Source organism: Nuphar pumila, chromosome 12 (genome assembly GCF_984573655.1).
Source record: "Nuphar pumila chromosome 12, dmNupPumi1.hap1.1, whole genome shotgun sequence".
Taxonomy (NCBI): domain Eukaryota; kingdom Viridiplantae; phylum Streptophyta; class Magnoliopsida; order Nymphaeales; family Nymphaeaceae; genus Nuphar; species Nuphar pumila.
This window is the reverse complement of record NC_143260.1, coordinates 55,767,230-55,839,318: the sequence shown is the minus strand read 5'-3', so window position 1 is coordinate 55,839,318 and position 72,089 is coordinate 55,767,230. Positions and strand designations below refer to the sequence as shown.

General features: G+C 36.5%; 1 protein-coding gene across 2 annotated transcripts; it reads left to right on the top strand.

Moving 5' to 3' along the window:
* Window positions 1–24,232: 24,232 nt before the first annotated feature.
* On the top strand, window positions 24,233–41,453 carry LOC149820917 (guanosine deaminase). 2 transcript variants are annotated; one of them, XM_089982641.1, is made up of 5 exons: window positions 24,241–24,634; window positions 24,735–24,794; window positions 25,086–25,276; window positions 40,515–40,619; window positions 41,165–41,453. In XM_089982641.1, exons 1-5 carry the CDS (start codon window positions 24,619–24,621, stop codon window positions 41,351–41,353), a joined length of 561 nt encoding a protein of 186 aa, XP_089838767.1. In that variant the 5' UTR covers window positions 24,241–24,618; the 3' UTR covers window positions 41,354–41,453. The 2 variants fall into 2 exon arrangements, with proteins under 2 accessions (XP_089838768.1, XP_089838767.1); XM_089982642.1 differs by lacking the exon at window positions 40,515–40,619 and having other exon boundaries at window positions 24,233–24,634.
* The last annotated feature ends 30,636 nt before the right edge of the window (window positions 41,454–72,089 follow it).

The window sequence follows — 72,089 nt, the reverse complement described above, 5'->3', positions numbered from 1 at the left end:
TAACAACTTAATTAAACATAACGACTATAGTTTTAAAATCATTAACAACTTAATAAAACAGAATGACCATAGTTTCAGAATCATTAACAATTTAACAGAACATAATGATTATACTTTAAGAATGCTTAATAATTTAATAAAATTTATTGACTCTGGTCTCAAAATCATTAATAGTTCAATAAAACAGATTAACTATAATTTTATAATCATTCATAGTTTAATAAAACAAATTAATTGTAGTTTCAGAATCATTAACAATTTAATAAAATAGATTGACTATACTTCATAATCATTAACATTTTAATAAAACATATTGAGTACAGTTCATAATCATTAACAATTTAATAAAAACAAAATGATTAACAATTTAATAAAATAAATTGACTATAGTTTAGAATCATTAACAATTTAATAAAAATAAAATGACTATAGTTTCAGAATCATTAACAATTTAATAAAACATATTGACTATAGTACATAATCATTAACAACTTAATAAAAGCAAATTTACTATAGTTAAGAATCATTTACAATTTAATAAAAATATATTAACTATAGTTCAAAATTATTAACAGTCTAATAAATCATATTGACTACAGTTTCAGAATCATTAACAATTTAATAAAAATAGATTGACTATAGTTGTAGAATCATTAACAATTTAATCAATGAGATTAACTATAGTTTCAGAATCATTAACAAGTTCACAATAGTTTCAGAATCTCTAACAGTTTAATAAAAACAAATTGACTATAGTTGCAAAATCATTAATAGTTTAATAAATCAACCTGACAATAGTTTCATAATCATTAATAGTTTAATAAATAAGATTAACTACAGTTTCAGAATCATTAACAATTTAATAAAATAAATTGACTATAGTTCATAATCATTAGCAGTTTAACAAAAATGTAATGATTAACATTTTAATAAAATAGATTGACTGTACTTCAAAATCATTAACATTTTAATAAAAACAAAATGACTATAGTTTCAGAGTCATTAACAGTTTAATAAAATGTATTAACTATAGTTTCAGAATCATTAACAGTTTAACAAAAAGAGAATGACTATAGTTTCAGAATCATTAACAATTTAATAAATCATATTAAATATAGTTTTAGAATCATTAATAGTTTAAAAAATCAGATTGAATATAATTTTAGAATCATTAAACAGTTTAATAAAATTACAATTTCAGAATCATTAACAGTTTAATAAAAGTAGAATGACTATGGTTTCAAAATGATTAATAGTTTAATAAAATAGATTGACTATAGTTTCAGAATCATTAATAGTTTAATAAATAAGATTGACTATAGTTTAGTTGCAAAATCATTAACAATTTAATAAATTAGATGGATTCTAATTTTAGAATCATTAACAGTTTAATAAAAATAGATTGACTATAGTTACATAATGATTAACTATTTAATAAATCAAATTGACTATAGTTTCATAATCATTAATAGTTTAATAAATAAGATTGACTATAGTGTCAGTATGATTGACGATTTAATAAAAATAGATTGACTATAGTTGTAGAATCATTAACAGTTTAAAAAATCAGATTGACTATAATTTCAAAATTATAAACAGTTTAATAAGAATAAATTGACTATAATTTAATAAAAATAAATGACTATAGTTTAAGAATCATTAACTAAAAACATGTATGAAAAACCATTATTAGAATTCAAAATACATAAGATCTAACTATGAAAATGCATTAAAGATGAAAAACCATCATAAAAAAATTTGAAATACATGAGATGTAACTATGAACATGTACTAAAAATGATAAATTTACTATTAAAAAATCAAGATACCTAAGATCTAACCATGAACATGAGTTAAAAATAAAAAACAACCATTAAAACTCATGATACAAAAGATCAAAATAATAAGATTAAAGTCAAAGTCATGTGCTTACATACAATGGAGAAATGTACCTCTAGACCTTGTTGGCCGTTGTGACCTCTTCCTCGGAGCTACACTTTTTTTCAGAGCTCCACTCTCTTCCACTTTCGGGGTACTGGGGAGGAGGAACCGCTTGTGTACTCTCATCCACTTTTGGGCCATTACTCTCCTCCACTCTGCTCTCTACCCTTGCATCCTCTTGGAAAGGATGGACCTCCTGTGCACTTTGCAGCCCATTCTCACTCTTATCCACTTTCGGGGTTCTTACTCTCCTCCACTTTGCTCTCCACCCTTGCATCCTCCTGGGAAGGAGGAACCTTCTGTGCACTCTACATCCCAGCCTCACTCTCATCTACTTTCAGGCTCTTACTTGCTTTCACTATGCTCCCCACCCTCGCATTGTCTTGGGAAGGAGGAATCTCATGTGCACTTTGCAACCCAGCCTCACTATCATCCACTTTCAGGCCCTTACTCTCCTCCACTCTGCTCTCTACTCTCGCATCCTCCTGGAAGGAGGAACTTCCTGTGCACTCTGCAACCTAGCCTCACTTTCATTGAATATTTTGCCAATAACTTTGTCAACCCTTTTTTAAGCTTCAACTGCATCTTTAGGTCATTCTGAAACTAGACATTTTTTTTGCTGTTGGAAGTGCTACCAACTGCTTGGTTGAGCAAAGTTTTTTAAGTTCGAGCCTGGTGAGGATGTCTTTTTTATGCATTACATCTGACACTCACATTGTTGGCCATAAAGTAAGCTCCCTCTCTACATAGATGGCAAGCTTATTGTATGTTTCTATAGAGAAACTATGACTCACTGCATAATGATCATCAAGTACTCCACGTTATGTGTTTGAAGTACATTTACTCTTCTTTGTAAAGGCTATTATAGGATGTGGGGTTTTTCTCTTCTTTGATGCTATATTACAATTCTTAGAATAAGAAATTCCTATAATAACATAAATGAGGAATAGTTAATTGAAAATGGATGACAAACAATATTGAAATGAACATAATTTCATTCTTGCATACCTGACAAACAATATTGAAATGAACAAAATGCAATTAAATTTACCAAATCTAATTACAATATTACGTACATACGACAATATCTGACCTATGATACATTTTAGAATAGATAATTTATCAAAATGGTTAAGGACTAATGACCTTTTTTGAATAACTTACACTCATATTTTGTACAAACAACTACCATAAAATTTTATTTAGAATGGTTTATATAAATAAGCTATGTTTTGCAATTTTTTTTAAAAACATGATTATATTGTTTAGTGCTTCTATAAACCATCGGTTTATATAAACATGTACTAACATAATTAACTGAAATTTATATCATCTTGTAGAAAATGTTACACACACAACCCTAATTTCTACAAACATTCATGGATTACAAACATAAAAAATCTATGTACATGGTTTACATAGTTCCTATATTAAAACATCACAATTATGCTTGCAGGCTAATTGATAAAAAAATATTCTAACCGAAATAATATTAGAGAATATTCAAGGATTCATGTCTAACGGTAATTAAAAAAAACATAAAAAATTCAAAATCCAATAAACATAAAAAATTCAAAATCCAATAAACATAAAAATTATGCATTGATGTTAATTAATAAAAAAAACTTTAATATTCAAACCAAAATCAAATCACATAATATTCATCGATTAGTGCTTAATGGTAATTAAAAAATACACCAAAATACCTTCGAACCACAAACTAAGCATTTATGCCATTCTAAAAACACCACATTAAAATCCTAAATCCATAAAAATGACCTTACTAGAAAAATACTACATTAAAACCTTAGTCATTTATGCAAATATTGACACCATACCGAAAAAACGGTGAGATTGCATGAAAATTTGAGCCATTTTTTTATATAGAGCATACAGCAGAAAATCAAATATTTATTTATTTTTAAATATTTTCTCAACTCCGCCCCTCTTTTTTTTGTAAATGTTTCTAGCACTAAGGAAGAACAAACATTTTTATAAAAGTTTCATTCCATTCATGTATTCATCACTTATTACAAAATTCAGGGGGTGAACTAACACTGAGTTTCACAAAATTATATTCAATTACATTTATTATGAAATCCCAAAATACTCCAGTTATGTGCATCTGTTTCCACCAAGCTCGCCTACTCATGGTTTTCTGGAAAAAAGAAAAATGAGCATAGGTGAGACAAACCACAAGCCTCAGTAAGTAACACGACCACCCACTACGCAATAGTGAACATGGGTAGGTCACCAAGCCAAACTGGACTCCAACTAAGTCCATGGCTAACAACGAGTCTCAAATTCTGACTCGGTAGGATTTGACTCGGCAAGACCTCTAACTCAAGAGGTCAAACAAACAACTCAATATAACCTAAATACATGCATATAAAATTTTGTTTTCTTTTATTTAGGTTCATTTGTTGCTCTATACCATTGCATATTATAATTTTTCTTAGTTCTCACTTTCATTATTATCTCCACGAGGGCAAAACTGCCTCAGGTCAATATAGGCTTGCCGACTGATGTGGGGGTGTGCATTCATGAGTAATTTAATATATTATTTTAAACCCTACAAGAACATGGGTTTCCAACACCAAGGTATAAAAATCCTTCGTCAAGGAGTTTCTTGCCTTGGAAAAGAGTCGTAGTGCACTACCACTAGCATACATAGTTGGACCTCCACAACAAAAAGAAGTCCTCGTCCCCTAAGCCACCATGGTCAGGGACTGGTCCACCCTAGTGACCAAAGTGGGGCCCACAAAAGTGACACACCACTGTCAGCTGAGAAGGAGTCCATCAACAACTCTGTACAATCTCACAGGGTTGGGTGTAAGATCGCTCTCAAGACGAGTGAAGAGTCACTCAAGGTGGCAAGTTACCCCATCTTTCAAGGTGTAACAAAAAATATGTATCTTGTTTATTTTAGTTTCTGATTTATTATTAAATTCTTAATTTCTCAAAGTACCCTTTAGGTACTCATGGCCTTGTCAAACAAGACACTAAAATTTATTTTCACAATGTCATTTTCTAGAGATACTACAAATATCTCATTGCACTCTAAATGAGTTGTTACTATGCTTAGGAAGTAATCTTTCACTTGGGAAGATCGTTTTCCAAGGTCCATACCTAGAAAAATAAAGAAATTTGAGGATATTCGTAAATCTATAATTTACGAATCTCAAACCTCATACACGACCCCCAGGCCCTTGTATAGGTTAAATGTTCTTTCCTCTTTATTTTACACATTTTTTTTCTAGGTCTAATTGATTATTCAAGGCTTTAGAACAACTAAAAATATAGTTTTTAGTTTTTTATCTTTCCTCTCTCTCTTTTTTCTTTCTGCTATTTATTTATATAATATTTTATTATATATATATATTGCTTTATTATTATTATTATTTTCAATAGCCCTAAGGGATGAATACATGCTCATCTCTAAATTTACTTATTTATATCTAGATAGATTATTCGAAGCATACACAATTATCTCTCTTTTTTTCCCCATGCTAACTATTTTTTTTGTTATCATTATTATATATATATATAATTATTTTTTCTTTTTTTCTTTATACATAAGAACTATATGGGAATCAAGCATGGAGAAATATTAATTCCAAGTGCAACATGGCACAATTATTCAATCATGGTAAATATTTATTTTTATTCGCATGTAGGACACAAAAGCAAGAATTCTTTTTTTTATATAACAATGACTGGACATACAGTTTTTTCGTATTTTGACTTAGCAGCAGACCTATTCTACAAATAGGGTCAACACGTATAGTGTAGACAGTTTTGTCACCTTTGTGTCAAGCTAAAATTTTAAAATTTATTGACCACTTGTTGTCGAGTTACGACTCATACCAGAAAACTGGTTGTGGACCTGGGTTTTCCCTACTTGGGATAGACTAGTTAAATATAGTCCCAAATAAGGCTGAAATTTATAGTTTCTGTCGATGGACAAAACATAAAAGTTGTAGATATACTTGTTAGCGGTCCAAAAAAATAAAAAATAGGATTTTCTAACTTCGAATGACCCAAAAACGGACTAAACAGTGGGCTGGACTGATACAGACCTGGACAGACATTCGAGTGGATGTCTTCTCTATTCCAACATATTTTTGACAGTGATAACTTCTGAATTTGGAAAATATTAAAACACAAAATTTTTACATAAAATTGTTAGAAATCTAATGCAATAAAAATCAAAATTTTCTAAGTTCGAAAGACCCAGATACAGACTAAATGGTGAGCTAGGTTGACACAGCCCTTGACAGTCTTCTGAGTGATTGTCCTCTCTGTTCCATTATGTTTTTGACTAAGATAACAACCAAATTTGAAAAATATTAAAACATAAAACTTTTAGATAAAATTGTTAGAAATTTAACATAATAAAAAACAGAATTTTCTAAGTTCAAAAGACCTAGATATAGACTAAATGGTAGGCTAGACTCACGCAACTCTGGATAGTCACCTGAGTGGCTGTCCTCTCTGTTTCAGCATATTTTTGACAGAGATAAATACCAAATTTAAAAAATATTGAAACACAAAACTTTTAGATAAAAGTGTTAGCAATCTATCGCAATAAAAATTAGTATTTTTTGAGTTCAGAAGACTGATACTGACTAAATGGTGGGTTGGGCTGATGCAGTCCTGGACAGTCACCTGAGTGGATGTCCTCTCGGTTCTAGCATATTTTTGACAGAAATAACTTTTGAATTTGAAAAATATTAAAATAATTTTTTTATATAAAATTGTTAGCAATTTAACGTAATAAAAATCAGAATTTTTGGAGTTTGAAAGACCAAGATACAGATTAAATGGTGAGATGGACTGACACAACCCTAGACAGTCACTTGAGTGGTTGTTCTCTCTGTTTCAGTATGTTTTTGACAAAGATAATGGCTGAATTTGGAAAAGAGTAAAACAAAAGTATTATCGGGGAATTTGATAGCTTTTCAACAAGATAAACTACAAAATTTTTTGACTTCAGACGATAGAGTTATGACAAAATTACTGACAGTGGGTCTTCTTAGACAGAATTTTGAGTTACACCAACACATTCATAAAATATTACAAATAAAAATTTATATTAATTCGATTTTAGTTTTGGTGTTTATAGTTCAACCTGCACAAAAATACTTCTAAAAGTATTTTCTATAATGTGAAGATCCCTTCCTCCTTAACCTAACTTCAGTTAGTCCAAATCAAACAAGTATTGCAAAACTAAGCCAAAAACCAAAAAATTGCATATACATAGATATGTATGTTACACATTTTTTTTTTAGATTATCTAGCATAACATTTCATCAAGACACAATTTTAACCAGTCCACAAAGCTAGAGAAAATCATGGGCTTTGTAGCCATATTTTTTTTAACAAAGCCTAACTCAAAATGGGTCTAATACATGCTACTACCGCATAGAAGGGGTCAACACCTATATTGATTTGCAAAGTCTGACAAGTACAATCCCTAGGTGCTGCTAGACACACTTTCTAATGTGACTCTCTGGTGGTTCTCCTTAAAATTATTTAGAACAAAAACATAATGAAAAAGACAAAGAAAATTTAGAAAATCATCTCATAAGAATGATAAAACACATGAGAAAATGGAGACGGAAGAGCCAACCTACCCAGGTTAACTAGGCCTTCACCCTTAGGTTGGGTGTCTCCGAAAATCTCTATCAACTGGACTCCCTAGCTGGATGACCTCCTCAACTGCACCTACAATGGCTAGAAATGTGAGTGGTACTACCCAATGATCCGAAAATTCTAACACTACCAAAAATGGGTTGATGCTAGAGGAAGAGAGAGTGGAGGGGAGAGAGAGAGAGATGAGGAATGAGAAAGAGAGTGAGGGAGGGCTGGACGTCCCCAATCTCTCCTCCTCTCTAAGTCTAAAACACCCCCCGCCCTCTCCTCTCAATCATTACCTTTCTCATTTTTTTTTAACATTTGTTTTTTTAAATCCAATAAATGGATTGGCCAAAATGGGTGGCACAACCCCTACTCCCAAATGGGAGTAGCAGCTTGCTGCTGCCAATATATGCAAACCAAGCTCTGCATGCATTGTCCCCAAAAAAGGTAGAATTGCTAATTTCTTTTTATAATTAAACTTTTTTTTTCTATTTTTGAATGACTATAGGGGGTTCATAGTACTCAAGTGGGCTCATGATGAGCTCACTACACAAGATAGGGGTTGACAATGCATGTAGAGCCACCTCTGCATGCATTGTCCCAAGGAAATGTGGTTTTGAATGCCTCTTCTCACTTTTAAAACCAAAATTTCTGCTTTTTGAAATCTATAAAATAATTTAAAAAACCCTACCTTGGTGAAAGCCTAGTCAAAGTGCATGAGATTAATATGGGTCTCACGTAGTTGACCTGGCTGGTCAACTAAGGTTGAGACAACTATGTCCCTCAGGGTCAAAAATACTCCTAAAAAGCACCAAAATTACTCGAATTGCCCCAGAACTTGCTTAGGGTGTTCTGAAGTAAGTTCAAGTCTGATTTTAAAAAAATAAAACTCAAAATTCATTAAAATTTCATTGTGAATCCATTCTCAGCCTCAAAAATAGGGTTTTTTGGTCATAAATGTCCAAATTTATTTTTCAAAGAAAATTTATCAAAAATTAGGGCTTTTACAAAAATAACCTTATTGGAAAAACTTAAAGGATTCTACCAGTTAGGGACCATAAGATAAAGTGCAGACAGTGTTACGACACTGAAGCCGTACATGATACTTCAAGTACAAGGTTTTGATGATAAGCAAGTGAAATCAACTGCATTTCAGCTAAGGCAATGAAGAAATTGAAGAATTCGATGAAGAATCTTTGAAGACTAGTGTGCAAATGTTAAATTCATTAAAAGTCTTAGATTCTTGTAAGAGCCTTACTTAGAGTGCATATTTAGGTTGCAATTTACCTAAAAAATCTTTAGAAAAACTTTTCTAAAAGAACCCTTCATGAAAATCTTTTTAGAAAACTCTTTTCTTAAATTTTTTTGTTTATTAGTTGACCAATAGACTCACCAGTCGACTGATCCTTTCGCGCCATATTTTCTAAAAAGTCATTTTTGTCAAATTAGTCGACCGAAGGTTTTATCAGTCGACTGGACAGAATGTCTGTTTTCTGGAAATTTTAGCAGCAGTCGACTAATGACTTTATCAGTCGACTCGATAGAATATGTGTTTTCTGGAAATTTAGCAGCAGTCGACTAATGCTTTTATCAGTCGACCAGACAGAATATATGTTTTTCAGAAGATTTTAGCAGCAGTGGACTGACAGGTTTTTCAGTCTACTGATGATATTATCAGTCGACTAATTTTATCTCTAGTCGACTAAGTTTCAAATCTTCAGATTTTCAAATGGCTCGATTAACAGATCAGTCGACCGACGATAACTGTCAGTCTACTAATAACTAACTATTAGTCGACTAACTACTGTTCCAGTCGACTAATTTTGTCATTTTTCCTAAAACTTTAAAAAGGCGTGTCTTTTCATTTTTCAAACGTTTTGATTAATCAAAATGGACTGTTTTGACACCCTTTCATACCCTCAACGTATGGAAACTTTCAACTATAAATATGAGTGCATTTTACACTAAAAAACACTTCAATTCAATCAATTTGAATCAATTACTCTTTGCGTTTCACTCATATTCATTTTCTCACTCACGTGATATTTTTCACTTCAGTTTTTCGCTCAAATTCCTTTGAGAGATAGTGAATTCGTGAGTAGAGTATTCCAACAATCTCAAAAGCCAAGTGCATCTCATTTGCATTCAAAAGAAGGGCTCATAGGTTGTATTGTAAGTTGTTACTTATTTTCTGTAAAAGAAAGGACTCCTTGGTTTAAAGGAGTTGTTTGCTTTCAGTAGGTGTGTTACTGGAAGTGAGACCGAATTTGGTGTGTATGATCTTGTAGTTACACAAGGTTGATAGTGGAAATCTCAAGCGGGTTTTTGCTTGGGGACTAGATGTAGGTCGGGAAAGATCGAACCAGGATAAATTCTGTGTTCTTTGTGTGTTTGCTTTTCAAATTGCAAAATCCGTCAATATTCCGCAAACAATTTTTAAAAGCACTATTCACCCCCCCCCCTCTAGTGCTCGTTGCCTTGATCCTACTACACTTTCAGACAATTGCCAATCAAGTGCCACTAGAAGTAGCCATCGATGAAAATAGTCACCAAAAATTTTGCCAGGGAGGAAGAGGTTAGGGGACCACAAAAAGCCCTATGTATTGCAAAAATAGGGTTTGAGGACCACTAGTTTGCGTAGTATGCTTATATATATAAATATAATAAAACAAAATTTTGCATCCTATATCAGAATTGTGCATCTCTATAAGTCAACATCTAAAAATCTTAAAAAATTTGGCAAAAAATGTTTTAAGAAAGGAAATGACTCACTTAATGCTTGTGGAATTCTCACACAGAAAATGAATTTCACATAAACTCATGCGACATTTAGCAATTTTCATAAACATTCATAATTAATAAGTTGAGTATTTGTAATCTATTCATGGTGATAATTATCGTCATCAATATTTTGATTATCTGTAATCTATTAATGATGATAATTATCATTGTAGAAATGTTGATTATTTCTGAGCCATTGATTTTCAAGCCTTAAAAGATCCTTCTTATACATCATAATCGGATGATCCAAGAGTCTGCTTATATAAAACCATGCATCTAGATCGCATCTGTATGGTAAAATTTTAGAAAAAAAAATCTATAAAAATCTCGGTGCATGTCAATTTACATATTGGACTTGTTTACATAAATTAGTTACCCTAGATCAAGAAAACTGGTACGAACTGAGATTTTCATAGATTTTTTTGTAAATCTAACACTATAGATGCATTCAACGTGATCCGTTTGATTGGAATCGAATATTGGATCATATTGTAATTAGATCAAGAAATATGATTTTTTATGCTTGCATATTTACGAAAATTCTAAGCCATTGATTTTCAAGTCTAAAAAGTTCATTCTTATACATCATAATTGGATGATTTGAGAGTCTATTTCTATAAAACCATGCATCTAGATCACATTCATATCATGAAATTATAGAAAAAAAAACCTATAATAATCTCGGTGCATGCTAGTTTACATATTTTAGTTACCCTAAATCAAGGAGAACTGGAATATGTAAACTAACAAAATATGTAAACGGGTATGAACCAAGATTTTCATAGTTTTTTTTTTTGCAAATCTAATCTTGTAGATGCATTTGGCATGGTCCATTTGCATGGAATTGACTATTGAATAATTGTAATCAGATCAAGAAATGTGATTTTTTACGCTTACGTATTTACGAAAATTCTGACCCGTTAATTTTCAAGCCTTAAAAGATCCTTCTTATACATCATAATTGGATGATCCAAAAGTCCGTTTCTATAAAACCATGCATCTAGATCACATCCATATGGTGAAATTTTAGAAAAAAAAATATAAAAACTATAATAATCTTGGTGCATGCCAGTTTACGTATTTTAGTTACCTTGGATCAAGGAAAACTGAAATGTGTAAACTAACAAACTATGTAAATTTGTATGAAACGATATTTTTATAAGTTTTTTTTTTCAAAGCTTTTTTTGTAAATCTTACCCTGCAGATGCATTCAACTTGGTCTATTTGCTTGGAATTGACTATTGGCGCATCGTAATCGGATCAAGAAATGTGATTTTTTTATGCTTGCATATTTACGAAAATTTTAAGCCTTAAAAGATCTTTCTTATACATCATAATCAGATGATCCAAGAGTCTGTTTCTATAAAATCATGTATCTAAATTGCATATGTATGGTGAAATTTTATAAAAAACAAAAAAAAAAAACTATAATAATCTCGGTGCATGCCAGTTTACATATTTTAGCTACCTTGGATCAAGGAAAACTAGAATATGTAAGCTAACAAAATATATAAACTGGTATGAACTACAATTTTCATAGGTGTTTTTTGTAAATCTAACCCTGCAGGTTCATTCGGCGCAGTTCATTTGCTTGGAATCAACTATTGGATCATCATAATCAGATCAAGAAATGTGATTTTTTATGCTTGCATATTTGTAAAAATTCTGAGCCATTGATTTTCAAGCCTTAAAAGATCCTTCTTATACATCATAATTAGATGATTCAAGAGTCTGTTTCTATGAACCTATGCATCTAGATCGCATCCATATGGTGAAATTTTAGAAAGAAAAAAAAAACCTATAATAATCTCAGTGCATGTCAGTTTACATATTTTAGTTACCCTAGATCAAGGGGAACTGGAATATGTAATCTAACAAAATATGTAAACTAGTATGAACCAAGATTTTCATAGATTTTTTTTGCAAATTTAACCTTGCAGATGCATTCAGCGTGGTCCATTTGCTTGGAATCGACTATTGGATCATTGTAATCAGATTAAGAAATGTGATATTTTATGCTTGCATATTTATAAAAGTTCTGAGCCATTGATTTTCAAGCCTTAAAAGATCCTTATTATACATCGCAATTGGATCATCCAAGAGTTAATTTCTATAAAACCATGCATTTAGATCACATTCGTACAGTAAAATTTTAGAAAAAAAAACTATGAAAATGCACGATAATTATAAATCTAAATAGACGATACTTATCATCATGAATATAAATCTACAATCGACAATAATTATCATCGTGAATATAAATCTACAAGTGAAGATAATTATCATCGTCATTATGTAGATGTATTGGTAATCTTTTCATATTACAATGATAATTATCATCATCAATATGTTGAATATGATAATTATTTGTAATCTATTGACGACAATAATTATCATCATCAATAAGTTGATTAAAGTTGTATAATTAGAAGAAATTTCACATCCATTCATGTGACATTTATCGATTTCTGTAAATATTAAGAGACTTTCACACACATTTCAGGAATTTTGCAAGAATTGTCCCAATTTTTGTATTATAGATGCAAAAAGCATGAGTATCGTCCGAAAGTGTCGAGAGTTTTGTATAGGATTTCATGCCAAATTTGTGAACTATGCTGAAAATCACGCAACTATCATTTTTAATGATGTTTGGCAGGATTGAGAGAGTGTCACGATGTAATGCATACAACTCTAGAAATCTGCTCACTCAAAGGGTAAAAAAGGTCCTAAAATATAAGGTAACACGTGATAATTATTGTTATTAATAAGCTAGACGACGATAATTATCATCATCAATATATGATACATAACCGACGACAAATATCATTGTTGATGTTAAAATTTTATATTTTGGTCGGAGCCTTCCCTCCCTTTTTCTTATTGTTTCCTCCAGAAAACCTCGCATCTCTCTTCTCGCCGCCCTCTCACTTTTAAGTTCCCTCCTTCCACCACCATTGCCGCCATCGACGACCTCTCTCTGGCCACCATCGTCTCTGACAAACACCATCTCTGGCCACCATCATCGTAGACCCCCAATCTATCTCTTAACTGGTCTCTCTCTCTCTCTCTCTCTCTCTCTCTCTCTCTCTCTCTCTCTCTCTCTCTCTCTCTCTCTCTCTCGGAGAAGACCACCACCATTGCTCTAGAGGACCAATTCTCCACCCTCAATCACCACACCCATAACTCGAAGTTCGAGCAACTCCTCTCTGCTCGAACCCATATAGGTAATTTCCTTCTCTTCCCTTTTTTTTTCTTATTTGAGGGTTTTAGGACATTGTTTCGTGTGATTCAACAAAACCCCAATTTTTTTTTTTTAAGTTTGCAATTTTGGTGGTTTCAGTTTTATCAAAAATTCGCGAATAAATTTATGCAAGATCATGAGTTTCGCATAAAAAAACTTGCAATTTTGGATTTAAGCCTAACCCACAAGCGGTGCAATTTTATCACAATAACACGTCAATTCACAGTTGTGAAGGGTAAAAGGGTCATGATGCTGTCAAATATTTGTGATTTCGGACATCAGGAGAATATCAGAAATTGTAGAGTTTTAAGGGAATCAAGTCAAATTATCCGTACAATATGGTCATTTTTCGTAAAAGATATCTACATCCAAACTCCCAACAAGCAATACTACATGTTGTTCAAGTGACAAAGATGCATAAATACTTTTGCAACAACAATGACAATAGAAATGAAATCTCAAATTGAAGCTAACATGGCATAATGGATTCAAATATTACCTTCTTAGACTCAAGTTTTGTTTAGCCCCTTGTTGAGCCCCCTCATACGACATGTAGACAATCTAACAGTTGTTTCTCCACAATATGACAACACCCCATGTAGGTAGCATGGTTTTGAGAAATGGGTCTAGTAGCACCCCTTCATAGGGATGAAGGATCAAAGAAAGGGAGTGGATGCAGGATCAAAGCATGGGAGAGACAAAGTGAGGACAAGGTTATGTGATTCTCTCTAGAGCTAGCATTCAAGTAAGGATCTCTTAGATGGATTTAAGCCTACGACGGGTCACAATCTATTTAAAGGTTTTAGAAGTGAGATATGGGTTTTGGATTCTGGATCTTGTCTTAAGTGTCCATATATGGCTGTTGCACAACAACCAACTCCAAATTGGTTGGATGGACTATATGACACCCTCTGATTGGCTGAGGATTTCATGTCTGAATCTTATTGGCTAGTGTCACCTTGCTTAGGTGTCAAAAAACTGAAAATAAATCAGGTTCAATGAATATGAGGTGAGGTTTATCTCTAAAGGTGGAGGTTCATTGAATGTGGTAGGGTAGGTCATCTTGAAGTTTGCTATGGAAGGATTTTCACATGAAATGCATGTAGGAGGTTGAGATAAGAGATAGGCATAAGGCATAGAGCCTATCTCAATATTCAGGGTATCAGAAAATAAAAGTTTTTGCTGTTCAGGCCAAAGACCAAAGGGACACATCAAAAGTATTTTTTTTTGCTGTACAAGGCAAGACTACAAAAAAGGTTTTGCCATTGGCTAGCATATGGCAAAAAGTTTTTGCCATTGGTAAATAAATTTAGGTAATGGATATTTTGGTAGGATCATCCTAAAATCCTATTGATTAGGTCTGACTTTTGAGTTTTTTCCTAAGCTAGGGTGTGAAATGACTTAAGTTTTGGGGACTTTTGCCAAATAACTTGAGAAAACACTTTTTAAAATATTAGCACTTGAGCATCATCAAAATTTAGGTGTATTCCGTGCTTAAGCCCTTCAACTAGCATGATATATATGTTTTGTCTTGGTTTTTTTGATGAATCCTCAATGCCTTACAAAAATTTGAGTTCTTTACATCATTTTGATTGTGAACAAGTGATAAACAAGATAAGATTCTCGACAATGATGAAAATCAGGTTATTCCTAAGATTCAAGATGATGAAAATTGAGATCATTCATTTAGAGTTCTTTCTATAATTGATAATCAAAATCATTGTTCGCCTGAAAATGATTTCACTCCCAACCAAAATGTTGTTTTACCAAGTCATGGTTTTGATCAGGACATAGAAATTGAAAGAAAACGTCCAATCTGATTCAAGTTAGGGTCAAAATGACATGGTTCAAAATATAACTATGTCAAATGACCATACTGAAAATAGGATCCAATAAAATGCTGACGATGAACCAGTGGTGATACAAAGTACTGAAAATACCAGAACTATGGCCACTCGAAATATGTAAGGGATTTTCAAACCCAATTAAAAATATGCCAATGTCCATATGGCTATGTATGTTGCTATTCCAAAATAACCCAAATCTGTTAAAGAAGCCTTGATGCACTCGGGTTGGAAAAGTGCCATGGATGAGGAAATCACGCTTTTGCAACCAATGACACTTCAGAATTAATTCCCTATGAGCCCAACATGAATATTGTTGGCTCGGAGTGGTTTTTAAGGCAAAGTTGAAATTTGATGAAAATTTGGATGCCTTAAAGATCAGTTATTGACTAGAGGTTTCACCCAAATTGAATGGATATATTTTTACAGAACTTTCTCTCCAGTTATACATACTGCCTGTATAAGAATGGTTTTGGCTATAATCACTATGAAGGGATGGAAAATAAAGCAACTTGATGTGAAAAATGTATTCTTGCATGGCTCTTTGAATGCGATTGTGTTTATAAAACAACCTCCTTGACATGAAGATCCTTATTTAACCAAATCATGTTTGAAAGTTGAAATGAGCCGTATATGGCCTTAAACATGCCGCTAGATCTTGGTTTGACAAGTTGACTATATTTCTTTTGGATTTTGATTTTAGTTATATCACAAACGATCCTTCGATGTTTACTTATTGACATAAGGAAAATGTTTTAATTCTACTCATATATGTCGATGGCATGGTTCTTACTAGAAACAATTCCAAGTTAATGGGAGATTTTGCTAAATAGCTAGATGATGACTTTGCTATCAAGGACTTGGGGTGTCTACACTATTTTTTAGGCATATATCTTATTTTAATGAGGGAGTTTTCGTATGTAAAATTGTGCATGCTGGAGAACTTTTGGAATGAGCCCACATGCAGGAGTACAAACCCATGCTACTCTAATGGTCACTAAAATCTCTTCTAGACAAGAAGAAGATAAGCTTTCTAAAGATATCACTTATTATCGTTGTACAGTTGGTACATTATAATACCTGAGTTATCTTTTAGAGTGAACCAGCCAATTCATGCATCCCCCCATAGTTGCTCACTATAGTCATGTACCAAAATTTAGTGTTTTCGGTCCATTTTAAGGTTTTGCTGGCTTCAATATTGTTTTGTGCATCTAAAATGACATCCTCAAGGTTTTTTTTTCCAAAATATCGATTAAACTAGAGGATATCATCTTTTCAACAAGCCAAAAATAAGGTTAGTATAACATTGAAGTAAAAAAACCAAAACAAGGCAATTTGCTTAGTAAAAAACCTATTTTTTAAGTAGGTCCCACTTTGAGCACCTTTTTTGACCCCCAAAACTATCAAATTTGGTTAGTGAATTAAAGATGAGCATGTTATCTTTCCAACGGATAAAAAAACACCTCAAACTAACATCTAAACAAGATGTTATAGTAGAAACAAGTTAACCTATCAGACTTGTTTTTATCGGATTTAGCTGATGACACGTTAAGTTGCCATTAACAGTTGCCCAAAATGCTGATGACAAGATAACTTGTCGTTAGAGCTTTAAAGGTGTTTCCAACAGATTTTTTTTATCAAAAATTGTTGTCTGAGGTAAAGAATTATCGGTAGAGCTGACCTATAACGACAACTTAACTTGTCGTTAGAGGAACTTGTCATCAACCTCCATTTTCTTGTTGTTAGCTGCCATTTTTGCATGCCTCTTGATTATGATTCAACTCCTCGGTCTTTCAAATTTGGATTTAGAAAGCTTCTAAGTTCCAAAATACTTTTTCTTAGAAAAACTCTAATCCTAGGCAACCTACCTTGTCTAAATCTCAGCGCTTAATTAAAAAATAACATATTAGAAGCCGTCCATCACAATCTGAACCAGGTCTAGAGCTTCGGATCCTGAATACGCAGGAAACATATTCAGATTTGCCTAAAAAACTCTAAATAGATGTGCCATCTCCCTCCTATTAAAGATTTTGCCTTTGCATTTCTAGCACTATCACTCTACCATAATCTCATTAAAGATTAGACTTAGCCCAACTAACTAGCCTAGTCTTAGTTCATATTTGACTCAATATATGATCCAAATCCTTATCTCACACCCATATTGAGCCCTCGCTAAGCTAAAGTGTCGTCCATTCTCCTTCACGTTTGTCAACCGTAGAAAGGCCTACCTAAGCTCGATGTGAGATCTTGTTCTTTCATTGTCTATTTTATTTATTTTATATCGTTTATTAAGTTTGAATTTTCTAACGAATATTACATTGTTTGTGTTTTATATTTTTTTTAAGTTTTGATGATTTTAACCATCAAACTCGTTCTTTCTAGGAATCCGTGTTTGAGGTACATCCATATTCACAATGTAAGCTCCAGCAACAATGATCTTTAGTCCTTGATTTGACTGATTCCTGCTCAACGAAGGAGGAAAGACATGATGTCTTGAAGAACAATTCACATAATCTTCTTAAATTTTCATCCAGATCTCAAATCTATTTTTTAAAATATTTTTGGTGAAAATTTTGTATTTTTAACCCCTTTGAAAAATCCAGGATCCACACCAAGATGCATATTTCTATGCATCTATGCTTATTTCATGCATATTTGCATATATTCATTCATGAAAAATCAGAAAAAATGCATTCATTAATAAAAAATTCAAAAAAAAAAAAACTATTCATTCATAAAAAATGCATTTTTATTCATTTAAAATTACCAAAAATAAAGCATTTATCATATATGTCAACATCTGATTCCCTGGATGGATTTTTCCTTCCTAGGAGTTCCCACAGTCCATGCATTTCATGTATTTTGCATATCTCTAACCTGCTTTTTGCATGAAAACCTTTAGAAAAGCTTGCACATATCCTAATTTACGATCATCTTCTAGATATATGAACATTACGTCCTCTGAATGTCCCACAGATTGAATAAGATGCTTTTTGCCCCCAAAAAGCTTGTCTTTATCTTTTAAGAAAAAAATCTTTGTTTTTTGTCAACATCATCAACCATTTTTTGTGTGATCTGGAGCAATAAGACACTTATTTTGTGTTTATCTGACAGTGTTAAGTCAAGACTTCCCATTTACTACACCAAGTTCAAGCAAAAGCTCTCACATGAAACAGTGTAGTAGCTTAGTCTGCAATCTAACAACATTTGTTTAGACCTCTCACAACATATAGCCCCTCGTATTGAGCTCTCCTTACATGCCTCTAGCCATTTGTCTTGCACACTCCAGTCATTTTTATCATTGTCTTTGTGTTTGTCAAGATCTTTTTGTCAAAAAAAGCTTTGTCAAAACTAATCTTTAGCTATTTCTACTTCTTTGTTATGGATAGAATTTCAAATATTCGACAGCAAACCCTCTAATAAATTACTTTTTTTTTTACTGGCGTGCCTTTTTATGAAGCGCCAATAAATAGGTATGTTATGGTGGCACGAAAAATAGTCTTCCCAGTGAAGTAAACATTTTTATTAGGGCAAACAAAAAAAAATCGCGCCCCCTCTCTCTGTCGCACGAAGGTTCAAAAGACGCGGTCCTCATTCCCGCGTCTCTCGAAACCCCTCTCTCTGTCGCCCCCTCTGTTGCCCTCTCTCTCTCCAAACCTTAATTTTCCACCCACCACCAGAAAGAAAACCTAAAAATTCCTCCTGATTGATCCTTCTCTCTCACGATGAGCAAGAAAGAAAGAAGAAGTGGGGCATTAAAGACAGACGAGAAATTAAGTTTTTTCTTCGATCGCCCCTGCAAACCCCCCAGGAGCCCTTTCAATGTAAGGCTTGATGATCCTGTGTTTTTTCGTGTTTTCTATCGTCGGATTCAGCACTGCGGATTTAGGAGATCGGCTTTTTTTGTGATTCGGGGGTTTTAATTGGTTTCTGGATATGCGATTGACAAACTTTTCATTTATTTTGAATTCCCCCCCTAATTATGAGTATTTTGGGTTTATGCGTACTACATTCCTGCTTTTGGACCCTAGATCAAACTTTTCTATGGTTTCTATTTGCAATTGATGCCTTGTTTTCTCTCGTTTAAGCTTTGTTTTACCTCGCATATATTTGTGATCAAAATTTTGGTGTTATTAGTGTCGTCAGTCTATGTAGGATGAACGTTTATAGTCTCCTTTCTCTTTCTGTAGTGCTTTTTCTGTCGTCAGTCTATGTAGGTGAATTTCGGTGCTTTTTCTATAGTGCTTTATATCTGTGACTGATACTGTAATTGGCTTTTTTTTTTAACCATAGATCCAGTTGTTCTTATACATATGGCTAAGCTTCAACATACCATGTGAGCTTTGCCATGAAATCCACTAGATGATGTGTCTTCATTCAAATCCTCAAAGCTTTGCTAGTACACGACCATTGAAAACTGAAAATAAATGGCTGCCACTTCTAAATTTAGAAGGCATGTTTTTTTCCTCACTTTTTAGTCTCTAACAATCTGTGCTTTCTGCCATATATAGTAAATTAGCTTTCTGTTTTCAAGTATATGAGAAGTTTGAATATTCATTTTGTGATTATCATGTTTCCTATGATAACAGATGTATTACTACAACTTAATTGCAGTCTTATAGTATTTAAAAGGATTTAAGAAATCCGATTGCCCATTGATACCCCTCATTCTTAGACTCAGCTGAACCTGTCCTGGCAAGAGTTTTTGGCTTAAGAATGTTTCAGTTGACCTAATGGATTATGGAAAGTTGCTTGAGTTAATGCCAAGTTGCAATTGGCCGTGGATCCTGGTAGCTCAAGTCCTCTCCATGGACTGAATCAGGCCTTTAATATCAATGGCTGTATGTAAATTTCTTAAAGACTGCACTATGATGATGTTCTTATGTTAATCTCATGTAGGTACTATTCTATGTATGGGCATGTTGAGAAGCTTGCTGAAGAGATCAAGAAGGGGGCTTCATCTGTGGAAGGTGTGGAAGCCAAACTGTGGCAGGTAAATTATAGTACCAAAGGAGGAAATTATAATTAACTTTAACAATTCATTGTGATTAAGTTGACGTTTATTATATTTACATGTTCCAGAGACACTTTCAGATGATATTCTTGCTAAGATGGAACCACTAGAAATAGGTTGTGTAGTCTCGTGCTACCCATAGAATATTCTCTTTTCATTTTGTCAAACACCGGTGCACCCTCCTTTATTTTTATCTGCTAGGTAATCTATAGAATGTTTGATTTAGTCTAGCTACTAGACTAACATTATATAAAAGAAAATTAAGACTAATATTATGGGCTTCATGCTCGTGGTTGTAGTATTTCATATGAGAAATATAGTGTATCAAGGTCATGACACATTTGAATTATGTAAGGCGGCCTGTAATAAACGTGTCAATGTGGTTCTCAAGTATTAAATAATATATTTAAATCAGGCTGCAAATTCAAAATTTTAAATAAAACAAAAAAACAGAGGATTTATTTTTTATTCTGTACTTTGGAAGGCCACAGAAAAATCATAATTTTGGGTTCTATTGACTGTTTACTCTATGAAGCAAATAGTATTTAACCCATAGGAGGGAGTGTTTGGTTCTATTCAATCTTCACCCGTATCAGTGTCTGTTCAACTAGAACTTGGTAACCTACGATCCCTACAGCCCTTTTACCCCTGGTCTACATTCTGCATTCACTAAGTTTAATAACATCAGTTGTTATGGCCCTGCCTTTGGTGAAAAAAAAGGCTATTAATATGTTATCACTTGCATATAATACTTACTATCAATTGTCTAATATGCTTAAGGATCAACAAATGTTTTGCCTTAATTGATTATAGTCTAGAGCAGGGTTACCGGAAACGCTATAGGACTCGGGGAAGCATGTTTCTCCGAAATGCGGAGCTTCCGAAACATGCGAGGATGACCCTTTTAAATGGAAAACATTCTTCCAATTTATGGGGAAACACACTTTCCATTATTGGGAAGCTCACTTTCCCAATGAAAGAAAGAAGTGGGGGTGTGTGTCAGGCTTAAGCGGAGAGAGAAGAGATAAGCGTGATAATAATAAAAAAAGGAATAAGGGAGAGGGAAGCTTTGTAGTCGGGGGAGGAGAGAGGGGAGAGATTGTTCTTGAGAGTGAAGAGAGAAGGTAATTAAAGGGAGGGGTAAGTCGGTGTGGAGAGAGAGAGAGAGATGATAAAACAATTAACAAAAGGGAGGGGAGAGAGAGAGTAAGGGATAAGGAGAGAGGGTTGGGTCGCCACATGGTGGCTTCCCATTGGCTAAGGGTTTCATGTGAAATTACCTCCATGCTCCTCTCATTTTACACTTTCTTTTTCTCTTTCCTTCTTACATGCCCCCACTAGGCTCATGCCATTTGAAACTCAATCCAAACCTCACTTACTTAACCAACTCGCTTCGATCCAATGAGGTTTTTGGATTTCTGGTATATCCAAATTTTGTGCGGGTCAATCCTATCTCCATCTCTTGTTCAGACTAGATATTAACCCACATGAACCCGAACTCAACGGATTCGGTTAGCTTTTAGATTTGAATTTATGTTATCTTACATAAAAAATCCTGAATTATTGATTAAAAATTCTCGAATATTGTACCTGTGCCCACCGCCAGACCACCTTATCCTTTTCTTTTCTATTTAGTATTCAATTTGAGGCTAAGCGATAGAGTAAGGAATTGCATCCTCCTCCATTATGGGTCCACGTCCAAATCAAGTTGACAAATTGCACTTAGTCACCTCTTTACTTTTCATGATTTTGACATAAAGACAAGACTTCAAGTTTTGCCAACCTGTGCTACACGCCTCCTTGGGCCACACAAACAATTTTGTTAGTATTGTTCTATTATGAGCAAAGATACGGAAAATAATTCAGGGGTGGGTAAGTAAGGGTTTTCCAAGGTGGAATTATAGGTTTTTTAAGAGCTGGGAGCAGTTTTATAATTTACAAAAGAGGTATCCGCTGACAAACGATTTAAGTTTTTTGGAATCGACAGTTTCACCACTCAAGAAGATTCTGTTTATACGTATTAAATATATATCAGTTCAATAGTGGGGCCTTAATAATGACCCTATCTTTCTTGTCACTGATTGCAAGGGATGTTGACCTTTTAGTTAACAGAAATTTTGTCGACGTATAATTTTGGCTCAACAATCACTAAGGACCTGTTTGCCCCCACCGTGGATCCTAGTCTTTGTAGGTGAACACAGGGACGGACCCAAAAACTTTTATTGGGGCCCAAACATAAACACATTTTTTTCTTATGGGGTTAGAAAATTTGTTTTGTGGGGCTCAGGATATTTTTTTTACCTATGTTGGGAGCAGCCAGATAAAAGCTCCAATATAAGTTTTAAATTCTTGGGGAGTCCTAATGTAGGTCCGTCTCTGGGTAAACAGAATCACCTATATCAGAAGATGGGAATAGACTTGCCTTCTACACCATGCCGATATGTTTTATCTGGTTAGATCCTAGTTACTAGGAAGCAAAATGGGAAGGAAGCTAGTGTTACAAATAGTGTGAAGTAGAATCCAGATTCCTTTTGGAAGTGATTGTGCAAGCATGTGAGAAATGGAAAAAGAAACATGAAGGAAACAAGATCTAAACAAGTACAAAAAGAAAGGGAAACGATTTGCAAAGCGAGTGAAAAATGCATTAGCTACAAATGAGAAATCAGTTTCCCATAAATAAGAAGCAAGCTTCCCATAAATGAGAAGCGAGTTTTTTTCCCACGATTCTTCCTTTTGACGAATTCCCGCTTTGGAAGTGTGCTTTCCCTTCTGTAAGAGTGCTTTCTGTGACTGATTTAGATACACAGCACATGAGTAGGGATGACAGTAGACTTGGGAAAAAACGGGCCCTGCCCTGCCTCGTCTCATTTGGACCAGGGTGGAGGACATGAGACGGGGATGGAGGCGGGGATGGACTTATGCTTTCTCTTGCCCCGCCTCGTTCCATCCCCAATCCTTGTTAGTAAAATAACTAAAATACCTTTAGGTGGAGGATATGAAACGGGGATGAAGGTTAAAATCAAAACCAGTATGGAGATGAAGGCGGGGATGGAGGGCAGAATTTTGAGAGTGGAGACCTTGTCCCCCACATCTGCCCCGGTCCACTGCCATCCCTACACATGAGACCCACTTTGTAAGGACCCAACTTCTTTCTAGATCTTGACCAAGTCCATTTACCAAAAAGGGAAGCTTGATTGGATACTACAGTCACAAAAGTTTCAAATGGCAAAATAACTGTAGCCAGATTATTTCTTTTATTTTCACATTTTTATCGGAAAATATCATAAAGTAAATAAATTAAAAATGAAGAAACTATCTCAAAACAAATAAATAATAAAATATAATAAAGATAAAAATAGAGGATTTTTTTAGTATATTGTTAATAAAATATAAATAACAAGATAAAATCACTATGAGCTTGTGAGAGGGGTAAATTTTTTTTAATATAATTTAAAAGACTGCATTCGCATGAACACTTTATTGAGCTGACTTAGCTTAGGATCGTCATGCGGCGACGTAAAACTCCCGCCACTGAACCTTATGTGAGTGTCGACTTGCGCAGAAAGGGAACGCATATGATATGAGAATCAAACCTTGCCCCCAATAAGAGCCAAGGCGTCACTCAACTCCGCCAACCCTCTTGAGGCGACGGGCTTCTCTTTACCGATATTGTGGGCGCTATTTTTTGTTGTCATATGCGTGACATGGGACCTTTTTCTCTCGATTTATAGGAGCCTCATGTTTGTCAGATAGCACATTCTAACGGCATGCCCTCTCTCTCTCTCTCTCACAGAACATCTGGGTTCAGGTCTCTGGTGATTGACTGCTCCAAGCGTCAAAAAGGAAAAGGAAGAACCCATTTGCATTCCGTATACGCATCGTCACCCCGACCCCTTTCCAATCGCTTTTTAACGCTTCGCTCTTTAGATTCTGCTCCGCATTCGTTCCCGGGTTTGACTTCCCTCCTTTTTATGCTTTCGTTTTCGCACCTGATTCAGGAATACCCACGTCACAAAATCCTATAAAAACGTCTCAATTTCGTTTAGAATTCTTGAATTTTCCCGCAGAGCTCGTTTCTCCTTTTTGGGTATTCGAGATTACAGCAGCTTGAGTAGCAGTTCTTGTTAATTCTTTCGGAGTTGCTTTGTTTCCCTAATATGGAAGATGCAAAGGGTATAAAGAATCCATTTTCTTTTCTTTTTGTCCTGTGCTTTTTTCTGCGTCATGATTTTTGTTTTAGTTTGCGTTCCTTTTTCTTTCCCTCTTTTGCCAGTTGTGGAGTCGAAGGACGGAACAATTTCTGTAGCCTCAGCGTTTTCTGGGTACCAAGAAGGTAATTGGATGTTGGTCATGTTCACCTTGTATGTCATTGAATCTAAACACGACTTGAATTCTTGATAATTTTAGTAACTCGTTGTGCACGAATTGTTATTTACTACCAATAACGTGACTGACAATTTGTTGGTTTGGCAGTCGTCAATATTTAGGTATGCATCCGGATTTTGGTAAAAGATGAATGTTGATATAAATTGTGATGTTGTGCTTTCTGATGTTTTGTTGATATCTACATACTTTTTATTGTCTGAGATCTTTACTTGGTTCATTCTCATGAACATGGATTCAGCTGTTCAAGATAGGGACTACGTCTTCCTGTCACAAGCTATCGAAGAAGCTTATCGTGGTGTTGATTGTGGGGATGGGGGCCCTTTTGGTGCAGTTGTGGTTCACAACAATGAAGTAGTTGTGAGCTGCCACAATATTGTTTTTAAGGATACCGATCCGACTGCGCATGCTGAGGTTACTGCTGTTAGAGAGGTGAGAGTTATATATGTGAAATTGCTTTCTAGGGCTTTTTTTTTTAAAGTTGCATCTGACCTTTTGCATAACTGGACGAGAAAGATCTGAGTGTACTTATCTCTTCTCTCGTTTCTCTCTTTACTTTTTCTGTTTTCTGTTTTTTCCTTCTACATTGGATTGTTACTTGTCATGTTTGTTGTCTACTTTGAGTAATAAGTAGTTCCTGTTGCTGCTTACAGTTTGTTCATGAAGAGATTACGGATCTCATTCTTTCATGGTTCCAAATCATTGATTTTGTTCCTTTTTTTGTGTGATACCCGTGTGTGTGTGTGTATTTTGAGATGTTATTTATATATTTTCTTCTGATGTTTGATTGATGAGTTGGTGAAGATCATTGAAAGAAATTTTATGCTATCCCCTCCATCAGGATTGTTGATTGTGAATTCACATGACTGGGGGTATCCTAATGGTTGTGTAAACCAGAGTTGCCTGTCGAAGAAGCGGAAGCGGGAAGCGAGGCACTTCTAAAATTTTAGGAAGCGGGAAGCGCAGGATGACTTAGGAGCGACTTAGGAAGTGTCTCAAAAGCGACCTAGGAAGCGTCTCGAAAGCGACCTAGGAAGAGACTTAGGAAGCAAAGAAGGAGACGACCTAGGATTCGAGTGAAAAGTGAATAAGAATCGAAAGGGAAGCAAAAATGTAATTATATATTTTTATTTTATTAAAAAATAAGATTTATGTCATCATTGACAAAATAAAACATATATCTAAGACAATAAATAATATAAGTTGCAATTATCTAACAAATGCAACATATTGTAACTTTCAAGCATTTAAAAAATAATACATAAAAAGAAGATCATAATTCACATTCTTGTTGCAACCATTTAACAAATGCATGCAAACACTAAATAATGCATTAAGAAAACTAATAAATTTGATTAAAAAGCATATATTTTTCAATGAAAGAATCAAATGACTTGATTATTGTAAATCTTGTAATCTCTGCAATATAGAAAATGAGAAATCAATAAACTTAAAGATTACATAGAGATATGGTTAAATTTTTAAGCTATAAAGTCCTACACTGTAAATTATAAGCTATAAAGTTTGAAATTGTATAGTGTAAACTTAAAATTAACATAATCCACTACTTCACTTCATCATGCAAGCTTCAAAATAAAAAGTACATATCAAACCAACAAAATATTACAAGACCATGACAAAAAAAATAACATAAAAGTTTCTAAGTTGGACTACTCCAACTACATCATCAAAAGCATAATTAAGAATTCAAGAGTTCATTTAATTGTCAACAATCAATAATCTGCCATCTTTCTCTTCCCCTCAGGTCAGCAATAAATCGAGAACTTTTGCATGATCACGTCCTGCTTGTCCTCCACAACCATGCCTTCTGCTCCTTCCTTCATTTCCTATAATGAATATGTTAAAAAATTAAAATGTTAAAAAACTTTAATTTAAAATATAAAATATACATATATAGAAGAAAGTAAAAATAAAAAATACAAGATCAACATACCTTGGCTAGGTCTCCTGCTAAAGAAACGATCAATCCGACCTTGAAGAACTGATGGTCGCTCTTGTATATCTGCACTAGTTCTACTAGCTCTGTTGGATTGATTTGTATCCTCTTCAACTTCATTTGTACCTATGCTTATTGAAGACAATAGAGCTCTTGGTTGTACATCTTTGGGTTTGGATTTGAAAATAATGCTTGATTGTTGTGCACTATCATCTAAATCTCTCCAACGCATTGTAACAAAGTATGCAGAAAGATAAAAAATGCTAAAAAGGCATTCACAATGTCCAACAATAGACAAGTACACAAAGAGTATAATAGCCAAGTCCACTATGGGACAATACACACACAAGCTTTAAGAAAAGCACAAGCTAAAATATAAAATCTCTTTATTGAGAGAGAGCGAGAGCACTAAGGCTTGAAGAAATACAAAGGGATACACCCCTATTTATACAAATGAAATGAGATAAAAAAAGGAAGCCAAAAAGGGGGCTCCCAAAGAGTCGTTCAGAGCCCCCAATGGTCACATTTGTGACCGTTGGGGGCCCCAACGACTCTATTGTGGGCCCCCTTAAGTGGCTTGAACAATTACAAATAAAATAAAATAAAAGAAGATAAATAATAAATAAAAAAAAACAATTGTTTATTAAAACAATTGTGAAAAGATTGTAATACCCCTATCGGGTATTATAGTATAATATATATATATACATTTATTTTAACACCCCCCCTCAAACTTTACGGGGAGATAACCGAAAGTTTGCCAAGGAGAAACATAAAGCGTGGAGCAGGAAGTGCTTTAGTGAAGAAATCCGCTAGCTGATATTCTGATGTGACATAAGACAGTGGGACTGTTCCACGTAGATACTCATCACCAACATAGTGGCAGTCCATTTCGATATATTTGGTCCGTTCATGGAAGGTGTGGTTGCTGACAATATAAATGACACTTTTGTTGTCACAGCAAAACTTTGAAGCTTCAGTAATGTAAACCCCCATATCTTTGAGAAGACTTCGAAGCCACACAAGTTTCATTGTAGCAGTTGCCATAGCCCAATATTTAGCTTCAGTAGAGGATAATGAGACTTTTGTTGCTTCTTACATCTCCAAGCAATTAAAAAATCTCCTAAAAAGACAAAAGCTATAGTTGAGATTCTATCATTAGGGTTACCTCCTCAATCTGCATCAGTATAAACAAGTAAATTTAATGAAGAAGAAGATATAAATAGCCCTTTAGTTATTGTATTTTTGATGTATCGAATAACCCAAAGCACAACATTCATATGCACAGTTGTAGGAGCATACTGAAATTGACTAGCAGAGTGAACAACATGTGAGAGATCCAATGAGTTGTCTGTAGGGAGTGAGATCTTCTAGAAGAACCCCATCCTCCAACCTTAATTTGGCATTTATGACTTCTAGAGTCTCCACCTTTTTATCATTTGAAATGCCAGACTTAGTACATATATCTGCAACAAGCTTCATCTATGACAGAATATATCCTCGGGGAGAATATATAACTTCAATACCAAGGAAATACCTAAGAAAGCCTAAATCAGACATGTTAGAGCTATTTTTTAGCATATTTTTAATATTAACAATACTATCTTGATCATTTCCTGTGATAATCATGTCATCAACATAAAGCAATAATATAATAATATTAGTACCTACACTTTTAATAAAGAGAACAATGTCAGTATAACAGGAAGGAAATCATAATTTAATCATGATATCACTAAATCGATCATACCAAGCCTTGGGGGCTTGCTTAAGACTATATAAAGCTTTTAAGAGTTTGAGGGTTTGACCTTGTCCAATGTTAACTCCGGGTGACGGATCCATATATACTTCTTCATTTAGATTTTCATTTAAAAATGCATTTTCATATCGAGTTGATATATAGGCTATTTTTTGGTTGATGCGACAACTATTAGGGTTCTAACACTTGTCATTCTGGCTACAGGGGCGAATGTTTCCTCGTAGTCAATTCTATATTCTTGTGAATATCCCTTAGCCACTAATCTGGCTTAATATCTTTCTAAGAATCCATCGCTTTTGGTTTTAACCTTGAATACCCATCGACATCCAATTGGTTCTTTATGTGAAGGCAGTTTGACTATTTCTCAAGTATCAGCCTTTTTCAAGGCATCTAATTCTATTTCCATGGCTTCAACCCAGTGTTGTATTGTTTTGGCTTGATGATAATGAGTAGGTTCATAATATGAATGTAATGTTATCGGACAAGCCTTATAATTAGGTGTAAGAGACTCATATGACACAAACCTATTGGGTGAAATTGATTCTCTAGACGATCTCCTAATAGGGGTTTCTTCTAAAGATTCAGAAAGTTGAGAAAATTTCTCCAAGGCACTAATGGGCCTTCCTTGGTCTCTTCGGGTATACACATTAATATTTTCATTACTGATATCACCACCACATGGTGATATTTTAATATTGGATACATCACAAGTATCCTCTATATTTTTAGGATGAGTCATAGAATCATCACATATATCATCTATAAGGTCATGTAAAAACATGTAGTCAATTTCATTTTGTTTTTCTAGGTTTTCAAATCCATTCTCATCTTTCAAAAAAGTTACATCTTTTGAAACATATAGTTTGTTATTTTTGAAATCAAAGCATCTATAACCTTTTTGATTTTCTCCATAGCCCCAAAAAACACATTAAATCGCCTTTGGGGACAACTTATCTCTCTTATGTAAGAGGGCTAAACATTTACAACCAAAGATGCAAAGGCGATTGAAGTCGGGAGGAAATTTGAAAAGTTTTTCATATGGAAAGACATTTTTTAAGTTAGAAGAAAGCATTCTATTGATTAAATATATTGAGGTCAAGACGGCTTCGGCCCAATTTTTTTTTGGAATATTTTTAGAGATAAACAATGTTCTAGTGGTTTCGATAATATGTCTATGTTTCCTTTTTGCTAGTCCATTTTTTTGTGGAGTTCTAGGGCATGATTTTTTAAGACAAATTCCATTTTTTAAAGTAGTTTTGAAATTCGGTGGATAAATATTCTCCTCGAGAATCAGATCTAAGAATGAATATATTATTTTGAAATTGATTTTGTATTTTCATATGAAACTCTTTAAAGAAGGAAAACACTTTCGATTTATGACTAAGAAAATAGATCCAAACATATCTGGTGAAGTCATCGATGAAAGTGACATAGTAAGAGTAACCACCTTTAGACATAACCGAAGATGGACCCTAAACATCCAAGTGCACCAATTCAAAAGGTCGTGTAGAAAGAAAAGTTCTAGATGGAAATGGAATATACTTCATTTTCCCAAAAATGCAATCTTTACAATTAATGTCCTTTTCCTTACAAAATTTGTTTCCAAATGGAAAAAGATACATTTTTGAATAACTTGGATGTCCAAGTCTTTTATGATAAGTTTCAATGCTTTTATCTTGGACATAAGTACAAAAAGAGTTTGTAGGAAGGTTTAGATGATCCATATAGTAGAGATCACCCTTTTTATGGCCTTGCCCAATCCGCTTCTCGGACTAAAAATCCTGCACAAAGCAACCATTAGATGAGAAAGATATTTCACATCCATGGTCGGCAATTTGGGAAACCGAAAAAAGATTCAAATTTAGCTTTGCAACAACTCTTACTTTTGGAAAAAAAAGGTTTTGAGAATTTTTAGAGTTAAGTGTTCCAATACTTGTGATTTTTAAAAAAGTCCGAGCGGCCGTAGAAACACATGAACCTTTTGAATTAGTGCATACATCGGTTAAAGCATTTTCACGAGGGGTCATATGAAATGATGCTCCGGAGTCTAAGATCCAAGAATACGTACCGGGTGATGATATAGACGCAATGGCCGCACCCGATGTGGAGGAGGTGGCTTTGAGAATTTGTTGTAGAGCCATAGATATTTGACCAAGTGTTTCTTTGAGGTCTCCACTCTTGCTTTCATCTTCTTTGTTGGTGGTAGATTCTTCAAGAGAAGCCACCTTAGGCTTGAAAATTCTATTTAGCTTTGGGCAAGCGGGTTTGATGTGATCCGGCTCATAACAATGATGGCATACAATCATCTTTCTCCCTCCACTATAGTTTCCTTGTTTTTCAAAGTGTGGTGGTTTATAGGTTTTGATATTGTTGCCGGGTTTGGATACGATAATCACTTCATCAATGTTCTTACTCATGCCAAGCCTAGTTTCCTCTTATGTGATTCGGCTATGACATCTTCTATTGGAGGAAAAATAGATCTATGGAGAAGTGATGACCTCACTTGCTCAAATTCGGGACGTAGTCCAAACAAAAATTGGAACAATCGATCTTGTTCCATTTGTTTTTGTCTTAGTTCAACTTTCTCCGTAGCAATCCATTTTGGCTCTAAAAGAGCCAACTCATCCCATAGTGGGTTTAAAGCACTATAGTAATCTTGTATACTTGAATCACCTTGTTTGGTGGTTCTAATTTTTTCTTGCAAGGTCTTTTTGGGCATAAATACCCTTCATAAAGAACCAAGCCTCATTGGCTCGACGAAATTTAGCTATATTTGCACATATCTTGAGTTCAACATTGTTCATGAACCAAGCAAGGATCTTGGTGTGATTGCTTTTCCAATCTTCAACTTTCCTTTGGTGGTCTTCAATGGCTTTGAGACGAGCATTTCCCTCAAGAGTCTTTTCTTGGTCTCCTTCAATTTTGGTGAGCTCTAATTGAGATTCCGGAATAGAACCCATTACATAGCTCCAAAGTTTCTTACCTTTGAAGTTGTTCTCTATTGCCGATGCCCACATCATGTAGTTCTTTCCATTGAGCTTGAAGGATAGGTCGATTTTGGATTTCATGATGCTACCAAAGTGTGTGAAGAATAGTGACAATGAATGTAAAGATGAATATCACGCTTTTTCTTTTATGAACCGAATGGCTCTGATACTGTGTAACGAAGTATGCAGAAAGATAAAGAATGCTAAAAAGGCATTCATAATGTCCAACAATGGAAAAGTACAACCAAGTCCACTATGGGACAATACACACAAGCTTTAAGAAAAGCACAAGCTAAAATATAAAATCTCTTTATTGAGAGAGAGAGAACACTAAGGCTTGAAGAAATACAAGGGGATACACCCCTATTTCTACAAATGAAATGAGATAAAAAAAAGGAGGCCAAAAGAGGGCTCCCAAAGAGTCGTTGGGAGCCCCCCAATGGTCACATTTGTGACCGTTGAGGGCCCCAACGACTCTATTGTGGTTCCCCTTAAGTGGCTTGAACAATTACAAATAAAAGAAAACAAACAAAATAAAAGAAGATAAAAAATAAATAGAAAAAAAATAATTGTTTATTAAAACAATTGTGAAAAGACTATAATACCCCTATCAGGTATTATAGTATAATATATATATATATATATTTGTAGATAAATATATATATATATATGTATGTATTAATACATATATTTTAACACGCATGTCTTCTAATCTCAACGTATTTTCTTTTACAATGGGAAGTTTCAGATTGATATCCCATTTTCGACTAGGTCTTTCTTTGTAGCGATTGTTGCACATTTTTATAACAAGAATATAAAATATGAATGCTAATAAATAATCAATGATAGAAAAAAAGAAAAAGAAAATACCAAAACAAAAGTTAATCAATCAATCGAAGATTGGAATGAATATACACCAAGGTATCAACAAATCTTTATTGAGCTTATTTCGTTTAACATTGTGAATATAACTATAGGTGCTCTACACTCTTTCTGCATGAGCTAATAGGTTGAGATAAAACCTTAATGGCTAATGCTCTCAACTCAGGTGTATCACCACCATAAAAATGCCACCAATTAAGGACCATCATTATAGGATTCAATGCATTTATTCTTACTGCATTTCGGCTAAATCTTCCACTTCTTGATGCAAAAGCCACAAGTTGTGACCTATAAAGTGTAAAGAGCTCTTCATTTCCAGCAGATATGACTTCAAACTAGAGCATTGCACCATCTAAGATATCATTATCCTTTTTTGTAGAAAAAAATGTTTAACAACTATAACAAGAAAATGCAAATGAAATAATAAAATAATTAAATCATTAAACTTTAAAATTTAAACTTTAAACTTTATTAAATAAATAGAATAAAATTTTTACAAGGAGAAACTCGTTTGACCCCTCCTGCTGCTCGGATCTTGAGATACTCTGACTCGTAATATTTTGGAGTAAGCATGTGGGCTAGACTATAGAGAGGCACATTCATTCTATCCCATCTATTTGAGACAATCTTATGAATCTTTTCATACAAATCTGGTTGTCTTTTTAGATTGTCTTTGATTTCCTCCAACATGTTGTCCATGCCTTCATACACTTCACCAATTATAGGGCCTTCCTGATCACAAAATTTAATCATCTTATATATGGGTTTTGTAATCAATAATGCTAAACAAACAAAATCCCAATATTCTTCATAAAGAACAATTATTTTTGTTGTAAAAACCCTTTTTTTTTATAATTTCATCAGTGCATGATTGCTTCCACTTGCTTCCTCACATCAAGTAAGCGCTTCAAAGTAGTATAATGTGAAACAAACCTTGTTTTTGTAATCTTTATTAGCTCTAATCTTTCGTTGCTTCTAAAGATTGTTAGTGCTTATGAATGATTTGTGATATACTTCACAATTTCTTTACTCTGTAAATATGTTTCTCTCAACCAATGAAACTCATGTGCCAAATCCTTGAAGATCAAATTAAGTGTGTGCATAACACAAGGTGACCAAAAAATATACTTATACGTTTGTTTTAATTCTTCACCTGCTAACTTGCAATTTGCTGCATTGTCTGTAATCACTTGCATTACATTAGAAGGCCCCACAAGTTTAAATCCCGTCTTCAAAAACTCGGTAATATTTGCAGTTGATTGTTGCACATTAGAAAAATCGTATGCATATAAGAACATCGAGCCAAAACAATTTGATGCAAGTATATTTATCAAGTGTTTGTTCTTGATATTTGTCCAACCGTCCGAGACAATGGAAACTCCAAACTCCTCAAACTTTTGTCGAAATTCATTTAACTCCCTGTAAATATATTTTTTCTCACTGTCAAGCAACGTTGTTCACACTTTTTCGTATGATGGGGGTTTATATCCAGGCACTTTACTAACTGCAGATATCATCTCTTCCTAATACGGTAATCGAAGCACATTGAAAGGTATGCCATTTGCACACAAAAATCTGATAATTTTATGATCTATATCATTTATTTATACATTTTTAAAGGTATCACGAATATCAACTGTGTTTCGGCTTCCACTAGAAGATGTAGTTATACTAATAGGCTTCAGTTTATCAATTTTTGATTTCCTCAACTCAAATGCACTTAATGAAACCTCTACTCGTTGAACTTGCCTCTTAATTTTTCTTGCCAATTCTGCATTTTTTGAAACTACAGGACAAAAGACAATCCCAACACTTTGTCCCTTTGGAGCTCCCATGAGATGTGCAAAAACTCAAGTATATGACCCATGATAAATATTTTTGCAGTGCCTGCACATAAAAACCCGAGTTCCACCTTGCTTTCCTTGCCCATTCTTATTTTGTTTCAATACATGGCGCCATAACATTGTTGTTTTATGCATGCTAGGTGGTTCATCATCTTGGTCATTTTCAGAATAGTAGTTATCCAAGTCATATTCTATGTCACACGGACTCGGCTAGGGAGGCGCCAGACCCAAGTCGACACGCCCCAACACGGGTGCGAACATGGGTGCGGCTTCAGACATGGCCCAGACTTGGTCAACGTCGAGTCAGACTCGGTCAACGAGTCGAGGCCGAGTCCGTTCTTGTTTTGGACTCGGTCAATGTTGAGTGAGTCCAAAAATGTCCATTTGTAGGGTGAAAAAACAAAAAAAAATGTTTTTTTTTTCTATTTTTTATTTAAAAAAATATATAAAAAAGGTTGTGTCACAGTGCATAGTGATAGTGCTGTGTCTTTGCACTTATATATATATATATATATATATATATATATATATATATATATATATATATATATATATATATATATATATATATATAGCAGAGTCCCCGTGTCCAAAATTTTTAAAATCGCGCCGCACCCATGTCGCACCTGCACCCGCAGTCATGTGACATAGGTCATATTCCTCTTTATCTTCCTCATCAAAACAATTTCCTTTTCTGTCCTCAAACTCATATGGACAATCAGAAGACCCCTTGCCTTTTTTTGCATTGTCATTCCCAACATCACTAGACGATTCATGCTCTTTAACTCAAATGCACTTGATGAAACCTCCACTCGTCGAACTTGACTCTTAATTTTTCTTGCCAATTCTGCATTTTTTGCAACTACAGGACAAAAGGCAATCTCAACACTTTGTCCCTTTAAAGCTTCCATGAGATGTGCAAAAACTCGAGTATATGACCCATGATAAATATTTTTGCAGTGCCAGCACATAAAAACCTGAGTTCCACCTTGTTTTCCTTGCCCACTCTTCTTTTGTTTCAATACATGGCGTCATAACATTGTTGTTTTATACATGCTAGGTGGTTCATCATCTTGGTCATCTTCAGAATAGTAGTCATCTAAGTCATATTCTTCTTTATCTTCCTCGTCAAAACAATTTTCTTTTCTATCCTCAAACTGATATGGACAATCAGAAGACCCTTTGCCCTTTTTTGCATTGTCATTCCCAACACCACTAGACGATTCATGCTCTAAGTCCAAATTGTACAAAGAATCATCATCACCATCATAATTGTCGTGATCATAGCTTGTGATGGTCATTATTGAAGCAAAGAAGAGGCAAATATACCTGCATCATAAAAGTATAGGAATCAGCCTACAACACTTTAAAATTTTAAATAAGCATCATTCATAGAGGTGAAAGATCTATCTATAATAGATTATGATGAAGCAAACAAAATTAAAAAAAGAAAAAAGAGAAAAAGAGAAAAAGAGAAAAAGAGAAAAAGAGAAAAAGAAAGGAAGTTCTTTCAAAAGTTTGCATTTATGAAAAATTGTTAAACAAAGACAACATCACAATGAAGAAAGACAAAATTCAGATTGTCACTGAATGGGAATTGGGTGAGGTAAATGTAATATGAGACAGAAATATGCATCTCAAGTCTCAACAGATTAAGACCATTAAAACATATATGGTTGTCTTTATACTGAGACAAGTTCACAAGGACAAATGGATGACAATAAAGAAGAATGTAGATAACAAAAGAGCTCAATTATGCAGCACATCAAGTATCAGTTCTTACTACCCATGGACAAGTTACCTTCAGCCTAATACTTGTAGTAATTAGTTTGAAGTCATTCATCTAAATATGAAAAACTTTGACTAGCAAAGTTGTTGGAGCAAATGCATTACTTCTTCATAGAAATTAACAATATGAATAATTAATTACTCTTTCTGAAGTCTCCATGAAACAATTGGCTACCAATCTAAAGATTCTAAACACACAAAGTGAAAACTCAGATGGCTCAACAAATACATTTTTGCTAATCTAGAATCTAGACACACTAAAAAATCAATTTATGTCATGCTGCAATCATCTATAAAGTCTGACAAAATAATGCAAACATATATAAAACCAGATGCATTCCAAAAAAAAAGAGATTACAACCTCAAAATTGTTAGAGGAAAAGGGCAAAGCAATCAATTGTGAACAATTTCAAACTTTGGGAACCCATGCCGAAAAAAAAATATGTAGTTCGGTTCTCAAGAACCAATAGGTGAAGGTGAACTGAGCTATGCAGAGTCGCAGACTCGTGCTCAGGCTCAAATACTTCAGCATGAACAGGTCAGCACAGGTATGCCTCACGGATGATCAAGAAGCAAATGCTTAACTAGGCAATGACATGTCAAGTTATTAGTACAAAATACAAATGACAAAAGGTGAAACCTCGCATGAACTGAGCAAATAAGCATCCGAATGGGCTTCCGCAGGTTCACCTATGGAAACCTGTTACGACTTCTCCTTTCTCTAAATGATAAGGTTCAGTGAACTTTCTGCGACGTCATAGGTGGCGATCCGACACCGAACCATTCAATCGGTAGGAGCGACTGATGGTGAGTAAGGATTGAAATGTACCTGAATATAGTCATTGCCGGTCGGTAGAGGTCGCCAGACATCAGAAATGTCGCTGAAAATGTCGTCAGAAAGGTCGTCGGAGAAGGTCGCCAAATCGGCTGAGCGAGAGAGGGAGGAAGAGAGGTGAAAAAAAAACCTAAGCCTCTTTCGAGTTTTATTTTTCACGACTTTTTAAAATTTCCCATTTTACCCTTAATGAAAAAATTATTTCTTAAAAAAAAGGGTAAAATGGTAAAACGCTTATGCATACCCCATTAATGGGGTATGCGTACCCCATTAAAGGGGGACGTGCTTCCTGTCATAAGCGTGCACTCCCCGTGCGTTTTGGAAGCACCGCGTTCTGCGCTTCCAAAGTGCATATCGGGGAAGCGCACTTCCCCTATAGTATAGGCGCTTCCGGTAACTTTGGTGTAAACTGTCAGTGCATATTTGAGATTGGGTGAATCTATCTTAATTGTGTGGTTTATTTTTTGTGTTTCTCTTCTTGGAATTGATGCATCTTTGTTATGAATTTTGCATAAAACCATTTTTTGTATGTCTTCATAAATTTTTTGCTTAGTTGATTACACTTCCCCTTGAGCTCCCCTCCAAACTCCTTCCCCGAAAGAAAAAGAACGATTATTCATAATGATTATTGCAAAATGTGTATGGTTGTCATTTCCATAGCTAGTATATTTTTTTCACTATGTTCATGTTAGTATGAATAGATATTGATTTCTTTGCTTTAATGGTAAATTGATCTTCTGCCATTTGGCATGAATTCATTTTCTTCTTGCTGAATAAGATTTTGATAGATTAGTGTAGCCACTTGGTTGGCAATTATTGTAGTTCCTTTTATTAGTCCTTGGCTGTATCATTTATGAATAAACTTGGCCATTGGAAATTTATGGACACTGTGCAACTTTTATTATTAATGATCCAAGGAAGTATTTGAACAATATCTGTTTCTGCCATCGATAAAGATTGTCCCTGTATCACAATCAAATCATAAAGAAATTGAATACATTATATATTTCTCTTGTTCTCATGTTAGCCTTGTCCTATTTGTTTATTTGAAATGAATTTACTCTTGTAAAAGAGTTATTAAGCTTGTGAAGTAGTTAATTTAATCAAAGGTCAGCTACATGATGTTCTTGTGACTTAGGAAAAACTTCATATATTCTATAACAGAACGAACAGAATCTGCTCAGAACTAACAGCTTAATTTGACATCTAGATGGGTTCCTAGATATTATAAGTTTATAACAGTAAGGGAATTTAAAAATAAGGTCAAGCCTTTGTAATTGGTTGATGAGCTGAACTATCAGACCTGACATTGATCATATGAAAATCAGACTTTTCTCTTTTAACTGTTTAGGTAACATGAGAATGCAATCAGAACACAGATTTGATGGTCAAATCATGACATTTATACTTGTACTTTTTATTTTTACTCATTAACAAGTGTTAGGTTTTAAATATGAGATCCCTCATATTTCAGCTCAAGTGGCCAAACTTCAACCGTCGCATTGTTTGAGATTATATTCTAAAATCCAAGTGGAAAGGCTAACTTTTGTCTTGTGTACGTCATACTGTACATACTTCTTTAAATCATGTTTTGCTACCTCTTCTTTGACCATTCACTTAATTGTTATCTTTATGTCTGAATCTTAGGGTCAGCGTAGGAAGTAGGGACCAGGGAGAAAAAAAAACCTGAGGCTAAACATAGAATCTCACTTCCCATTTAGTGGAAGCTCGCTTCCCCCCAAATGGGAAGCGTGCTTCCCAAATTTAAAGGCTGTTTCCCCTTTCTAGGGGTGTCAACGGGTCGGTTTTGGTTCGAACCCAAGTGGAACCAGCCTTGGCTCCGATTTTCACAAACTATACCCGGGTTCATGTATTAATCGGACCTTTGGTTCCAGACCTGGGTCTTAATCGGGTCTTCTTATTTATCACCATATCCGGACCCTATAGGTTCTGGTTCGGGTCGGGTCCGGGTAAGCCTGACCGGTTGACGCCCCTACCCCTGACATTTTGGAAGCGCGACGTTTCGCGCTTCCGAAGCGTGTCTCAGGGAAGCACACTTCCCCACTCCTTGTAGCGCTTCCGGAAACCCTGAGCCAGACCAGCTCAGGATTTGCCCTCAAGTCTTAGGCTAAACAATGCATATTTTGCAGCTGTAAGCTTGGTGATATGAATTTGATCATTAGCTGTAATTAAAACTAAACTTTCAATTTAGTTGCTTTAATTGGATTGCAGGATGCATTTTCCTGCCTCAGTTTATCCTTGGTTATGTATGTATCATGAAATGCTGTGCAACGAAAATGTTATTTGGTTTAAAAATTTGATGATTGGAATTCCCCATCAATTGTGTGATATCTTCGCAATTCATCATAATTTTCACCTTTTCTGTGGTTTGATTTTACTGTGGGGATTGCAGTGCTTGTTCTTTTGGCTATGCATATCTCTGTGGGATTTATGTCAACTTACATCAATATGTTTGTATGAATGTTAAAGTTCAGCTTCCCAAGTGCCTAAACCCTCTCAAATATTCTTGCAGAACCTTCTATCTAAGAGTTGTCAGGCTCCTACTGTTTGTCCTTGAAAATTTGTTTACAATAAAGTAATCTGTATATGTAGAGGGGGGGGGGGGGCAACTGAGATAGCTGGATGGTTAGGTCGCACAACTGAATCTCGTAGGGGTTGTCCCCTAGCTTATAACTGTCAATATATATATCTATATCTATATCTATATATATTATTGATCTCTTGCATTTTACCTTACAATAGTATTCTTTTTGTTCCTATGTTCGCTATCCAGCTATCATATTGCTTTACTCCTAGCATGAGGCTGGCACTGTGTACTGCCTACATCTATGATAACTGTCTTTGGTGATTGCTAGGCTTGCTTCTTCTTCTTTCCTTCTCTGTTATGGTATCTGTAAGAGAGAATTTCTGGTCTTTTTCTTTTTTTGGTTGACTTCTCCATATGCATGCTCCTTTTGCCTACAAAGCTACCATTTTGTTTTCATAAAGTTATTAGCTGTTAAAGTATCCATTGTTTCATCTAGTATCTTGAAGAAAGTGTCATTCTTCAACATTCTCTCTCCGATAGTGGATTTCATTGTTGTCTGTAGTAAAATGTTTTATTCAAAAAAGATACTGTAATTGCTATGAGTTTTTATAATTTATTTTTGGCTGTCTTTTATTGCATTCATATTAGCATTGTTTGCATTGGAGATTACTGGGATGAGCGACATATATTTGACATTTCTGCTAAAGTACCTGTCACAGGGACATGCTATATAGGGTCCCATGCCTAGGCAACACATGACACGCTCTTACACATCCAACATTATTTTAATATTGTTTTTAGTAATACTTTTAATGACATACAATTTTGGTATTTTAATATGAAAAAGATACTCTTATCAATTTAAAAAAATCTGTCCCCGTTTCCTAGTTTAAAAAAAAAAATCATATTTGTGTCTCATATCGGAATCGATCCCACATGTCTGTGTCCATGTGACCTAACAAAGTACTGTTGGCAATTATACTTGTCACTGATTTTTCATTTCCTACCTCAATTCTGTTCATCTTTCTAATCATCTACCTTATATATCATATGCATAATTCTCCATGCAGGCATGTAAGAAGCTAGGGAAAATTGAGCTGTCAGACTGTGAAATTTATGCATCCTGTGAGCCATGCCCAATGTGCTTCGGGGCAATTCATCTCTCACGCCTTAAGGTATGGCAAACCATTCAAAAAACTGTGTTCAGATTGCTTTCCCAGCATCTTAATCAATGTTCATAGAGATGTAAATGGTCCAGATTTCTTTATTATGTGACATCACCAAATCCCACATAATCAGATATGTGGAATTGGATTTTGATTCATATTAGACACGCATAGGCAGAGCCTGTACCAGATCTGATTAGCTACAACCTTTATTTTACATTTACTCATGTTTGGATATTAATTGGTTTCAGATTTTTTCTGGTTTCATATATGAATGCCCCAAATATGATCATATAGTTTAATTAATCATGTAGAAATGGAGTTTAACAAGCCCAGGTAAACATTGGTGAGTTGGATATCCGAGCAAAAACCAATCTGTTGTAATCCCAGCATCACTAAATGTTGGCACATGTTGGTATTGGATAGGATGTGGCCACTTATGTGGTCGTTCAATCTCTAGCGAATTCCCTTTTGCTGAACTTTTGTATTCGGAGATTTTTTTTTATTTGCTCTCTTGCATATTATAACTTGGATTTTTGGTCATGCATATATAGAGATTGGTATATGGAGCCAAAGCAGAAGCAGCAATAGCCATTGGATTTGATGATTTCATAGCTGATGCTTTAAGGGGCACAGGATATTACCAGAAAGCTCATTTAGAGATCAAAAGGGCTGATGGGAATGGTGCCATAATTGCTGAACAAGTCTTTGAGAAAACCAAGAAGAAATTCCAAATGTATTAATGATGATCTGCACCCTCCTTTATTAATGACTTTTCATGAAAATGTTGAATAATGTATCACTTGATAATATTTGCCTGATCCCCTAAAGTGTTCCATGTGCTTAGTCTCTTGTTCTCAACTTCTCATTAATCTGCCACTTAACTCATGTATTTATTTGAATTACAGCAAATTCCTTTCAATCCAAAGATCATAGGTAGTATCCCAGTATGATCTCTCTCTCTCTCTATGTGTGTGTGTGTCCATGCAATTTTAATGGGCTCTCTATGTCGAGACGGAATCATGGCAGTGGCAATCTTGGGGACAACCCCACATACGTGCACACACGCACAGGTGCATAATTCATTATTGAAGAAACAAGCGCTGGTGGTCACTTCCAAAACAAATACATTCTCATTGCTGATCGCAGCAGTATGTGTACTTAAATTTCAGAAGACTTAACAATGGCAAGGTAATTAGTGTGGCGCATATTTTTCATGCATAAGTTGGGATTGGATGTGATGTCCATATGGTTGAGAGTTGCAGCATCTCAACGGATGGAACTCTGGTTGCCATGGCTGTGTTACATAGAGAAATTACAAAAAAAAATGAGATAGTACGATGACCAATAATGTTTCTTAATTGAAATAATTCTTGATCTTGGTGTGGGGCTACCGACAAATAGTATATGAGCATAGATAAAATACCAACAACGTATGAATAAAAGAAAGTCATTAGCGGTTCTTATTAAAATTAGAAGGTACCTCAACTTGTTATGAGCTGGGATGACCGAAATTATGGGTTGTAAATCATATGATTCTTGATCTCCAAACATAGGTAGTCATGGTCCCTCTTTTTTATTTGGTTTTCTGTTTTTTTCTTAATTTCATGTTTTCTAGATGTCATGATCATGGCTAACTATAAACAACCATAGGAACAGTGTTATTACGCAATTGCTTGGTGAAATGGTGCTCCTCCAATTCTAAAAACCTCCTCATAGCTAATGAGTTAAATGATGTTCAATTAGCATGAAGCTTATATGGGTTTATACCCACTTACTACTTCCATATCTTTCATGTCTATCTATTTATTTAGTAATTATTAAATAAACATGAGTTGATCCAATATTGAGGCTTCCCGACTACACAAAGACGTTTGAGGTCCATACAGACACTTCAAATTTTCCATCGCTTTTGATAGCGGCAAACTAAATGATGAGCAATATCAAGAAATGACTGCAGTCATGCATTGCTTGTAGGTTTGGCATCACTACCTTCTGGGATCTCAGTTCGTCGTCAAGACGAACAATAGCCACTAGCTACTTTCAAATGCAGAAGAAGCCTAGTCCTAAGCAGGTTAGATGGCAACAATTCCTATCAAAATTTGACATGGTCTTGGAGTATAAGCCTGGAAAGACCAATGTCGTAGCCGATGCACTAAATAGAAAGGTTGAGTTGACGGCCTTACAAGAGGAGGAAGCTTCATCTGCTAAACCTCAAAGCGACCTCCTCGACCACATTCAGGAAGGCATCCAGTCTGATTCATCAGCTCAACACCTGATAACCCTAGTTCAAAAAGGAAAACCAGGAGATTATGGATTCAATACGACCTCCTAGTGACTAAGGGCGATTATGTTTTCGTACTGCGATGGGGTTCATTGTAGAGATTGGTGATAAAAGAGTATCATGATACCCAATACTTAGGGCGCCCATGGCAACATCAGACGCTTGCCTTAGTAGAATAGGCCTATTATTGGCCTTTCATGTAGAAAGATATTGAAGGTTACGTTAGTACCTGCCTGATTTGCCAATAGGATAAGCCGAGTAATTAGCAGCCCGTAGGACTACTCGAACCTCTTCCTATTCCAAGTCGTTCATAGGAGAGCATCTTTATGGACTTCATTTTGGGACTACCGAAGGTGAACAACTACAATTTGATATTTGTGGTGGTCGATCAGTTTTTGAAGTATGCCATCTTCATGCCAATGCTGCCCATAGGTACAGTCGAGCGAGTCACGGGATTGTTCGTGAAGCATGTTGTGACCAACTGGGGGATTCCAGAGAACATCATTAACGACCACGATCCACGCTTTACAGAAAAGTTATGACATAAAGTGTTTCAATTGCTACTTTTCAACGTGCTTTCATCCCCAAACGAATGGCCAGATTGAGAGAACCAATCATCTCCTTGAAGAATATCTGCAACACTTTGTAAGCTCAAATAAAAAAGACTAGGTAAACCATATAGACATAGCTCAGTTCTCCCACAACCTACAAAAGTGTGAATCAACTGACCATAGTCCCTTTGAGTTGGCAACAGGGAGACAACCCCAGACGCTGTACACCATCACAGTGAACTATAAGGGCAAGGCACCACTTGCCTACCATTTTGCTCAAGATTGGCAGGATCAAACATAGTTGGCCAAGGTGTTCTTGCACAAAGCTTGCAAGAGAATAAAGAAGTGGGCAGATCAAAAGTGCCAATAAAAGTTTCAAACTTACGAGATAAACCATTAAGAGTATGATGAAATCTTCATCTAAGATAACTTTATTTATAATACTAAGAAAATAAGCAAGAAATTTAACATGATTTAAGTACTCTGTCGTAGACATATCTCCTTTTCAAACATTTTTGAGATCTTTCTTCAACTGCATAATTCTAAGACTGGATTGAGAAGCATAAGCTTTTTCCAGAGCAACCCAAGCTTCTCTATCATTAAGAATCCTGATAATTTAACTGAGCACAACTTCAGTCATAGTTGCGTTAATCTAGCTTAGGGTTAACTGATTAGATTCCAAACTGCATATTCAAGATTTACAGAACATACTTTACCCTTTTTAGCCACACTTAAATATTTATTTGGAGCATAATAAGATCTATAAACATATTTAATAAATTCTTGACTATATACCATAGATTTTATTTGAGACCTCCATAATAAATAGTTTTTACTTTTAAGTTTTATAGAAACAAGACTAGAAAAGGCATTCCATTGGATTGCTGAATTGGGAACCAGGGAAGCAGATGTGAACGCAAATGCAAGAAACAAGCTCATATTTGTAGTTTCAAAACTGAACCCCAAAAGTAGAATGATTTATCCAAGATGGTGACCTGATTTGTACATGAGAGCAACACAATAAGCTAGACATCCTCTGCCATGGTAATACTTGACTTAACATAAGAATATGTAAGAATCATAATCACTCACATACACATAAGTGGGAACAAGATTTTAACGTGGTTCGACAAGGGCATGCCTACATCCATGAATAACTCTCTTTCTCTCAATGATTTTCCAAAGAGAGAGGAGGCTTCTTTATATGAGAGGGTGTTGCGTGCTCTCCCCTAAAGACACAGGTTTTGCTATAGTGCATGTTTGGGGGTCCGAATGAGTGCCACATATATAAGCATATGGGGCTCGTATCCCCGTGTGTGTCAACATCACTTAGTGTCAGAGTCCGATACGGTTGCAAAGACTTAAGTACCCTTTCCTGCCATTCTCGCCATGAAACGATGGTTCGAGAAAAGGATAAAAATGTCCTCCATCCAGAAAAGGGAGGATGATCTTAACTCTTCAAAAAGTCCAAACGTTCCATTTTTGCCCTAAACAGTAAACTCCTATGCTGCCAGCAGATCACCCTTTGATGATGCACCATCTACTGTAACAAGAGCTCCCTTTGACAATAAACCCTTTACCGTCGTCTGCTGCTGCCGGAGCACCCTTTGCCGTCGTCTCGAGTCCAGGTTCTTGCCTTGGTTTTTAGCTTATGTTACAACACATTGCTGCCTTCTCGTTCCTACCTTGTGTTACAAAACATTCTTGGGTTCGTTCTTGCCTCGTGAAGATAACTATAAATCGATCGACTCGTTCGATCATTGGTGGGCATCATAGGGGCATTTGTCGGCCATCTCTTTTTACAGTCTTTTCTTCTTCTTCTTCATTTTCATTAGGCAGTATGAAAAAAAAATGACACACAAACATTTCAACAAGTGCCATTAAGGCGTCGTGAGTACCTTTCCATGTCACTATGCTATTATTGAAGAATATATGTCATCGTGAGTGCCATTAAGGCATTGTTTTGTTATTACAGGTGGATGTTGTCTTTTCGATGGTTAAAAAATTAAAGATATTTGTAAGACACTAAGACTCGTTGACAAGAATGCTTGTTTACAGATGCGAGGAAGGGCCTCTACCCCATCCAGTATTGTCCATTCACTCAGTATATGTAATGTAACACAAATTGCTGTTGTAGTAACATACTACCGATTTGTGAGATATTATTTTGTTTGTTAATATTGATTTGTAAGCTATTATGCTGAATTTTTGTATCGATTTATAATATATTATGCAATATGTATATCGATTTGTAAGATATTATGTGTTTTGTAGTGTCAATTTATAAGCTATTATGCTGAATTGCTGTATCGATTTGTAATATATTATGCGATATATATATCGATTTGTAAGATATTATGTGTTTTCTAGTATCGATTTGTAAGATATTTATAGTTTGATTTTAAAATGTGCTTGCGAAAATACAATGTTGCGTGCTTGTGGGGGCGATTTGTGTATTCAATTCGCTGCTCATATAGCGATTTATATTAAAATCGCTTCATAGTGTCATAGATATAATTAAATCGCTGTCACGTGAATCACTATCGTCAACATACATATACGATAAATCATTTCTTTTATTGGCATGCTAAATAACAACTCGATGCATAGTATAAGCAAATAATAAATTGTTGTTGCTTTTATACTGTGATTCATTCAATTATTTCTTTGACATGCTTAACCTTATCGGTATCCATTGTTATATGCATCTTGAATAAATTGTAGTAAACGTATGCGTTGGCTAACACAAATTGATATCTTGCTTATGACAGTGGTGAACTTATCATCTGGTTGCAATGAAGATAATGTATCTCAATCATTGGAAAGTTATAGAGAAGTGAACATCTGTACTAATGACGCACTTGAAGAAGTGAACATGTGCACTAATGATGCACATGATAAGAAGGGTGCATGCATTGGATTCACTCTTGACTTGAATGTTCTAACAGAAGAAATGCAATTCAATAATGAGGTAGACGATCATAACAATACACTTGATAAAGGTGCAGGCACTGAGAATGTACATGATAGTACACTTAACTTTGTTCCCGTAGAAGGAATGTAGTTTAATAATGAGGAAGTTGCATATAAATTTTACAATGATTATGCCTTAAAACTTGGCTTCAGTGTTAGAAGGCATTCTTGGTCAAAAAATGCACAAGGTGTCGTGGTGAGAAAGACATATGTTTGTTCTAAGAAAGGTTCAAAGAAGTTAAGTTGAAATCCAATAAGAAGCAAGCCATATTCAAGATGTGGATGTCCAGCGAGAATGATATTAAGAAGACTTCCGAATGAAAAATATGTAGTTCATACTTTAATCAGTGATCATAACCGTGAATTAGCAGCTTCATTTATGACTCCTATGTTAAGGTCACTTCGTAAAATAACTGAAGCGTATGCTGCAATTGTTGAAATAGCTGATAGCGCCAACATTGCACCAAGAAAAATATACAATTTGTGCGCGTACATAGATGGTGGTCGCAAGAATGTGCCATTCACACCTATGGATCTAAGAAACCACTTGAGAAGGAAGATGACAGATAACATGAAGAATGAAAAAATATGTTCTTTGGTTGATTACTTACAGAAGAAATCAAGCAATGACCCTGGTTTCTTTAGTACAATGTAACTGGATGATGATGAATATGTTGTGAATATGTTTAGAGCAGATTCAAAGTTAAGAGTAGATTATGAATGCTTCAATAATATGCTTGTTTTTTATACGACAATGAAGATTAATACTGAATAGTGGCAATTTGCGCAGTTTGTCGAAGTGAACCATCACTCACAGAGTTCTATATTAGGCGACACTTCTTTGTATGACCAGACCAAGGAAAGCTTTAAGTGGTTGTTCAGAGTATTTATAAAGGGAATGAATGAGAAGCAACCTGAAGCTGTACTTACAGATGGTGATCACGTAATTACGGTTGCAATGTCTCATGTATGGCCAGATGCACATCATCACCTATGTTTGTGACATATCTTTCAAAATACAACAAAGAACATAGGACACATATTTAATCAGAAGACAGGGTTTGACAAAAAGTTTATAAGGTGTGTACTTGAGAGTGTAGACGAGGTCACCTTTATGTCTGATTGAGAGGAAATAATTCAGATATACAACCTTAAAGACTGTATGTGGTTACAAAATTTATATGTAGACAAAGAAAAGTGAGCATTGACATATGTAAGACAATACTTTTGTGCAAGTATGATAAGTACACAAATAACTAAATCTATGCATGCCACACTGAAGAAAACTTTGTATTCATGTTTAATAATGTTTCACTTCATGGAAAAATATGAATTATTTGTAGACGGTCTTAGACAAATTGAACTTGAATAAGATATGAAATGCTTCAATACATGCCTTGTAACTTTGGTCATGAAAATATTGATGCGACCTGTAGATCTGTATACACTATCTATATTTAAATGGATTAAGAAGGAGGTTATACAGGTCATGAATTGCAACATAAAAGGATGTGTGCAAACTGAGAATATGCATAAATGCCATATTGTATGGGAGGGTGAAGAGCATCCGAAAAGGCAAGAAGCACATATTACGTAAAATGTTGACAACAGAACAGTTGAATGCACATGAAAAATGTATGAATTCAAAGTTATTTTATGTCATTATGCATTAAAGGCACTTAATCAAGAGAAGATACAGGAAATACGTGAGTCATATTTAATGCGAAGATAGACGAGACAAGCAAAGATTGAACTACTAGATACAGATAATGTCAGTCAATCTGGTGTTGATGAGAAGTGCCACATAGCCTCTCATTACCAACAACTATGTAGGTCACTTATGCATGTTGCAGATTTGGTATAAAAAAGTGAAGAAGCTTATGTATGCATGAGAAAAGTGTCAAGGGAGTTACTTAAAACATGCAGTTAATTCACCATTAGTCTATTGCAGCTCATAAAGACCAGTCCAAGAAAATAGGAGCGAGCGAAGGTGAAAATCATGCTTCCATTGACATTCATGAGAAGTTGCGCTGAAGCGTAAACATCATCTTCAACAAGTCATGAGTCAACGTTATAGATTATGATGAAAAAATTCACCTAGCGAAGGGTATAAAAAAGAAACCTGCCTCTGATCGGAATCATCAGAGGATAAATGGTACACTAGAATTGGTTGACAAGAAAAGGTCTAAAAAACAACCAACCCCTAAGAAAAAGCAACCAAGCCCTTCACATGAACAAATATGTAATACATTATATTGCTTTTCATATAAATTGCATTACGTGCAGCTTATCAATATCTAACTTGTGTAATTTTCAATATGCAGCAATACCCTACAAACGTGCACTAAAACGTTGGACCTTTAATCCTCCTGACCAGTTTGAGTGGAACGATAACATCAGTTTTACAAGTCTTTTGGTATGTAATCAATGTTAGGAGGATGTTTGCATTTCTTGTGATTGTAAAATATAGTGTCTTATATTATTTTGTTTCACAACAGGCTTAGTTCAATTTGAAAGTGAGCTATGGAACACAAGAATCATGTGTGAATTCTGTTTAATAATGTATCCTTCATATGTATAAATCATTATCTCATCTACCTATAGAGCTACAATTTTGATACCGTAGGTAAATTGTCGTTGTTCAGTGCTTATACCATTAGTAAAAATTGTTGTCTCATCTAGCATTCACATATACAAATCGTTATACATATACTATAGTTGAATCGTTGCGCAAAAAAGTTGTTCTGCAAATAAACTGTTTGAAAAATAAATGTTGTTACATTTACTACCTGTGCATGATCGTTGTTAAATCACTGTAGCTTAATTTTTATACCATTGGTAAATCATCTCTATGGTAATTTATTTGGCATATAAATTGTTATACCATGTAGTGTCCTATCACGATTTACACAATGACGTATATGTCGGCCACAACTGGATAAAAATCACACTGTGCATGAGTATAAATCGTGGTAAAAGTTTAAATACAAATCATTGTCTCATCTAGCCTTTATATATACACATCGTTGTACATATACTGTAGTTGAATCATTGCGCAAAAAGTTGTTCTTTAAATAAACATTATTAAAAGTACCAAATAAATTCAATGATATGAGTAAATCAATGTGAAGTTTAATGACACATATCGATTTACAGCATGATACTGATTTACGTTTTATACATAAACAATATTTTAGTAATAGTTGCAAATCGATATAAGTAAATTGCGATATTACATATCAATATCGTTCACAAAGACAAACAAAGATATATCGACGTGATTTACAACCACATTCATTTACCAAAAATATGAGTATCTAGTTACAATACATCATGACCAATGGTTTGGCTATGAAACAATTTACACAATGACTAATTCATAAAAGGTGAAAAAGAAAAACAATAAACAAATCGACAACTTAGTAAAGTACAAATCAATACTAGTTCAACGATACAAATCAAGGTAACTTCATAAATACAAATCAATTTTGTTCACAAAGACTAACAAAGACATCGTTGTCGCGGTAACTTCAAAACTATAAATCGATGTGATTTACAACCATGATCATTTATAAAAAAATATAGTCTTTGTTTACATGACCACAATGGTTTGGCTTAGATAAAATACATGACCATCATCATCAAAGAAAACATATATCATCACCAGCAGGTAATTATCGGGACATTGAATTGTATTTATGAAGTAACTGCGATAACAATATATCTTTGTTTATCTTTGTGAACGATATCGATATGTAATATCGTGATTTACTCATATCGGTTTGCAACTGTTACTAAAATATTGTGAACGAAACAGTGATATCGATTTGCAACTCTTACTTAAATTGACTTTTACTTTACTAAGTCTAAACATCGTGTCAATTTGTGTACACGTGCATAAAACCCTAGTATATGTAAAACCCTAATATAGATTTGTGTAAAACCCTACCTAACCCTACCCGACCCGTTGTCGAGGTCGAAAACCTTAATCTATTTAACCTCTATTCCTCTTTTCTGTGGCAGCGCAAGTTCTTCTTCTTCTTTTTCTTTCTCCTCCACCTTCATCGTTTTCTTCTTCTTCTCCTTCTTCTTGCGTGTATTTTTCTTTCTTCTTTGTTCTTCTATGTTCCTTCTACCTGTGCTTGATAGATGGGGTTTGATGCTCATAACGTAGTTGTTTCACGCCATATAGAAAGTTTTATATAATCTTTGATGATGATTATGGTGGTTATCTTCTGTGTATACATCGATATATTCATGACATATACGACTGTAGCATATTTGTCATAAAGTATATCGAAGTTTACACATAATATAATGACCATAATCATCCTCAATCATTGCCGCCATAGTGGAGTAAGCACAAATATTCTGTATGATAGACATAGGGTGATGCTGATGACCATCTATTTGATTTATTCCTATCTGCCTAATCTTCGATATACTTCAAGACAAATATGCTGTAGTCGTGCGAACTTCATCTTCTCCATGTGTTGGTATCTCATACAATCCGCAACTTCGAAGCTTTCTACACTAGCAAGCTGTATTTCATGCACACTTGGATTGCATTCGAAGCACATCACTATTTGGTTGTGGGTTTCATACTGGTGATGATATCTGTTTTCTTTGATGATGATGCTCATGTATTGTATCTAATCCAAACCATTGGTCATGATGTATTGTAACTAAATACTAATATTTTTGGTAAATGAATATGGTTGTAAATCATGTGGATTTATAGTTAAGAAGTTACTACAACAATGATATATCTTTGTTTGTCTTTGTGAACGAAATCAATTTGTATTTAAGAAGTTAACTCGATTTGTATCGTTGAAGTTACCGCAATTTATACTTTACTAATTTTAAACAGGACATCAATTTATACCGTTGAAGCAGTCATTTTATAAATCACGATAGAAAATATCGTTGACATAAACATAGCCCGTAAAAGCAAACCGCGACAGCACGTAGCCTTCATACGTATAAATCGTTTCAACCTTTTATCAATCATTGTGTAAATCATGATAGGAAGACTGTAAAAGCAAATCATAATTTCCACTGTACACAACGCTAATTGCTTTTATAATTTTTATTTATGAAGGCCTTCCTCGTCCTACTTCTCCTTCCTTTACCTTTCCTTCTCTTCCATCTTCATCATTTGCCTTTCCTTCTCCTTCTTCTTCTTCAATTGCCTTTCCATATCTTCCTCATTCTCCTTATTCTTTCTTTGCCTTTCCCTCTCCTCCTCCTCCTTATTCTTCAATTGCCGTTCCTTCTCTTCCTCCTTCTCCTTATTCTTTCTATGTCTTTCCCTCTCCTCCTCCTTCTTCTTTAATTGCCTTTCCTTCTCTTCCTCCTTCTCCTTATTCTTTCCTTGCCTTTCCCTCTCCTCCTCCTCCTTCTTCTTTAATTGCCTTTCCTTCTCTTCCTCCTTCTCCTTATTCTTTCTTTGCCTTTTCATCTCCTCCTCCTCCTTCATTTGCCTTTTCTTCCTTTGCTTTTCGTTCTCCTCCTCCTTCTTCCTTTGCTTTTCCTTCTCTTCGTCATTCTTCTTCTTCTTTATCCTTCTTCCTTTGCTCTTCAGCCTCAATATCTGATGAATAATGCTTCACATTATACAATTCCAATGCTTTGTCTCTGTCTTTATCATTCTCAATCTTCATTATATTTTGGTACCTTTCATAACACTCATATATATGAGACTGGCGGATAATTTCTCCAATAGTCATCCCATCGAACGACAGTGGCTTTCTTGTCTGACGAGCTTTAGTCATTGCTAACCTGCACAACATATAAATTTAACCTCATCATTATATGTTACAACTGCCTTCCCAAGTATATAATATTATAAATTATCTCATTCGTTAAATAATCACCAACATTATAAATTGTCATAATATTTGGCTTCATAAGTAAACATCGTTGTAAGATTTATCAAACTTAAGTACAAATCAAGGTAACTTCATAAATACACATTGCTACTGCTTTAAATATATAAATCATTGTTGCTTCAAACTTACAAATCATTGTAGAAATCACAACCTTCATAAGTACATATCGTTGTAATGTTTGAGCTTCATAAGTAAACATTGTTGTACGATTTAGCAAACTTAAGTACAAATCGTGGTAACTTCATAAATCATAAATGCATATCGCTATTGCTTCAAACATATAAATCGTTGTTGCATCGAACATACAAATCGCTACTGCATTAAATGTATAAATCATTGCTGCATTCCAACGTGCAAATCATTGTAGAGATTTAGCTTTCATAAGTATATATCATTGTAATGTTTGGCCTTCATAAGAACAAATTGTGCTAACTATTTTTCGATGCCCAGAAGGTGGATAAGTATAAATCGATTTGTTTTAGTATGAAAATAGGTGTTATTTAGCATGAATAGTACAACCAGTTGTAAGATTTAGCATTCAGATTTACAAATCGATTTGTTTACATAACGAAACCTTAAACGAAACTCACCGAAATGTCATGAGTTTTGGTAATCCGACAGTGGAGGAGAAACACCCAAAAGGTAGATGCAGTCAATGGTGACAATGATGCTCCCACTGTGCAGACGACGACAAAGGATGCTCCAGCGGCAGTAGATGACGACAAAGGGTGCTTCGACAACAACAGACGATGACAAAGGGTACGTCGTCAGAGGGGGCTCCTATTACAGCAGATGGTGCAAACGTTTACTGCTTAGGGCGAAAATGAAACGTTTGGACTTTAAAGAGTTAACATCATCCTCCCTTTTTTGCATGGAGGACATTTTTGTCCTTTTCTAGAATCAGCATTTCACTTTTCTAGATGGAGGATCTCGAAACGTCGTTTCACTTTTCTAGATGGACATTTTTGTCCTTTTCTTGAACCATCATTTCATGGCAGGAATGGCGAGAAAGGGTACTTAAGTCTTTGCAACCGCACCAGACTCCCACGCTAAGTGATGCCAACACACACGAGGATATGAGCCCCACGTTCTTATATACGTGGCGCTCATTCGGACCCCCGAACACGGAACGTTTGCTATAGTGCGTCTGGGGGGGACATATAACCTGCTTTGCTTTATATAGTAATTGATTACAATAGAATATAATACAATATAAACCTTTAATACAAGAGGAATCTTTACGAGAAGAGTCTACTAACGTGTGGTAGGAGTTCTTGCTTAACTAAACCTTCATGTTGCTTATCCTTAACATACCCAACGTGTAGTTCAGATCTGGATCTGGATACACTAACAAACTAAAATCTACACAAACAACATTTGTTTACAGAAAAGTTCAAATCGATGCTTGTTGCATGGGGCATTTGCATATAAATTTGGATCAACTAATTCACTGATTTTTTTCTCTTTTGAAAGGAGGTTGGTGTTGCTTCACTAAACGAGTGACACTGCTGTGTTTGCAGCAGTAAAGTAACAGCTGAGTTCAAAGCTCCAGAATAGCTGCAGGCACCTTCGAATTGATTTGAGTTACTAGGAAAAAGAGATGCACTACCATAACTAATTGACAAACGGTTTGTACACTCATGCTATGATAGTACGGTGCAGATCTTGATGGGAACAAGTACAGACAAGAAAGTTGCAAAACATCAGTGCTCCTCTTGTGTGCAATTCAAGTCAAGCACAACTGTCAGAGTGCTCGCTTTTTGTACGAAAGTTGGTCGCTGTTCTGCTAGGACGGTAGAAATTGCTTGTCGATGGCTGATTCAAAATATCTTCAAATTCTGTAGGAATCCGAGTATCTGCACCCCAGATTGCATGGAAGAAATCTTTTGCAATCTGAAGGTTCAGAGACAAGATACAGCAGATCTCAAGACTTGGTCTTTGATACTGTTGGTTTGTAGAATCTGCTTTATGGTATCCCTGTATCCTATGCTTTTAGAACATTTTCAACTTGGATGCATGGCCACCCTCAGGTTTTTTGATTGATGGGGACATTTTGTTGATTGACCAACTTATGGGCCAACAGGCAGTTACTTTTTAACAAATTGGAATTCTTTCTTATCTATGGCTCTGGATTTTCTATCAATCGATTGATCTTGCCTGGAGAAAATTCTTAGTTACATCTCCTTTGCCTCTTTCTTAATGCAGACTTTTTGTGGTGGTTGTCTTTTGGAAATGACAATAAGAGAATCGTTCCTATCTTTCTAGGATGAGCTCAAGCTAAAGACCATTGTGAAGATTTCTTCCTTGGTTGGGTTCAGCAAACCAAACTAAAATCTTGAAAATAGTATTATATTGGCAGGAAGGTAGCTGTTTGTTAAGTGAACCTATTCGTTTTTATTTTTTTACATGGCACTGCAGTTTTGTGTTGTCATCCAATCCAACTTCTCCAGGAATCAATCTCCATAAGCATGATTTAAAGCTTATCATCCTTTGGTTTTCATAGATCGACTTGTTCAACGGACCCCCTTATTAGAGCTTGACCCAACCATTTGAAACAAGTCTCATAGTCTGCAGCTCTCTTATAAGGGCTTATCTTTGGCATTGTCGATCAGTACCTTATTGTCTAATAATGACCACATTGAGTTTCCAATATTGCAGTAGTGGTTTTGTGGATGTGACCTTACAGACATGATCCCCAAAGTTGTTTTATCAGTCTCCGGAACTCATTGGTAGGCAGTATCATTGTTGAATGACCTTCAAGTGATGAAGATTGGCTCTCTGAGAATTTTTACAGCAGACAATTCGATCTGTCTGGCACCTTGAACCCTGTGTTTAGCAGGTTTAACTGTTTGGGTATAAGTTCCACATCTCTGACTTGGCAGCCAAAGTAAAAGCCTAAAAGAAGCAAAGCAACAGTAGGAATTTTTGTAGGGAAGGTTGTATGGTCCTAATATCACAGAAGTAGCAGTCATGTGAAGAGAATATTATAATGAATATGCCTATACTTGGAAAGATATGGCCCCAAATAAAAGTAACTCCTCATTGAGTAGAATCCTCAAATGCTTAACTAAGAAGATTATTCCAGCCAAAGGCACTTCTGTCACCATGAAAGGTTTGATTGTGAATTGTCACGTTTCATGACCCCATTAGTTTCTTTAACTTTTTGCTTTTGTACTTCCGTGCTAGGCATACCCCATAGTATGAATGTCATGTGGCATATCACTAGAATCCTAATTGGATCAACGGCGCTGATATGGATGCTTTATGTGCTTGTCACTCTAGTACAGTAGGACTAGGTGGAAAAGATATTTTCTTTTTTGGTTTTTGAAAGACAAGCTGGGGTTAGGCAGACCCCTTACCAGTTACACAACTATACCATTGGGTTTTGAACTTGCAACGTCCCAACGCAAGTTGACGTGCACTAGCTGCTCCTACCAGACAAGGGGAACCCCCATTGGTGAAAAGATAGTTCTTTTATTGCAATGTAAATTGTGTATATACAATCAAATGCGATGGATGCTCGTACTGCAGATCTCATGCTAAGCTTTGATGGCTTCTAGTATTGGCTAGTTGGTAAAGAACGTAATTATATTCCCAGGTGTCTATCTCGGGTGGAAATGTATAAGGAGAATTTGATCTGGAAAAAGAGAAGCCGCCTGATTGGCTTCCAAACACAGTTAATGCGTCATGAATGTAATGTGCTATTTTATATGTAACTGGTTGGGCTGTGCCTGGCCCCAGTTTGCCAATCAAATAACTTGTATATATTTTTTTTTGAGAGGAAGGAGAAAAAAATTTATTAGTGGAAAGAACACCATGCTGCCCAAACTTGAATAAATCAATCAAATGTCATTGATGTTTTAAAACTCTATGTACATAGCATGAAGACGGATGTGAATGGCTTTATTATCAACGCATGTAATTGCATGGAAGCATATTTGAAATTTCAAAAACTCAACATATAGGTCACATTTGCAATGCCGTGAAAATTGGATTTCACAAGTTTTTGTAATTGCAAATCAAAATTGCACCTCTTTCTCACGTTTTGTGAAACATGAGAAAGTATAAGCTTTGATTATGATTTTCGCTTCAAAATGCTCCTCTCTTGAAACGAGAAAGTCTGTCACAAGACTCGCCTTGCAGCCAACGGTTACCACTTGAACTTTCTTCCAAGGACTCTTGTTGCAGGTGAGATTAGCCATCCCACTTGAGAAAGTTCAGGCTGTGACTGTTGGTCACAATGGTGTTGGGGCCAACTTTCACAATTAGCACTTTCTCATATTTCACCAAACTTTCACTCTGCATAGCAAACGTGCCAAACCAAAGATGAATATCTAAACCTATGAATATATGTGCCCATACAAGCATCCAAAGTTTTAAGTTTCAAGCCTCAAACTTATGCATGTATGAACAAAGATTTTATTTATTATATGAACTGAATTACACATGAAACTTTTACAACTTTGACGATACAACTACAGAGGGTTTGTTAGTGTGGAAAATTATAGTGCACTAAGAGACTTGCGTGCTGTTCTGGGTGGGTTTTGCTTTTTGGCATCAACCACGGTGTTGGTAGAACCTGTATATGTAATCACCAGCTTTCTGGTCTATGTCAGGCTCACCTGCACCCCAGAAGCCGGCATCTTCGTCTCTCGGCCTCTGCGAGGAGCCTCATCACGCCCATACTTGGCATTGCAGCGCTTTGGCCCAGGGATCTTGAATATGTTCAGCATGGACCAGATTGAAGACGATGAATTTCTCTCTCTAACTTGCCTCTTCTTTCCTGCCATTCTTTCTCTCTTTCACACACCAACTCGTTTTTTTTTACTCTTTCACTCACTAACAATGTAAGTTTCGACGCAATTTATAGTAGAGCTAGTGGCAATACGTAAAAACCAAACTAGATTCCCTAACCAACTAGATTGATCTGGACGGTCTAGAATTGCTTGATATGGCACCACTTGTGTGAGCCATTTGATCTATGGACCAAAATGGGTTTTCATTCCCACTGGTCAAAGTTATAGAGCTTGTATTCCCTTTTTCTCTACTTTCCTAACAATGGACTTTGATTCCTTATTTTACATGAAAATCGTTTGGTGCGTTTAAAAGGTCGCAATTATTTGTACAGAAAGTAAAAAGCTGGTAGCTCTAAAGGGAGTCATTGAAAAGAAAAACTTGTGAATTTTCCCAAAGATTACCAGACCTTTTTGTTTATTGCATACACTTTTGACCACGTTTTCATGTCCATCAGATAGATCATAAACCCTATGTTGGACAATTATTTTTGTTCATTAGACCCTAAACTGCGCTAGTAATCGTCTCCCACCACACACATATACAGGGACAAGATTTGCTGCACTATAGTTGTTTGTAGGTGCAAACAAAAACAACCTAGAACCCCGTCGTTTTGGGTTTTCTCTTACATCTAACACCTCATAGATGTGATCTATAGGTTTTGTTTCATGGGAACCAGCTTTTAGATCGCCGGAATCCAACCTGTATACAGTTTTTTCTGGCGATCCAAAAATCAACAGCTATGAAGACATCAATTTTTCCTGACTCATAAAAACATATTTTTTCTTGAAAAAACATGATCCAAGAGTCGACACCTACTAAAACGAGGATGGTGAATACATCTATAAGTTTATTTTGTGTAGTTAAAACATTCACAAGTTTCAAGGCAGGCGCATTCACAAGTGAGAATCACAATCACAACTTGCATTTTTTCTTTTTCTTTTTTTTGAAGGAAACAATTAGCACTTTCTCATATTTCACTAAACTTGAGTTGGTTGTGATTTGTAATCACAGACACTCGATAAAACCAAACTTTCACGCGGCATAGCAAACATGCCCCAAGTGTGACCAAAGCAAACGTGCCCAACCAAAGATGAATATCTAAACCTATGAATATATGTGCCCATACAAGCATCCAAAGTTTTAAGTTTCAAGCCTCAAACTTATGGATGTATGAATAAAGATATTATTTATCAATATGAACTGAATTACACATGAAACTTTTACAACTTTGACGATATAGAGGGTTTGTTAGTGTGGAAAATTATAGTGCACTAAGAGACTTGCGTGCTGTTCTGGGTGGGTTTTGCTTTTTGGCATCAACCACGGTGTTGGTAGAACCTGTCTATGTAATCAGCAACTTTCTGGTCTATGTCAAGCTCACCTGCACCCCAGAAGTCGGCATCTTCGTCTCTCACTTGGCGAAGTAGGTTATATGTTCCCACCCCGAAGACGACCGTTAGCTACATCTCGTGTTCGGGGGTCCCAATGAGCACCACGTATGTAAGCATGTGTGGCTCGTATCCCCATGTTTGTCTGCATCAGTTAGCATCGGAGTTCAGTGCGATTGCAAAGACTTAAGTATCCTTTCCTCCATGGGTGCCATAAAAATGACGATTCTAGAAAAGGAGCGGTTGCGAAAACTTAAGTACCCCGAAGATAGTTATTTAAGACTCAGTCCCTGCACTGCAGGATTATCCGAGAAAGGAATCTCCCTTGAAGAAGGCCATGAACATCAACCCTCCCTCTCTCTCCCTTCTCTTTCTGCCTCTGTGCACATCCAACAGATGATCCTACACTGCTCGATCAAGCACCAACTGACCTGCGCACTGACTGTAGCATGGTTCAACTTGATGAGTTGTGGAGCCTAATGTAGAGTTTTTGCCCTTACAGGAGGGGGGTCTGGGGGCTCACCCCCTACACGGTCAGCAGGTGGGGGTCCAGGAAGGGCCGCCCTTGGGGGGGGGGTTTCTAGGGGGCAGCGACCCTCAGAAGAAATTTTTTTTGGGGCCTTGTATAAATTCTTTCTTTTCTTTCCCTCTTGTAACTGTAAAAAAAGATCAATAAAGTGTTTTGTTTGATAGTGGTGCTCATATGTTTCCTCCAGTTGTTTCTTGCTCGAGGTTTTTGTAACACCCTTTCCCGCAATTTTCTATTTTTTTTGCTACGCGATTTTCGTAAATCGCGACTCGATTTAGCGATTTTCTATTTTTTGTTTTTTCGCTACATGATTTTCGTAAATCGCTACTCGATTTAGCGATTTGCCATTTTTTTCACTACACAATTTTCACAAATCACTACTCGATATAGCAATTTTCCATTTATTTTTTTTCGCTACGCAATTTTCATTAATCGCTACTCGATTTTGTGATTTGCCATTTTTTTTGCGCTATGCAATTTTTGTAAATCGCGATGCCGAACACCACCCCTTTGAGAACGATCTTCGCAGTGATCAGGCTATAGTCGCCAGCCGTCCCGATGGCAGTCTTGAGGTCTGTGATGGGGAAGCCGGAGAGGAGCATGCCATTCCCAACGTTCGTGTTGAGCAACGTCATGGTGGCCTGGAAGGCATAACCCTGATCGGAAGTATTGCCGACGTAGGGGGTAGACAGATTGTACTTTGAAAGACTCCGTTGTAGGTGTACTAGAGGAAGATTCTGTTGTAGGTGTACTAGAGGAAGATTCCGTTGTAGGTGTCTCTTAAAGGCGGAGGAGGGGCCGCCGCAGTCGGTTGCCCGCTGGATAAGGGTAGCATTCCGGCCACTGCTAGCAGAAAGAGGATGAAGATCACCATTGGATCACCAACTCTTTGCCTCCCTTAATTTCTTCTCTAGAGAGAGAGAGAGAGAGAGAGAGAGAGGGTTTTACAGTGTTTCACGGAGAAGGAAGAAGAAGATGATGACAAAAAGTTTAAACAGAAAAGAAAGAGAGAGCGCTTCAGGTTCGTTTCGGTGTTTAGACTTTGAAGAGTCAACATCATCCTCGACTTTCTGGAGGGAGGACATTTTTATCCTTTTTTTTGAATCGTTGTTTGCCTTTTTTTGAATGAATGACATTTTTGTCATTTTCTTGAATCATCGTTTCATGGCAAGAATAGCAAGAAAGGGTACTTAAGTCTTTGCAACTGCACTGGACTCCGATGCTAAGTGATGCTGACACACACGAGAATACAAGCCCCATGTGCTTACATACGTGGTGCTCATTCGGACCCCTGAACACGCATTGTGGCATTCAGTGCATCTTTGGGGGAGAACGCACACCACCCTCTCCTCACTTGGCCTCTGCGAGGAGCCTCATCACTCCCATACTTGTCATTGCCTCGCTTTGGCCCAGGGATCTTGAATATGTTCAGCATGGACCAGATTGAAGATGATGAATTTCTCTCTCTAACTTTCCTCTTCTTTCCTGCCATTCTTTCTCTCTTTCACACACCAACTCATTTTTTTTTAATGATACACTCACTAACAATGCAAGTTTCGACGCAATTACCAGACCTTTTTGTTTATTGCATACACTTTTGACCAGGTTTTCATGTCCATCAGATAAATCATCAACCCTACGTTGCACAATTATTTTTGTTCATTAGACCCTAAACTAAGCTAGTAATCATCTCCCACCACACACACATATATAGGGTCAAGATTTGCTACACTGTAGTTGTTTGTAAGTGCAAACAAAAACAACCTAGAACCCCCTCGTTTTGGTTTTTTTCTTACATCTAACACCATAGATTTTCTTTAATGGGAAGCCGCCTTTAGATCGCCGGAATCCAATCTGTATACAAGTTTTTCTGGTGATCCAAAAATCAACAGTTATGAAGGCATCGATTTTTCCTGACTCATAAAAACATATTTTTTGTCGAAAAAACATGATTCAAGAGTAGACACCTACTAAATCGAGGATGGTAAATACATCTATAAGTTTATTTTGTGTTAAAAGAACTAGCACTAGAAGATTTATACTAGATTGTAAGTACAAACGATTGTACCAAATATAAACCCATATATATAAATATATAAATATATATATGAGCCCGTAACACTAAACAAGATTAATGACAAGTGAGTGTCAAACATTGATTGTTCATCAATTTTGTGAGATTTAAGGTCATTAGCGGCGGTCACGACCACCGGTAATGATCTAGGTGGAAAATTTGGCATAACCGCTAATGCCTTTTTTAACTAAAAAATAACCCGCAAAAAAGTGTCTGATAACGGTTGCGGGCTTACACACACACACACATAGATAGATAGATAGATAGATATAGATATATATGAGTAATGGGTCGGTGCTAAACCCATTTGGTGCTAAACCGCGTGCTAAATAGTTTTTTCAGGATTTTTTTATTTTATTTATAAATTTGGACCGTACATATATGATCTATGTACTTGATTTTATAGGGATCAACTCTTGAAGCGTTTGATTCCAACACATGGATGAGTTTTTATAAAGTTCAAAAAATCAATGGTCTAAAATCTTTGTAAATTTTTAATGCTCCAAACATCATTTTTTTCCTCAAAAACACATGATCCAGGTGTAGAATCTTAGTAAATCGACCATGCTCAACACATTTATAGGGCTGGAACTGCATAAGAAGCATCAGAGAAGCTGAAAAACCCATTTAGCATGCGGTTTAGCACCAAATGGGTTAAGCATCGACCCATTAATCTCTCTCTCTCTTTCTCTCTCTCTCTCTCTCTCTCTCTCTCTATATATATATATATATATATATATATATATATATATATATATATATATAGAGAGAGAGAGAGAGAGAGAGAGAGAGAGAGAGAGAGAGAGAGAGAGAGTACATAAATGTTCTGTTTTGTGCTTACCGCAGCTTACCACAAATGAACAAAGGGCTTTTGGGTTGCTTTTTGCAAATTTGACATTGCAGATGTGTTTGGCATGATTAATTTGCTTGGAAACATTGCAAGAGTGTATCCCTCCTCTTTTGAGATGTTTATTGTCTTTTCTTTAACTAATTTATTTCCTTCCATATACTTTTCATAAAATTAGTGGGAAATAAGGGACTTGTTAAGTGAAATCAAATTCTTACTTTTCTTTCTAATTATTGTTTTGAAATATTGGACAGAAGTAGCCCCAAATCAAACTTTAAACACCTAGTTGCCAAAGTTGGATTTTAAGGGTGAGAAATTATTTATAATAAGAGATAAAAAAACATTTTTCTTTATTTGCTTTGGTCTTGAAAGACTTTATCCTCACCTTTGTTACTGAGATTGGGGAATCATAAGCCTCATGAAAGCAAAGCTTCAGAGAAATACCTCACACACGATTTTTCTATTTCAATCTCTACCCTCATGGTGGCCTAAGTAGGTTGAGACTTGGCGTTTAGATCCAATCTCTACCCCCATGATAGAGCTTACTCGAGCTGGGCCTTGCCTATGTGCACCTCTCATGTCTTTCTGTCATTTTCAGTATTTTATGATTCTTATGTATTAATCCAATCCCTACCTCATGGTAGCAAATTTTTTTCTGGAACCTACCTATGTTGAGCCTTGGCTTGTGTGCACCTCTCATTCATTATAAGTGCTTTGGTGCATTTCATGTGTTTTCTTCTCTTTTTATGCATGATTTTGTTTTGTCGCTTTTCTATTTTCTCTTTTTTTCATTCTTTTCTTTTTCTTTTCTTTTTCTTTTCTTTCTCTTCTTTTTGCACTTGCTCCCTCCATCTCTCTTTATTTTTTTAGTTTATCCTCACACTCAAATGTCTTCTAAGACTTGAGCTTCAAAATATTTTCTATTTTTATTTTCTTAGGTATATAAAATTTGGTAATCAACATGGTTCCTCTGTAAGACCCGCAATTTTTCAGTTCAAACTCTGAATAAATTCTTGAGGCATTTTTCCAGTGAAAAATATTGTTTTTACCGTAAAGCGAATCGAACTGATTCCAGCGATCCAAATATACTTAGAATATTTGTATCTTCACGAATATATGCTCAAACACTCTAGAGGTCATAACTTCCTACCTGATCGAAATCAAAAGATTTCTACGAGCCAACTTTCTTAGTTACATCAATACGAAGATAATGGCCTACTCAGAAATTTTCGAAAAAAATGCCGAAAACTCAATTTTTTTGTGGGACCCGCGAAAATATTGGTGGGACCCACAGAAATATTTCTCAGAAAATATTCTAGAATATTCTAGAATATTTCAGGACCTTCCAGCACCTTCCATGGAATATTCCATGAAATATTCCTTCTGGATAAGATCAAACAGTCAGATGGATAAGATCAAGCTAAATTTCTGAAAAAGCCAAAGGGCAAAAGGGTCAAATGGGTTGCTTAGCCCCTAAGCAACCTCCCCTATAAATAGAGGAGCCCTCCCTTTAGAAAAAATCGCCAACCCCCCCTTTTCCTTCTCTCTCTCCTCCTTTTCCAAACCTCCCCTACCTAGCCTAGTAGGTTTGAGCTTACCTGACCTGGTCTAAGCCTGCCTGACTTAGCCTGAGCCTGCCTGACCTGGTCCTAACCCACCTGACCTAGGTCTGAACCTACCTGACCTAAGTCCAAACCCAGTTGACTTGACTTGAATCTGGTTTGGTTCACAGTCAAAGTCCAAGTCCTTTTTCGTCCGAAGTTCGAAGTTGATCCTTTTTGGAGTCGAGCCTCGTTCGAAGCTTTCGAAGCAATCAGAGTCGTTTCTTCCACGAATTGAAGTAAGTTCGCTTCATTAATCCATCTCTCTCAAGTATTTGATCATATATTTATAACATATACTTTCTGAAGTAGTATCTTGCTTTAGTTCTTGATTGAGCCCTTTTTGGACACTTCGGTGTTCACCTGCTCGTCTCGTAACTATCGTCGGATATATATGTTCAACTACGTGGTAAATGCGTTCTTCAAAATGGTATCTCGCTTTAGTTCTTGGTTGAGCCCTTTAGAACACTTCGGTGTTCACCCGCTGGCTTCGTAACTATCGTTGGATGCGGATCTAGGTGTATATCTGCTGATTCTGCCGACGCGTCCTATATCGCACAGGCCATGTAATTTACCTTTGCCGTCGCGTCGTATGATGCCAAGGCTCATGCTTTCTGCAATTTCCGATTACTGCACTTCCGATTATGCATTTACTTACGTCGTCGTGTTGAATGACACCAAGGCTTCTGCTTTCTGCAAATATATATGTAAAATATTTCATTCAGTTACACACCCTGAATAATAGTATATGCATTTCCTTTACGCTGTATAAAGCACGGGCTTCTGCTTATACTACATATATGGCGCGTAAATGAGCATTCAAATGGAGATCAACTCCAAATCGCCAATGCGATCCCCTTACCACTCCTCGTTCAAGATTCTGCTTGACGAATGAAGCCCCTATTGGAAAGGCTTCGCTTTTTGGCAAAATGCTCTTTACGTAAAGATTAAGTCAATTACGTATGGCCTGGCTATGGCCCAGGGTTCCTGCAACCTTGATGGATGCAAAGTACGCACAACGATGCACATCTATTTCCCGAGTTAAGCGTAGCGATTTCCCACCAAAGAGGGGAGATGCCGTTGAAATGGACAAAAGAAACACACGCTTTCTCTGTTAAAAAGAGGAAGTGCTGCTGAAATTCCTGAAGGAGCTAAGAATAGCTCAAAAAGAACGTAGCAAGATACCCCGTCATATAGCGGAGTGCTACTCAGTTCATGAAACACCTTCTACAATATAGAAATGTTCGTCACACCACTGCCGATAGAGCAGAGGAGGTGCTGACAGAATGGTTGGCAAAAGAGTTGCCAGAACCAGTTAAGTGGCACAACGATGCCATTTGTTGGATCGATGTTAGAATGACTCGTCTCCTTGATACCTATAAGGGCACCGTACTTGTAAGAGCCGTTGCGCCGAAGTAGTGGTAGCGCCTTGACAAGGTACTGAGCTCGTTGCGTAAAAATACGCCGAGTAGTCGATCCGTAGAGATCAAGTCATGCGCATGCTCATTGAGAATTATCAGACAACCAGACTTGTAAGGGCCGCAGAGCCAGAGTGTGTTGTTTCCATCGAAAGAGGTGAAGTGCTCGTAAAGGCCGAAGTGCCGAGAGCAGAGTTAAGCATGCATATGAATAAAACCTTTGTTCCACGGTGAAAGTCGTGTGGTTGATTGGGTCGGGTACATACTTCTCAAAGGCTTCCCTATAGGCATGCAATGTTCGTCAAGTAATTGTAAGACCGGCAGGCCCCTTTCAGAATTTCTCACCAAGGAAGACGGTGATGACACAACCTTGAGTGACATATATTTCACCTGAACCTGATAGAGTTCATTGATGGCCTCCGTCACTCAGAGGTATGGAGGTCGTGGTTATCCTTAAATATCTAAGGATTGAACCCAACTACTGCAGTGACAGAATGCATTCAAATACCTAGTAAGGATCTCTTCTGGTATGCTGTACCGTCCTACTAGAGGGATGGGGTCAACAGGCCTCTAGGGTATCTAAAATACATAGAATAATCAACCCACAGATCGTCGCATTGTCGCCCAGATATGAGTCCCCTAAGCCCAGGGGGAGGTGCAATTATCGAAACAAAGCATTAGCTTAGGTACAATGATACTTTGAATGTATGCGTGTATGGACGTTGTTGAGTCAGTCCTGCATAACCGTTGTGAAGGTGTCATGGTCGGTATACTACTGGACCAATTGGGAAAGAACCCCATTGATATCCGTACGACTAAGCGAAGCTCAGAGAGTTGTCCTTAGATTCGTAGGATACGAATGTGCCAAGCATAAAGGCTTGAGCTAGACATCCATTCGTGACCCTGAAGAGGTCAAGGCCAAGTCATAGAGACGTGAGCAGTTATTCCAACTCACAGCTCTGAAGAGACTTATGCGAAGTCATAAGGACTTACGTGGATGTTCAACTCATAGTCCTGAGGGGACTCCTTCGATATACGCTAAGTCGTGGAGACTAGAGCGTCGTCATTACAAATTGCGACCCTGAGTGGTCATCGGATATACTTGAGTTGAATGGATGCATGTTTGCTTGCTTATCAGACCATCAGTGGTTCTGACCCCGTTTAATAAGGATTTCAGGTGTTGGACCTGCATGGCGATATGCCGAGTAAGGCGGCATCGAGTTCCAAGGTTTCTCTAGACAGAGTTGTACTGCTTCATTTTATTGAACCTATACTGCTTTTCCAAGCAGTAGTGTTGTAATAAACATGTGGTTTTCGATAAAATGGAACACTTTGGTGGTCAATGAGTTGCTTGGTCACATACCTGCAACGTACTCGGAGTTTTCTAAAACTGACGACTCATTATCATTTGATTCCGCTGCTAAAAACTTTTCTAAGTTCCGCTGCAAAGAAAAAAAAAAGAAATTCATGAAAATGTTAACTTAGCTTTGTTTTGGAAATCTGGGGTGTTACAAAATTGGTATCAGAGCAAGAGTTTGAGAAACCTGGTTCGAGATCCGTCTTGTTCACGATATTGCACTGTAAGTATATTTTATACTTCTTGTTTTGATCTGGGTGCATCTTTGTATAGATGGCAACTCACGACTCACGAGGCTACTGCTATCGTTGCAGGATTATGCACAATGAGTGGGTGTGCCCATATGAGGTCCAAGACTGCCAGTTTTGTGCCGAAGAGGGGCATTCTGCCAATGAATGCCAAATGAAACATACCGCCGATATGGGTCGGCGGGGATCGCTTGGTCTTAAGGATGAGACCTCGCGTATTAGCGGACCACACTACCTCAGTAGGGGGAGTAGCCGTACCCCAGCAACTTCAGATGAACTACCATCTCTGGTAGAATTTGACTTGAACTTCCTTGAGGGATTCAATCAATTGCAAGGCTATCAACAAGCATCATGTACGCCTAGCTTGCACAATCAGGATGAAGGATGCAATAACTCCTTCTATAATCCCATTATGATTTCGGATTCCTCGAATCATAGTGCTATTATATGGGGGAACAGAGCGACTTCACAAACGCCGAGCCTGAATGGCCAAGGAGAGGGATACAACTCCTATTATCCCGTTATGATCTCGGACTCCCCGAGTAATAATGATACTGAATGAGCAAGTGGACCGACATCACTGATTTATCCACAAGATTCGCTTGAGAGTGCGGAAGTGCCACCCAAGCCAAAACTAGTTGTGCCTGCACCAAGGCAATGTGGAAGCAAATGATACTTCGGGTTGTTTGGGTCAAGAAAGAAATCCAGTTTGTAGTAGAGACTGATAATGTTTTGGAGTCAATAGACTCATGTATATAGTTTCTCAATGCCTAAAGTCTGCCAGTACGACATGACATTTTGTTGAAGGGCGATGGGTGTGTTTGTAAATATGATGTATATTAAATAAATAAAGCTTTGCTTAAATATATACATTGAGAAACTAAAACACGTTGCTTGTATGTGATAGATAAATGGCTCCTACGACGAGAAGAACCATGCCGAGCGAGGAGTCCCATACTCAAAGATTCCTGCTGGAAACGCTCAACAATCTGGTTACTGCCATTCGTGAAACAAGGTCAGAACCAGTCGCACCTCGAAACGAAAACCTTGGGGGAATAACCTATGAAAAATTCCTCAAGATCGATCCGCCAGTCTTCGTCGGTAGAGCTGATCCTGAACTGGCAAAGAGTTGGGTTGAAGAGACAGAACATGCTTTTCTGGTACTGAGAGTACCAGAAGAAAAAGAAGATCAACTTTGGCACATACAGGCTAAAAGACAACGCACAGAAGTGGTGGGATACCACTAAGATTATCCAGTTCTCGGAAGTTGAAGTCATTACTTGGACTGACTTCCGGAGAGCTTTCATGGATAATTACTTCCCGTTACACTCCCGAAACAAGAAGAAAGTGGAGTTTCTGGAATTGGAGCAGGGTGGTATGAGTCTGATTGACTATACCACCAAATTTCAAAATCTTGAACGGTACTGCTCCCGGTTATTTGAGACCGACCAAGAAAGGGTCGACAAGTACATCAACAGACTGCGAGAAGGGCTAAGATCACGGGTTATCACCAACATGGCCCAATCTTTTCAAACTGCTGTGGCAGCAGCTTCTAAAGTATAAGTGGATTGGGAGCTATCAAAAGTGATAATAGAAAAGAGGCCCGTAGTTGATGGTGGGAACAAGAAGAGAACGTTCCCAAGTGGCCAGAGTTCACGACAACCCTTTCAAAAGAAAAGGTTCAAAGGTGTGAATGTTACTCAACAGGTCGTGAGGCCAAGACAGAACATGGCTCCAAACAATCTGCAGTCCAACCCAAACTGCCCAAAATGCCATGTAAATCACGCAAGAGGACCATGTCCACGTGATACGGGTGGTTGCTTCTACTGTGGCAAGGTAGGCCACATTGCAAGACAGTGCAGAAAGAAGCTTGCTGATGAGCAAAGGAGGAACGCCGGATCTGCCAGACCCTCTCAACAAATACCACAGCGAATACAAGTCCAACGACCCCCACCTAGAGTAGAACAAAGGCCTGCTGCAGGTTGTGTATACGCTGTAACGACTGAACAAGTCGAAACCGGTGACCTCATTGAAGGCACCGTACTTGTTAATGGACATGCAACTTACGTCTTGTTTGATTGTGGTTCTACTCATACCTTTATCTCCGATGATTTTACCGAACAACTCCACGCTTCGGTACAACCGGTGGATAAAATGATCGAAGTATACAACCCGTTGGGTTCACGCACCAAATGTATCTATTGCATCAAGAATTTGGATATAGAGATAGTTGGACAACACTTGCCTACTGATGCCATCCTAATCAATATGGTACAGTACAATGTTATTCTGGGAATGAATTGGTTGGCCCAAAATAATGCCAAGGTTTTATGCCGCGAGGGTAGGGTGATTCTATCACGACCGGGAATGCCTAAGATAGAATATCGGATATCCAAGCTAGTTCCACAAAAGCGGCTTATATCAGCTCTTAAGGTACAGAAATACCTTAGGAAGGGTTGTGTAGCCTTCCTACTTAGCCTTTCAGCTGAGGGCTCAAATATCCCATCCCTTGAGAGTTTGGAAGTGGTTCAAGAGTTTCCCGAAGTGTTTCCTGAGGAATTGCCAGGACTTCCACCACTTCGTGAGGTTGAATTTGGAATTCAATCCTTGCCTGGAACTACACCAATATCCAAAGCCCCTTATCGTATGGCGCCAGCTGAACTCAGTGAGTTGAAGTGTCAGTTGGAAGAACTGATGGAACAAGGGTTCATCCGACCAAGTATGTCACCATGGGGAGCTCCGGTGTTGTTTGTAAAGAAGAAGGATGGATCCCTTCGGTTATGCATCGATTATCGGATGCTTAACCAGGCAACCATTAAAAATAAGTATCCATTGTCTCGAATTGAGGACTTATTCGCTCAGCTCAGAACGACGAGAGTGTTCTCCAAGATCGACCTCAGGTCTGGGTACCATCAGCTCAGAGTTAAAGAAGAAGATATACCTAAGACTGCCTTCTGAACGAGATATAACCATTATGAGTTCGTAGTAATGCTCTTCGGACTCACTAATGCGCCTGCTGCCTTTATCAACCTGATGAACCGGGTGTTCAGGCCATACTTAGATACATTCGCCATCGTCTTCATCGATGACATCCTCGTTTATTCCGAGAACAAGGAACAACATAAGGAGCACTTGAGAATCGTCTTGAAAACCCTTCAAGATAATCAACTTTATGCCAAGTTTTCAAAATGTGAATTCTGGATAAACAAAGTAATGTTTCTTGGTCATGTGATCTCAAGGGATGGAATCACAGTAGATCCTGCGAAGGTCGAAGCTGTGATAGACTGGAAGCAGCTAGAAAATATTACTGAGGTCCGCAGCTTCCTTGGACTTGCCGGATATTGTCGGAAGTTCATACAAGACTTCTCCTGAATCGTCGTACCGATGACGAAATTGTTGAAAAAGGGAGTCAAGTTTGAATGGACTGACCAGTGTAAGGAGTGCTTTGAGGTTCTCAAACAGAGGCATACCACTGCCCCTGTCCTTACCTTACCTTCTGGTCAGAGAGGCTTTGTTGCTTAAACCGATGCCTCGGGAACAGGTCTGGGTTGCGTGTTGATGCAGCATGGCAAAGTAATCGCCTATGCATCCCATCAGTTAAGAATTCATGAGAAAAACTATCCAACCCACAATCTTGAGCTTGTCGCGGTAGTTTTCGCACTTAAAATCTGGCGACACTACCTTTATGGAGAGAAATTTGAGGTCATGTTGGACCATAAAAGCTTAAAATACCTCTTTTCTAAAAAAGAACTTAATATGCGGCAACGACGATGGTGGAATTCCTCAAAGACTACGAATTCACACTTTCCTATCACCCTGGAAAGGCGAATGTCGTAGCAGATGTCCTTAGTCATAAGTCTGTTGGCACTCTGGCCAGCCTAACCGGACAATGGAAGTTGATGGAGGATTTCGTCAACTGGAAGACATTTCTGGCTGATACAGGCAGAATACGATTGTCAAGCCTAACAATACAGCCTGAAATCATGAATCAGATCGTAGCCGAACAATTGAAAGATCCCCAGTACGTGGAGCTAAAGGCTCGAGCTAAAAAAGATGATACTTTCTTCCATCTGAAAGAAAATGGAGGAATATGGATGAAAGAAAGGATCTGGATTCCAAATAACCCTGAGCTAAGAGAAGAAGTACTCCAGGAAGCTCATAGTAGCAAGTACACTATCCACCCTGGAGGCACTAAAATGTTTAGAGACTTGCAAAGAAAGTACTGGTGGAGGGGAATGAAAAGGGACGCGGCTACATTTGTCTCGAAGTGTTTGATCTGCCAGCAACTTAAGATCGAACATCAACGACCTGACGGAAAGATGCAACAGATCGAGATTCCAGAATAGAAATGGGAGGGCATCACGATGGATTTCATCGTTGGATTACCTCGTTCCAAGAGACAACACAATTCCATATGGGTGATCGTGGATAGACTCACCAAGTTTGCTCACTTCCTGCCAATCAACACCAGATATTCAACTGAACGATTGGCGGAAATCTATATTCGAGAAATCGTCAGACTCCACGGAGTGCCGACCACGATCATATCTGATCGTGACCCGAAGTTCACCTCCCACTTCTGGGAGAAGCTGCAGAGAGCCATGGGGACAAAACTCAAGTTTAGTACGACTTTCCATCCCCAAACAGATGGGCAATCTGAGCGGACCATACAGACTCTCGAAGATATGCTAAGAGCCTGTATGCTGGAATGGAAAGGTGATTGGGACTCCCATCTAGCGTTAGCTGAATTTGCTTATAATAATAGCCATCACGCTAGTATTGGGATGACACCATATGAAGCCCTGTGTGGACGACCCTGCCGATCACCAATCCATTGGGGCTAAGTGGGTGAGCGAACCTTGGACTCGCCCATTATCTTGCAGCATTATACTGAGAAGGTCCACATGATCAGAAAGAAGCTACTGACTGCTCAGAGTCGATAGAAGAGCTACGCCGATCAACGGCGTAGGGAACTCACTTTTGCGGTTGGAGACAAGATCTTTGTCAAAGTCTCTCCAACCGAGAGTGTTTTCCGTTTTGGAAAGAAAGGGAAACTCAACCCCAGATTCATTGGTCCCTTCGAAGTTTTGAGCCGGATAAGAGAGACTGCCTACAAGGTAGCATTGCCACCACAGTATACACAGATACACTACGTATTCCACATGTCAATGCTTAGAAAATACGTTCACGACCCTTCCCACGTCATCCAACATGAAGATATCAACATCTGAGAAGATATGACGGTGGAAGAAAGACCAGTTGAGATCATGGACCGTCGGGAGCAAGTGCTTAGGTCGAAGGTCATTCCACTTGTTAAAGTGAGATGGCAACATCACGGAGTTGATGACTGCACTTGGGAGCCCGAATCCAATATGCGGGATAAGTATCCTGAGCTATTCACTTAGTACTTTTAACTGAATTTCGCGGATAAAATTCCTTTAAGGGGGTAATGATGTAAGACCCACAATTTTTCAGTTCAAACTCTGAATAAATTTTTGAGGCATTTTTCCAGTGAAAAATA

Excerpts from the sequence above, each read along its gene's own strand:
- LOC149820917 (XM_089982641.1), top strand. Across the intron at positions 25,277-40,514 it reads AGGTTACTGCTGTTAGAGAG|GCATGTAAGAAGCTAGGGAA; the intron begins GTGAGAGTTATA and ends TTCTCCATGCAG. Across the intron at positions 40,620-41,164 it reads TTCATCTCTCACGCCTTAAG|AGATTGGTATATGGAGCCAA; the intron begins GTATGGCAAACC and ends ATGCATATATAG.